Source organism: Pseudophryne corroboree, chromosome 8 (genome assembly GCF_028390025.1).
Source record: "Pseudophryne corroboree isolate aPseCor3 chromosome 8, aPseCor3.hap2, whole genome shotgun sequence".
Taxonomy (NCBI): Eukaryota; Metazoa; Chordata; class Amphibia; order Anura; family Myobatrachidae; genus Pseudophryne; species Pseudophryne corroboree.
In genome coordinates this window covers 364,414,531-364,486,619 of record NC_086451.1, presented here as the reverse complement: position 1 = coordinate 364,486,619, position 72,089 = coordinate 364,414,531, and the positions used below count along the sequence as shown (strand labels likewise).

At 42.6% G+C, this 72,089-nt stretch overlaps 1 protein-coding gene across 1 annotated transcript; it reads right to left on the bottom strand.

The window, feature by feature from the left end:
* Positions 1-52,467: 52,467 nt before the first annotated feature.
* LOC134949142 (syncytin-2-like) lies at positions 52,468-58,508 on the bottom strand. Its single transcript, XM_063937548.1, has 2 exons — positions 58,239-58,508; positions 52,468-55,434 (listed from the first exon to the last, which is right to left on the bottom strand). Exon 2 carries the CDS (start codon positions 54,698-54,700, stop codon positions 53,606-53,608), a length of 1,095 nt encoding a protein of 364 aa, XP_063793618.1. The 5' UTR covers positions 54,701-55,434; positions 58,239-58,508; the 3' UTR covers positions 52,468-53,605.
* Between the last annotated feature and the right edge of the window lie 13,581 nt (positions 58,509-72,089).

The following is a 72,089-nucleotide window of genomic DNA, read 5'->3' as shown; positions in this document are numbered from 1 at the left end:
CCCCTTCCAAACCAACCTAGCGATGAAGGCTCCCACCTCCCATGCTGAGAGTCCCAGGTTTGAGTCCCAAAGTGCCAACTTTTTTTTTTATATGTTCCTGTGACATTCACTTTTTTTCTTTGTTATACATTCAATGGAAGGGTGCACACAGGTTTCACATAAATCAGAGTGGGTGGGAGATTTTCCTACATACAGTAGTATGCTGTTGCACGTGTCTTGTAACCTGATCGGAACTCCCTCCCTGTCTACTGCATGTACTTTGCAGGCTCCCAGGGGGGGAAGGGGAAAGTGGGATGGGGGTAGGGCGAGGCAGTGGAAAATACTGTGTTCAAAGAAAAGGCATAATCAACACCATGGGAAACTTTGCGGTGTATCATTAAGTGCATAGACCTCGCTTATCCCTTTCACCCCTGTGTATTTTAGCTAGGGGATTCTGACACTCCTTCAGCATTACCCCGTAGCCTGCAAAACCTATGCCATTGCTCGCTACATAGCTGAGTGCTGCCACAAGGCAGGGGTTCATGTGCCTCAGACATTTTGTCACTTTGCGATGCGATGGGGTCCGGTGTATCATTATGTGCATAGACCTCGCTTATCCCTATAGCCCCTGTGTAGTTTAGCTAGGGGATTCTGACGCTCCTTCAGCATTGCCCCGTAGCCTGCAAAATCTGTGCTGTTACTTGCTCCATAGCCGAGTGCCTCCATGGAGCTAGGAGTCACAGGCGGTATCCATTTCAATTGAGTCTGCCCTGCTATAGAATTGTATGTGTACCGTATGGTGCATAGAACCTTGACAGTAGAAACTCTCATTGCAGCTTTGCCCTGCTTTATGTAAAACTTGTGTTTTGTCAGTTTGCTATGCGATCGAGCCCGGTGTAATGTAATGTGCATAGACCTCGCTTATCTTTATCGCCCCTGTGAATTTTGGCTAGGTGATTGTGACGCTCCTTCAGCATTGCCCCGTTGCCTGCAAAACTTATGCCATCTCTCACTCCATATCCGAGCGCTGCCTGCCATGTGGTGGGGGTTCAGGGGAGGCGGCCATTTTGCCAGTGTGCTATGCGATTGAGTCCGGTGTACCGTAATGTGCATAGACCTCGCTTATTCCTATCGCCCCTGTGTATTTTAGCTAGGGGATTGTGACGCTCCTTCAGCATTGCCCCATAGCCTGCAAAATCTGGACTGTTACTTGCTCCGTAGCCCAGCGCCTCCGTGGCGCAAGGAGTCATAGGTGGTACAGTAGAACCGCTCCTGCAGCTTTGCCCTGGTTTATGTGAATAAAAATAATAATAAAGTGTCTGGAAAAAACTAACATGCATTCGTACTTTAGGAATCGAACTCGGGACTCTGAGTATAGGAAGCGGAACACTTCACCACTTCGCCGCAGACAGATTAATAAATCCATTGGTTTTGATTATGCTGTAATGGGTACGGGATTAGGACGCTAACAGACTGTACAAAATTCCTAATCTCAAGAGACAATAGTGAACTTCTAACACGTCCATTTACGATATTGTACACTACTGGTTTTATGTTGTTTTGTCTGCGGGACTTGGACGATTGCATATTCATAAAGTACTGTAGATGGATCATATACTGCATGCTGTACTATTTGCGTCTGTACCATATATACTGTATAAAATAATGCAGCGTAATGAGTATTTACTGTATTAAATATTGCAGCGTAATGAGTATTTACTGTATGCAGCGTAATGAGACGCCTTAGTAAAGTAGTCCTTATTATATATTTCAGTATTGTATTTTACGGGAGACCACACGCATGCGCAGTGGTGATTGTAAAAAGCGACATCTGGTGGATGATCGCAGGTATTACACGTAAAGGTAACGCCAAATGTTCTGTCTGCCTCCATGCGATTAGGTACGCCTCTCTGTGACTAGGCACGCCTCCCTACGCCCCGGTACGCTGTGTATGCTCGATCGGGACAAACGCCTCAGCCAGTCAAGATAAAGGTGGCTACATCTGTATAGTCATCCACAACTGCTGGGGTGCCTAAATTCCAGGGCAGCACTTGCTCCTGCAAGGACCCATAACACAGTCAAAAAGTATAAGGAAGGCACTCACCAGACTTGGAATAAGTTGCAAATAAAACTTTATATCGAACCTCACATCAGCAGCATCATTGTGGTCTGTCAATGTTTCAGTCCCAAACCGGACCTTTGTCAAGACCAGAGTATACAGCAATCCAGATCATACACCAAATGACTATCACCGTGGAACTATGGTGGTCATTCCAAGTTGTTCGCAACGCAGCGATTAGGTGGAAAATGCACCATGCGCATGGTACGCAGCGCACATGCGCTAAGTAATTTAACACAAAACTTTGGAGATTTGCACAAGCTATCGATTGTTTTCTTGGCATGATATGCTGTGATTATTGACCCCGAGGTTTAATGTATCTAGTGGTGACTTTCTATGGGCACTGTGCTGTGTTTTGAAGGGATTGTGATACTTTTGTTACTATTATATGCACACTTAAATTAAGCTATGGTGCGTGTCACGCCGCGTTCCATTGCAGGTATACGCGGCCGGAAGGTGATGCGCACTGATCTGAGAAGGCGGAAGTTGGATGCGGTTCACCGCGGCGTGCGTTCCCCTGCCGTGTTGGCGATAGTAGAATGTGCTGGTGATTATTGCTCCGCTGTTTATGTATTAAATTGTGGTTCCTGCCACTAATATATATCCCTCTACTTCTTTAATATGTTAAATTAATGTGTTACAACGAGCTATGGCTATTATATAGATCTAGCCTTTATGCCCACGTTATGATTGGATAATGACTTAGGAGGTAGAGCCTATGGGGTACTTATAGTTCCACGGTGAAAGTCATTTGGTGTATGATCTGGATTGCTGTATACTCTGGTCTTGACAAAGGTCCGGTTTGGGACCGAAACGTTGACCGACCACAATGATGCTGTTGATGCGAGGTTCAATATAAAGATTTATTTGCAACTTATTCCAAGTCTGGTGAGTGCCTTCCTTATACTTTTTTACCAATATATATATATATATATATATATATATATTTTCTACAGATAAAAATAAGGAGAAGGTGCGCTCATAGTGCAAATCAATACTTTAATGGAAAGTACACCGATAGGTATAATCCAGGACAGGTAATTCAAAGACTCGTACCCTAATTACCCACACTGTGGGCTGAATACCACATGATATAGAATTTTTCCACAAGGCTGTAGCTGTGATCGCCTACCGCAGTCCGGGACAAAGCACCGTATCCGGCCGTGAAAGAGCCAGGACCCGTCAAGCCACCGTGCTGGGGAATCATGCAGATCATCCAGTACACTTGCAGGAGAGAGACGTCAGACAGACCACGCCCCAACGCGTTTCGTGTATCACTTCGTCAGGAGGCTGGTCTGTCAATTAGCCAAAAGGATTTTATAATGGAAGAGGCCTCTCCCACCGAGTGACGTCATCCTTCGATTCACAAAGCCGCCAGTTGTTACCGCTTGCTGTGATCATATTATACATAATTAAACCAAATCTAATCACTAAAAACGACATAAATATCTTTCTTGAATTTGTTCATATAAAAGTCCATATGACAGTACATACAATAGTATAATATAAACATATAGATAATACACACATAAAACACATAAAACATCATAATCAGTGTAATTGATAAAAATGACATCCTAACACACACCACTAGAATCGTTCGTCTTATTAAGATATATCCAACAATTAACCATATCTTATTGTAATCAGATTTAATGGAATCTTTTTTCGTAAGGGGTGAAATGTAACAGAGAGAACGATCTTGCATGGTTGTTAGATAATACTTTTTTCAAGTCATATTCCTCCTCAGAAATTTAAAACATATATACTCGCGCCTACTATAATTACAGAGAGAATTCAATAACCAAGAGAAATACTAATAACATGTTAAAATGTAAAGATAGTCAGCACCAAGACACTACCCAAAAAAATGAATAAAAGTTTTACTCATATTTAATTAATTACTTGATTGTTTGATGGGCATGATTCTAACCTCAAGATTCATTAGATCTTTAAGGCTTAAAGGTAATGCGTAAAATATTCATATATATACCAGGAGGCATTTAATTAACGTCTTCTAATAAAGGGAGTAATCTCATAATTTTCGTTTAACCCCCTGGGCACTAAAGTGTCTAGGGAAAGGATCCAGAAGGTTTCTCTCCTCAAAAGGTGTTCTTCCCTGTTACCTCCCTTTTTATTAGTGGCCACATGCTCGATCCCCATAAACCTTAGTACACTCGAGTCAGCGTTGTGGAATTCGGCAAAGTGGCGTGGGATACTGTGATTTAACACTCTATTTTTAATATTTCTGCAGTGCTAGAGGATCCTAATCTTCAGGACCCTTTTCGTTTTCCCCACATATCTTAGCCCACATGGGCAAGATAACAAATAGATGCAAAATGTTGAATTACAATTCATAAATTATTTGATATGTACAGATTGTTTCAAATCTTTGTCTTGGAAAGTTTTTTTCTTTTCTGCTAAACAACACACTTTGCAGCTACCACAACTAAAAAAACCTTTTGTCATTCCCAGAAATTTATATTCACTGCTCTCAGTTTTGGCTGTGGATAACGTGCTTTTAGATAACATTGATTTAAGAGTTTTAGCTTTCCTAAATATGATATCTGGTTTCTTAGCTAACTCAGGACCCAGGATCGGATCCATCTGTAGCACATGCCAGTTCTTCTTGGCTATTTTTTCCAGATCCCTAAAACCTGTGCTAAACTGGGTGACCATTGGACAAAACCTTTTCTTTTCATTAGTGGTCTTGTTTTTATAAACTAGTAGGGACTCACGATCCTTAGCCTTTGCCTTTTCACAGGCTGAGTCCAATAGTCTAGAGGGGTAGCCTCTCGCTTTAAATCTCTCTGTATACCTGACTGTTCATCAAATTTAGCCAGGTTAGTGCAATTTCTCCTGAGCCTTGTGTATTGCGAATAGGGAATGTTTTCCTTCCACTGTGGAAGGTGACAACTACCAAACTGTAGGTAGCTGTTACTATCTACGCTTTTAAAGTGTGTGTAAGTTTCAATCTTTCCTGTAGAGCGGAAGTTTTCAGTCGACAGTACTAAATCTAGAAACTCCAGCCTATTATGGCTAAAAGTTCCTGTAAACTTCAGATTATACGTGTTCACATTTATTCTTGTCAGAAAATTTTCCCAGTCTGGTTCTGTACCCTTCCATACAATAAGTACATCATCTATGTACCTCTTGTACATTATAATATTTTCCTTCAAATCATCAATAATTGTTTCTAATTCCCATTGGCCCATATAGATATTGGCCACACTCGGGGCACAAATACTGCCCATGGCCGAACCACACACTTGTTTGTACCAATCATCTAAAAATGTAAAATAATTATACCTCAATACAAACTCTAAACAAGAGCAAATCAATGTACATTTCTCATCACTGACCAACGGATCTTCCCTTAATTTTTTACCAACAGCTTCAATCCCTTTGTCATGTGGGATAGATGTATATAAAGATTGTACATCTATAGAGCACCATTTATAAGATTCATGCCATTGTAATTCGTTTATCAATTGAAGCACAGCCGTAGAATCCTGTATATAAGACTCCAATTCTGGAACATACTGCTTAATGCAAGAATCTACATACTCAGATATACGGGACGTTAGTGACCCAATCCCACTAATGATTGGTCTACCAGGGGGGTGGGATAAGTTCTTATGGATTTTAGGGAGATGATAAAACGTAGCTATACGAGAATGCTTGTTTAAGAGATAATTATATTCGGATAATGTAATACATTTAGAAAGTAGACCCTTCTTCAAAATAACCTCTAGAATTTTTTCAAACTCCTTTGTAGGGTCATCTTTTAATTTTACATAAGACTCACTATCGTGGAGAAGCCTATAGGCCTCCTCCACATAATACTCCCTATCCATAAGAACTATCCCACCCCCCTTGTCAGCATTCTTTATTACCACATCAGTGTTAGATGACAGTTTCTTTAGAGCCGCCCATTCTGCCTTGGTAAGATTAGTGTTTTTATTCTTGACTTCCAAAGCTTCTATATCTTTTTTCATCATTTTACTAAATAATTCAATGTATGGACCCCTTGACTCGAGCGGATAAAAGGTTGATTTCAATTTCAAGCGGGATTGCTGTTCAGTTTCCTCCCAGTTCCTAACTACAGCATCACTTTTTTTAAGAAAATGCCGTTTGAGAGTTAAATTTCTCACATATAAATTCAAATCAATATAAGTTTCAACTTTGTTTAGACTTGATGTAGGGGCATAAGATAATCCCTTCTTTAACACTTTTTTCTCTACAGTACTTAAATTTATTTTTGATAGATTAAAAATGCCCATATCAGGATTATCTAATGTAGGCTCCTTATTTTCGATTCCCTTCCTGGCAACTCGTTTTCCCCTTTTTCCCCTAATCTTCTTTTTATACCTCCTGGAGACCTCTGCATTTCTGGAGGCCTTTCTATTCCCTGAGGGAGGAGGTTGCGTCGCCATCTTGGCTCTAAAAAATACTGTTCTTTTTCACTTTCATACCGAAGATTGTCAAATCTATTATTATGCACATATTCAGTATAGTCATTTTGTCTATTAGAATACTTTCGGGGACGGGCAGTTCTCTTAGGGGTTTCCCATTTAGGTTCCCATTGTAGGTGTCTTTTTCTATTCGTATTTTGATATTGAGCTTTATTTATTCTAGATCTCCATTCTGAATTATTAGAGACATATGGAGTTCTTTTTGATGTATATGGGTTGGTAGATGTTTCATTTCTATTTTTACTTCTTTCTACATTCCATGTTCTTACTTGATCCCTTTGGTAATCTAATTTGTCCCTCTGGAATTTTTTTGCTTTATTGTCAATAACCTTATCCTCTATTGCTGTTACCTTGATCAAAATCCATAAGAACTTATCCCACCCCCCTGGTAGACCAATCATTAGTGGGATTGGGTCACTAACGTCCCGTATATCTGAGTATGTAGATTCTTGCATTAAGCAGTATGTTCCAGAATTGGAGTCTTATATACAGGATTCTACGGCTGTGCTTCAATTGATAAACGAATTACAATGGCATGAATCTTATAAATGGTGCTCTATAGATGTACAATCTTTATATACATCTATCCCACATGACAAAGGGATTGAAGCTGTTGGTAAAAAATTAAGGGAAGATCCGTTGGTCAGTGATGAGAAGTGTACATTGATTTGCTCTTGTTTAGAGTTTGTATTGAGGTATAATTATTTTACATTTTTAGATGATTGGTACAAACAAGTGTGTGGTTCGGCCATGGGCAGTATTTGTGCCCCGAGTGTGGCCAATATCTATATGGGCCAATGGGAATTAGAAACAATTATTGATGATTTGAAGGAAAATATTATAATGTACAAGAGGTACATAGATGATGTACTTATTGTATGGAAGGGTACAGAACCAGACTGGGAAAATTTTCTGACAAGAATTAATGTGAACACGTATAATCTGAAGTTTACAGGAACTTTTAGCCATAATAGGCTGGAGTTTCTAGATTTAGTACTGTCGACTGAAAACTTCCGCTCTACAGGAAAGATTGAAACTTACACACACTTTAAAAGCGTAGATAGTAACAGCTACCTACAGTTTGGTAGTTGTCACCTTCCACAGTGGAAGGAAAACATTCCCTATTCGCAATACACGAGGCTCAGGAGAAATTGCACTAACCTGGCTAAATTTGATGAACAGTCAGGTATACAGAGAGATTTAAAGCGAGAGGCTACCCCTCTAGACTATTGGACTCAGCCTGTGAAAAGGCAAAGGCTAAGGATCGTGAGTCCCTACTAGTTTATAAAAACAAGACCACTAATGAAAAGAAAAGGTTTTGTCCAATGGTCACCCAGTTTAGCACAGGTTTTAGGGATCTGGAAAAAATAGCCAAGAAGAACTGGCATGTGCTACAGATGGATCCGATCCTGGGTCCTGAGTTAGCTAAGAAACCTGATATCATATTTAGGAAAGCTAAAACTCTTAAATCAATGTTATCTAAAAGCACGTTATCCACAGCCAAAACTGAGAGCAGTGAATATAAATTTCTGGGAATGACAAAAGGTTTTTTTAGTTGTGGTAGCTGCAAAGTGTGTTGTTTAGCAGAAAAGAAAAAAACTTTCCAAGACAAAGATTTGAAACAATCTGTACATATCAAATCATTTATGAATTGTAATTCAACATTTTGCATCTATTTGTTATCTTGCCCATGTGGGCTAAGATATGTGGGGAAAACGAAAAGGGTCCTGAAGATTAGGATCCTCGAGCACTGCAGAAATATTAAAAATAGAGTGTTAAATCACAGTATCCCATGCCACTTTGCCGAATTCCACAACGCTGACTCGAGTGTACTAAGGTTTATGGGGATCGAGCATGTGGCCGCTAATAAAAAGGGAGGTAACAGGGAAGAACACCTTTTGAGGAGAGAAACCTTCTGGATCCTTTCCCTAGACACTTTAGTGCCCAGGGGGTTAAACGAAAATTATGAGATTACTCCCTTTATTAGAAGACGTTAATTAAATGCCTCCTGGTATATATATGAATATTTTACGCATTACCTTTAAGCCTTAAAGATCTAATGAATCTTGAGGTTAGAATCATGCCCATCAAACAATCAAGTAATTAATTAAATATGAGTAAAACTTTTATTCATTTTTTTGGGTAGTGTCTTGGTGCTGACTATCTTTCATTTTAACATGTTATTAGTATTTCTCTTGGTTATTGAATTCTCTCTGTAATTATAGTAGGCGCGAGTATATATGTTTTAAATTTCTGAGGAGGAATATGACTTGAAAAAAGTATTATCTAACAACCATGCAAGATCGTTCTCTCTGTTACATTTCACCCCTTACGAAAAAAGATTCCATTATATCTGATTACAATAAGATATGGTTAATTGTTGGATATATCTTAATAAGACGAACGATTCTAGTGGTGTGTGTTAGGATGTCATTTTTATCAATTACACTGATTATGATGTTTTATGTGTTTTATGTGTGTATTATCTATATGTTTATATTATACTATTGTATGTACTGTCATATGGACTTTTATATGAACAAATTCAAGAAAGATATTTATGTCGTTTTTAGTGATTAGATTTGGTTTAATTATCTATAATATGATCACAGCAAGCGGTAACAACTGGCGGCTTTGTGAATCGAAGGATGACGTCACTCGGTGGGAGAGGCCTCTTCCATTATAAAATCCTTTTGGCTAATTGACAGACCAGCCTCCTGACGAAGTGATACACGAAACGCGTTGGGGCGTGGTCTGTCTGACGTCTCTCTCCTGCAAGTGTACTGGATGATCTGCATGATTCCCCAGCACGGTGGCTTGACGGGTCCTGGCTCTTTCACGGCCGGATACGGTGCTTTGTCCCGGACTGCGGTAGGCGATCACAGCTACAGCCTTGTGGAAAAATTCTATATCATGTGGTATTCAGCCCACAGTGTGGGTAATTAGGGTACGAGTCTTTGAATTACCTGTCCTGGATTATACCTATCGGTGTACTTTCCATTAAAGTATTGATTTGCACTATGAGCGCACCTTCTCCTTATTTTTATCTGTAGAAAACTTATCTCCTGGAGTTCGGAGTCATTATAGGAGGAATGTGCTGCGGTAATTAAACTTACCAGTGCCCCAAACCCGGACGGTTGGTCTGTGGATGGTCCATCATAGAGTCACCAGCGCACCTGTACATGCTTTGCTAAATATATATATATATATATATACAGTATACACATGTTGTAAGCATATATATTTAGACCAGTGGTTTCCAAACTTTTCTGAATAAATGCAGCCTACAGCATCACAATGTTTTTCATGGTATCCCTAGGCCAAAAGTTTGTTATTGACAAATTTAGAAAGAAATATTAAATTAATTAGATTGTGTTTATATTTCCATCCTTAGGTTCAATTGTGTGATGAGGGACAAGATTTGCTTCTGTTTGTACACATATTTTATGATTGGCAGCCACCGCTCTGGTTTTTCCTACTACATTGACCATAAATAATTTGAATTGGTCCTGGACCACCAATCCAATGCACCCCTGCAAGTGATCCGAGGCACCCCAGATTATAATTTAGAACAGTGATACTATTTTGCCTTTTTCTATCTGAATTAACAAGGTTAATAGCACCAGGAAAAACAAATGGGAACATAACTAATTGAATACATTATTTCAATATAAAGAGTAAATAATAATATAAAAATTATATACTGTATATATAAAATTACTGTAGACTACTTGATTGAGATAAAAATATATTAATAGCACCTGAAGTCTAAAATCATAACATATAGCAAGTAAAGGTGTAGAAAGGGGTTTGGTATGTATTACCAGTGGACAGTATGCTGGTTGTCAGGTTCCGGACAGTGACATCCTGTCCACCAAATGCCGGCAGCGGGGCGAGCGCTAAGAGTCCCCGTGCGGGCTTGCTGCGCTTGCCACGCTGCAGGCTCGTGGACACCCATGAGATAGGAATAGTCCTTGTTGCTCCGGGATTCCGTCTGGCGGCATTGTTGGCTGTTGGGATTCAGACGTTGGTATCCTGACCACCGGGATACCAACAGCCGCAAATTAAACATATCCCATAGAAAGTCCTAAAATCTCAATGTGTGATCTGACTTTGCTTCTGAGGAAGTAGTGGGGAAATTTGTCTGATGGAAACCCCCCTTTACAAATCCTGCGTTTGCCCCTGTCCTGCTTCTGAAAACATTTATGTCTATCAATGTCAATGACAACCCCTTCATATGAAAGCAGGGTTCAAGGAAATCAGTAATGAGTAATGTTTATAGTGAAGTGGAAAAGAAGAGATTAATACAATTACATTTTGGTCCATGTTTGATTTTAAAGGTAAGAGCCAAATCTGATAATAGAGCAAGGATTCTTTTTGTTGTACATTTAATGAATCTGGAAATGTAACATGAGAGTTAAGGGTCACAGGCACTATATTTGTTACATATCACAATTTTGTGTGTGAAAAGTTTTGTTACATTGCTCAACAGTGAGTCTGGAAATCACAGTCTCTGCCCAAGTTAAAAATGGAGGTACAAAATAGGTTCCATTTAAAGTATAGGTCAAGCTCTGAAAACCACCAGGTAAAGTGTAGAACACGCCATGTAACTCTCTACATAGTAAGTAAGTCCCCTAAAAATATCCCTCTTCTCCATTCTATTTAATTTCAATTATCTTGCTCTGCAATAGGAAATCTAGTTTATGTACTGTCCCTCAACTCTAGCTGCATCGCTGTTGCCAATCCATTTTCTGTAGGGAAACTTCAGTATCTCCACAAACTTTGCTCCTAAAGGTGCATACACACTGGGCTTTTTTGCCCAGCGTGTATGCAATGCGATGATGGCTGACATCGCTGGGCTGAAAATCGCTCAGTGCATACACACTGAGCACTTTTCCCACCTGCCCAGCGATGTCAGTGGGGGTGAACGGCTTTCCATAGCAGGATGTTATGGAGAGCCGTTCACCCCGCCACTCATCTACTGGTAATACCAGCAGATGATCGGCGGCCGCCGACGATGAAGCGGGGGTGCACATCAGCGCTCAGCGCTCATCACCAGGGTATACACACTGTGCGGTTTTGAGCTGAAAGCAGATCAAAACATCAAAAATGAACTGCTTTCAGCTCAAAATCGCCCAGTGTGTATGGGCCTTAAAACCTATGCATTTTGGGGGTAATTCCATGTTGATCGCAGCAGGATTTTTGTTAGCAGTTGGGCAAAACCATGTGCACTGCAGGGGGGGGGGGGCAGATATAACATAAGCAGAGAGAGTTAGATTTGGGTGGATTATTTTGTTTCTGTGCAGGGTAAATACTGGCTGCTTTATTTTTACACTGCAAATTAGATTGCAGAATGAACACACCACACCCAAATCTAAATCTCTCTGCACATGTTACATCTGCCTCCCCTGCAGTGCACATGGTTTTGCCCAACTGCTAACAAAAATCCTGCTGCGATCAACTTGGAATTACCCCCTTTGGCAGAAATGTAGGTGCACTTGTACAAATGAAGAGGTCCATAGTTTGTATTGCACTGCAGAGTGGACATATTGCACTGAAAGAGGGCCTTATTCAGGATTGTTAGCAAACCACAAAAGCAAGCAATTGGGCAAATCTGTGTTGCACTGCAGGTGGGGCAGGTATAACATGTGCAGCGAGAGTTAGATTTGGATGGGGTGTGTTCAAACTGAAATCTACATTGCAGTGTAGAAATTAAGCAGCCAGTATTTACCATGCACAGAAACAATATAACCCACCCAAATCTAACTCTCTCTGCACATGTTACATCTGCCCCACCTGCAGTGCAACATGGTTTTGAACAATTGCTTACTTTTATGGTTTGCTAAGAAACCAGAGTGGACATATTGCATCGACCATTATTGAGATTTACACTCAGCACAGAGTCAAGTAGATCCAATGGTCATTGTAATAAACCATATGGCAGGTGAAGAAACTCAATGAACAGCTAAACTAAATCTTTTTCTGAATAGTGGGGATATTTTATTGCTGCAGAATGTTCTCTTACATAAAGAACAGAACAATTCAGAAAAGACCCTGTAAGAAATGTGGCCTGAATGAGATGTAATGATTTTTTTGGGCCCAGAAGACATGGAACCTACATAGCAAGGGACCCACCTAGCAAACAACACCTGTTTGAGCCAATATGCTCATAAAAATCACATTTTAAAAGACAGTAGAGATGAGCGCCGGAAATTTTTCGGGTTTTGTGTTTTGGTTTTGGGTTCGGTTCCGCGGCCGTGTTTTGGGTTCGACCGCGTTTTGGCAAAACCTCACCGAATTTTTTTTGTCGGATTCGGGTGTGTTTTGGATTCGGGTGTTTTTTTAAAAAAACCCTAAAAAACAGCTTAAATCATAGAATTTGGGGGTAATTTTGATCCCAAAGTATTATTAACCTCAAAAAACATAATTTACACTCATTTTCAGCCTATTCTGAACACATCACACCTCACAATATTATTTTTAGTCCTAAAATTTGCACCGAGGTCGCTGTGTGAGTAAGATAAGCGACCCTAGTGGCCGACACAAACACCGGGCCCATCTAGGAGTGGCACTGCAGTGTCACGCAGGATGGCCCTTCCAAAAAACCCTCCCCAAACAGCACATGACGCAAAGAAAAAAAGAGGCGCAATGAGGTAGCTGACTGTGTGAGTAAGATTAGCGACCCTAGTGGCCGACACAAACACCGGGCACATCTAGGAGTGGCACTGCAGTGTCACGCAGGATGTCCCTTCCAAAAAACCCTCCCCAAACAGCACATGACGCAAAGAAAAAAAGAGGCGCAATGAGGTAGCTGTGTGAGTAAGATTAGCGACCCTAGTGGCCGACACAAACACCGGGCCCATCTAGGAGTGGCACTGCAGTGTCACGCAGGATGTCCCTTCCAAAAAACCCTCCCCAATCAGCACATGATGCAAAGAAAAAGAAAAGAAAAAAGAGGTGCAAGATGGAATTATCCTTGGGCCCTCCCACCCACCCTTATGTTGTATAAACAAAACAGGACATGCACACTTTAACCAACCCATCATTTCAGTGACAGGGTCTGCCACACGACTGTGACTGATATGACGGGTTGGTTTGGACCCCCCCAAAAAAAGAAGCAATTAATCTCTCCTTGCACAAACTGGCTCTACAGAGGCAAGATGTCCACCTCATCTTCACCCTCCGATATATCACCGTGTACATCCCCCTCCTCACAGATTATCAATTCGTCCCCACTGGAATCCACCATCTCAGCTCCCTGTGTACTTTGTGGAGGCAATTGCTGCTGGTCAATGTCTCCGCGGAGGAATTGATTATAATTCATTTTAATGAACATCATCTTCTCCACATTTTCTGGATGTAACCTCGTACGCCGATTGCTGACAAGGTGAGCAGCGGCACTAAACACTCTTTCGGAGTACACACTTGTGGGAGGGCAACTTAGGTAGAATAAAGCCAGTTTGTGCAAGGGCCTCCAAATTGCCTCTTTTTCCTGCCAGTATAAGTACGGACTGTGTGACGTGCCTACTTGGATGCGGTCACTCATATAATCCTCCACCATTCTATCAATGTTGAGAGAATCATATGCAGTGACAGTAGACGACATGTCCGTAATCGTTGTCAGGTCCTTCAGTCCGGACCAGATGTCAGCATCAGCAGTCGCTCCAGACTGCCCTGCATCACCGCCAGCGGGTGGGCTCGGAATTCTGAGCCTTTTCCTCGCACCCCCAGTTGCGGGAGAATGTGAAGGAGGAGATGTTGACAGGTCGCGTTCCGCTTGACTTGACAATTTTGTCACCAGCAGGTCTTTCAACCCCAGCAGACCTGTGTCTGCCGGAAAGAGAGATCCAAGGTAGGCTTTAAATCTAGGATCGAGCACGGTGGCCAAAATGTAGTGCTCTGATTTCAACAGATTGACCACCCGTGAATCCTTGTTAAGCGAATTAAGGGCTGCATCCACAAGTCCCACATGCCTAGCGGAATCGCTCCGTGTTAGCTCCTTCTTCAATGCCTCCAGCTTCTTCTGCAAAAGCCTGATGAGGGGAATGACCTGACTCAGGCTGGCAGTGTCTGAACTGACTTCACGTGTGGCAAGTTCAAAGGGCATCAGAACCTTGCACAACGTTGAAATCATTCTCCACTGCACTTGAGACAGGTGCATTCCATCTCCTATATCGTGCTCAATTGTATAGGCTTGAATGGCCTTTTGCTGCTCCTCCAACCTCTGAAGCATATAGAGGGTTGAATTCCACCTCGTTACCACTTCTTGCTTCAGATGATGGCAGGGCAGGTTCAGTAGTTTTTGGTGGTGCTCCAGTCTTCTGTACGTGGTGCCTGTACGCCGAAAGTGTCCCGCAATTTTTCTGGCCACCGACAGCATCTCTTGCACGCCCCTGTCGTTTTTTAAAAAATTCTGCACCACCAAATTCAAGGTATGTGCAAAACATGGGACGTGCTGGAATTTGCCCATATTTAATGCACACACAATATTGCTGGCGTTGTCCGATGCCACAAATCCACAGGAGAGTCCAATTGGGGTAAGCCATTCCGCGATGATCTTCCTCAGTTGCCGTAAGAGGTTTTCAGCTGTGTGCGTATTCTGGAAAGCGGTGATACAAAGCGTAGCCTGCCTAGGAAAGAGTTGGCGTTTGCGAGATGCTGCTACTGGTGCCGCCGCTGCTGTTCTTGCGGCGGGAGTCCATACATCTACCCAGTGGGCTGTCACAGTCATATAGTCCTGACCCTGCCCTGCTCCACTTGTCCACATGTCCGTGGTTAAGTGGACATTGGGTACAACTGCATTTTTTAGGACACTGGTGAGTCTTTTTCTGACGTCCGTGTACATTCTCGGTATCGCCTGCCTAGAGAAGTGGAACCTAGATGGTATTTGGTAACGGGGGCACACTGCCTCAATAAATTGTCTAGTTCCCTGTGAACTAACGGCGGATACCGGACGCACGTCTAACACCAACATAGTTGTCAAGGACTCAGTTATCCGCTTTGCAGTAGGATGACTGCTGTGATATTTCATCTTCCTCGCAAAGGACTGTTGAACAGTCAATTGCTTACTGGAAGTAGTACAAGTGGGCTTACGACTTCCCCTCTGGGATGACCATCGACTCCCAGCGGCAACAACAGCAGCGCCAGCAGCAGTAGGCGTTACACGCAAGGATGCATCGGAGGAATCCCAGGCAGGAAAGGACTCGTCAGACTTGCCAGTGACATGGCCTGCAGGACTATTGGCATTCCTGGGGAAGGAGGAAATTGACACTGAGGGAGTTGGTGGGGTGGTTTGCGTGAGCTTGGTTACAAGAGGAAGGGATTTACTGGTCAGTGGACTGCTTCCGCTGTCACCCAAAGTTTTTGAACTTGTCACTGACTTATTATGAATGCGCTGCAGGTGACGTATAAGGGAGGATGTTCCGAGGTGGTTAACGTCCTTACCCCTACTTATTACAGCTTGACAAAGGGAACACACGGCTTGACACCTGTTGTCCGCATTTCTGGTGAAATACCTCCACACCGAAGAGCTGATTTTTTTGGTATTTTCACCTGGCATGTCAACGGCCATATTCCTCCCACGGACAACAGGTGTCTCCCCGGGTGCCTGACTTAAACAAACCACCTCACCATCAGAATCCTCCTGGTCAATTTCCTCCCCAGCGCCAGCAACACCCATATCCTCCTCATCCTGGTGTACTTCAACACTGACATCTTCAATCTGACTATCAGGAACTGGACTGCGGGTGCTCCTTCCAGCACTTGCAGGGGGCATGCAAATAGTGGAAGGCGCATGCTCTTCACGTCCAGTGTTGGGAAGGTCAGGCATCGCAAACGACACAATTGGACTCTCCTTGTGGATTTGGGATTTCAAAGAACGCACAGTTCTTTGCGGTGCTTTTGCCAGCTTGAGTCTTTTCAGTTTTCTAGCGAGAGGCTGAGTGCTTCCATCCTCATGTGAAGCTGAACCACTAGCCATGAACATAGGCCAGGGCCTCAGCCGTTCCTTGCCACTCCGTGTGGTAAATGGCATATTGGCAAGTTTACGCTTCTCCTCCGACAATTTTATTTTAGGTTTTGGAGTCCTTTTTTTTCTGATATTTGGTGTTTTGGATTTGACATGCTCTGTACTATGACATTGGGCATCGGCCTTGGCAGACGACGTTGCTGGCATTTCATCGTCTCGGCCATGACTAGTGGCAGCAGCTTCAGCACGAGGTGGAAGTGGATCTTGATCTTTCCCTAATTTTGGAACCTCAACTTTTTTGTTCTCCATATTTTATAGGCAGAACTAAAAGGCACCTCAGGTAAACAATGGAGATGGATGGATTGGATAGTTTACTAGTATACAATTATGGACGGACTGCCACGGTTAGGTGGTATAAAAAAACCACGGTTAGGTGGTATATATTATAATAATAATACAATTATGGATGGACGGACTGCCTGCCGACTGCCGACACAGAGGTAGCCACAGCCGTGAACTACCGCACTGTACACTGGTTGATAAAGAGATAGTAGTATACTCGTAACAACTAGTATGACACTATGACGACGGTATAAAGAATGAAAAAAAAACCACGGTTAGGTGGTATATATTATAATAATAATACAATTATGGATGGACGGACTGCCTGCCGACTGCCGACACAGAGGTAGCCACAGCCGTGAACTACCGCACTGTACACTGGTTGATAAAGAGATAGTAGTATACTCGTAACAACTAGTATGACACTATGACGGTATAAAGAATGAAAAAAAAACCACGGTTAGGTGGTATATATTATAATAATAATACAATTATGGATGGACGGACTGCCTGCCGACTGCCGACACAGAGGTAGCCACAGCCGTGAACTACCGCACTGTACACTGGTTGATAAAGAGATAGTAGTATACTCGTAACAACTAGTATGACACTATGACGACGGTATAAAGATTAAAGAATGGAAAAAAAACCACGGTTAGGTGGTATATATTATAATAATAATACAATTATGGATGGACGGACTGCCTGCCGACTGCCGACACAGAGGTAGCCACAGCCGTGAACTACCGCACTGTACACTGGTTGATAAAGAGATAGTAGTATACTCGTAACAACTAGTATGACACTATGACGGTATAAAGAATGAAAAAAAAACCACGGTTAGGTGGTATATATTATAATAATAATACAATTATGGATGGACGGACTGCCTGCCGACTGCCGACACAGAGGTAGCCACAGCCGTGAACTACCGCACTGTACACTGGTTGATAAAGAGATAGTAGTATACTCGTAACAACTAGTATGACACTATGACGGTATAAAGAATGAAAAAAAAACCACGGTTAGGTGGTAGGTATATAATAATAAATAATACAATTCTGGTCGGACGGACTGCCTGCCGTGTGCCGACACAGAGGTAGCCACAGCCGTGAACTACCGCACTGTACACTGGTTGATAAAGAGATAGTAGTATACTCGTAACAATTAGGATGACACTATGACGGTATAAAGAATGAAAAAAAAACCACGGTTAGGTGGTAGGTATATAATAATAAATAATACAATTCTGGTCGGACGGACTGCCTGCCGTGTGCCGACACAGAGGTAGCCACAGCCGTGAACTACCGCACTGTACACTGGTTGATAAAGAGATAGTAGTATACTCGTAACAATTAGGATGACACTATGACGGTATAAAGAATGAAAAAAAAACCACGGTTAGGTGGTAGGTATATAATAATAAATAATACAATTCTGGTCGGACGGACTGCCTGCCGTGTGCCGACACAGAGGTAGCCACAGCCGTGAACTACCGCACTGTACACTGGTTGATAAAGAGATAGTAGTATACTCGTAACAATTAGGATGACACTATGACGGTATAAAGAATGAAAAAAAAACCACGGTTAGGTGGTAGGTATATAATAATAAATAATACAATTCTGGTCGGACGGACTGCCTGCCGTGTGCCGACACAGAGGTAGCCACAGCCGTGAACTACCGCACTGTACACTGGTTGATAAAGAGATAGTAGTATACTCGTAACAATTAGGATGACACTATGACGGTATAAAGAATGAAAAAAAAAACCACGGTTAGGTGGTAGGTATATAATAATAAATAATACAATTCTGGTCGGACGGACTGCCTGCCGTGTGCCGACACAGAGGTAGCCACAGCCGTGAACTACCGCACTGTACACTGGTTGATAAAGAGATAGTAGTATACTCGTAACAATTAGGATGACACTATGACGGTATAAAGAATGAAAAAAAAACCACGGTTAGGTGGTAGGTATATAATAATAAATAATACAATTCTGGTCGGACGGACTGCCTGCCGTGTGCCGACACAGAGGTAGCCACAGCCGTGAACTACCGCACTGTACACTGGTTGATAAAGAGATAGTAGTATACTCGTAACAATTAGGATGACACTATGACGGTATAAAGAATGAAAAAAAAACCACGGTTAGGTGGTAGGTATATAATAATAAATAATACAATTCTGGTCGGACGGACTGCCTGCCGTGTGCCGACACAGAGGTAGCCACAGCCGTGAACTACCGCACTGTACTGTGTCTGCTGCTAATATAGACTGGTTGATATTTAAAGAGATATTAGTAGTATACAACAATACTATACTGGTGGTCAGGCACTGGTCACCACTCCTGCAGCAAAAGTGTGCACTGTTAATTAATATAATTGTACTCCTGGCTCCTGCTAACAACCTGCAGTGCTCCCCAGTCTCCCCCACAATTAATTATAAGCTTTTAATTTATACATTGATGACTGTGCAGCACACTGGGCTGAGCTGAGTGCACACAGACTGAGTCACACTGTGTGACTGACTGTGCTGTGTATCGTTTTTTTTTTCAGGCAGAGAACGGATATAGCAGAGAGAAGTGAACGGATATATTATATTAAATAAAAGTTAACTAGCAACTGCACTGGTCACTGACTGTGGTAAACTAACTCTGTCTGCGACTCTGCACAATCTCTCTCTATCTAATCTATCTATCTCTATTCTAATGGAGAGGACGCCAGACACGTCCTCTCCCTATCAATCTCAATGCACGAGTGAAAATGGCGGCGACGCGCGGCTCCTTATATAGAATCCGAGTCTCGCGATAGAATCCGAGCCTCGCGAGAATCCGACAGCGTCATGATGACGTTCGGGCGCGCTCGGGTTAACCGAGCAAGGCGGGAAGATCCGAGTCGCTCGGACCCGTGGAAAAAAAAGTGAAGTTCGTGCGGGTTCGGATTCAAAGAAACCGAACCCGCTCATCTCTAAAAGACAGCCATTTAAAGCAAATTGGTTTGTGAAATAATTTACATGAACATTACAGATAGTTTGAATATAAAATACGAGTTAGGAAAAGGAACATGAAGTAGAACTGTCTGCTTTATGCACTTTATGTTTCCACTTGATATGCTTATGCATCACTATTTAATTACTTAGACCCAAGTGGTTACATCAAAAATATTTATGTGCAGCACGGCAGTCTAATCTCTTATTAACAACACTCTCTCTCCAACATATAAAACAGGTGCTGTTTGCACTTTGCAGTGCTATGTTCAATTACTAATATAAGTCAAGCATAGCAAATCCTACAATCCATGATCCATTTTCTGAAACGGTAATCATGCTTTCTTCTTTCCTTTTTTTTTAAAGTAAATATTTGGCAGAAGGTAAATACAACATACTACAGAATCTTAAAAATTAAGAATACTGTTGTACTGTACGGTATGCTCTGATGTTGTTACTCTGTGCTATGTTTCTGCTTTAAATTAGAGATGTGCGGCGTGCACTTTTCATGTTTTGTGTTTTGGTTTTGGTTCTGGTTCCATCCTCGTGTTTTGGTTTTGAATCTGGATGATTTTTGAAAAAAACATAAAAACAGCTAAAATCACAGAATTTGGGGGTAATTTTTACGGGATTATTAACCTCAATAACATTCATTTCCACTCATTTCCAGTTTATTCTGAACACCTCACACCTCACAATATTGTTTTTAGGCCTAAAAGTTGCACCGAGGAAGCTGTATGACTAAGCTAAGTGACACAGGTGTGCTGCACAAAGACCTAGCCTATCTAGGAGTGGCACTGCAGTGACAGACAGGATGGCAGATTTAAAAAATAGGCCCCAAACAGTACATCATGCAAAGAAGAAAAAGAGGTGCAATAAGGTAGCTGTATGACTAAGCTAAGCGACACACGTGTGCGGCACAAACACCTGGCCCATATAGGAGTGGCACTTCACTGTGGACAGGATGGCACTTAAAAAAACTAGGCCCCAAACAGCACAACATGCAAAGAAGAAAAAGAGGTGCAATGAGGTAGCTGTATGACTAAGCTAAGCGACACAAGTGTGTGGCACAATCACCTGGCCCATCTATGAGTGGCATTGCAGTTGCAGACAGGATGGCATTTAAAAAAACTAGGCCCCAAACAGCACATCATGCAAAGAAGAAAAAGAGGTGCAATTATACGGCAAGATCACTGGATTTATTCGCTAGTACCCCTGGAATTATACGGAAGTACCACTGGAATTATACAGCAGTACCACTGGACATATACAGCAGTATCACTGGACTGGACTTATACGCCAGTACCACTGGAATTATACGGCAGGATCACTGGAATTATACGGTAGGATCACTGGATTTATACGGCAGTACCGCTGGACATATACGGCAATAGCAATGGACATATACGGCAGTATCACTGGACATATACGGCTGTTCCACTGGACATACACAGCAGCACAGGGACACCACACCTGGACTGATGCAGGACAACACAGCAGCACTGCAATGGACTGGACTTATACAGCAGCACTGGACATATGACAGCAGAGGACACCACCACTGTGACTGGACTGATGCAGCACAAGACACCACACCTGGACTGATGCAGGACAACACAGCAGCACTCAAATGGACTGGACTTATACAGCAGCACTGGGCATATGGCAGCAGAGGACACCACCACTGTGACTGGACTGATGCAGCACAAGACACTACCACTGCAATGGACTGGACTTATACAGCAGCACTGGACATATGGCAGCAGAGGACACTACCACTGTGACTGGACTGATGCGCCACAACACAGCACCACTGGACTGGACTTATGCAGCAGCACTGGACATATGGCAGTAGAGGACACCACCACTGTGACTGGACTGATGCAGCACAAGACACTAACACTGAACTGATGCAGGACACTGAGGACGGAGACACGTCCTCTCTCTACACTCTCCAATGCCGGAGTGAAGATGGCAGCAGCGCGCCTCCTTATATGGAATCCAAACCCTGCGAGAATCCGACAGTGAGATGATGACGTTTTGCCTCGTTCTGGTTTCCGAGTCAGGTGGGAAAACCTGAGCCTGACTCGGATCCGGGCTCAGGTGGTTAAGTTTGGGCGGGTTCGGTTCTCAGGGAACCGAACCCACTCATCTCTACTTTTAATTAGTGTTATGTAAATAACAAGTAAAAAACAAAATAGAAATATGGCATCTGCTAATCTGCTAATCTGCTAAACTGAAATTAGGCAATTTGTGACTTTAATGTTGTGGGGTTACAAGGTTTAGGATTAGGGTGACCACACCTTTTCTAGATGTTACAAAGCAGGTAAGGGAACACATGAACTGGACTCCTGAAAGTCCTGAGGTTCCAGGGCCCTTCAGAATATCAGTGTTCCCCATGTAACCCTTGCTGGACCTACCCCTTGGCTACTATTCCATTTAGCACAGAGTGTGGCACGCAGCTTTAGATAGACCTTACAGAATACAGGCGGTACTCAGGACTTTCTTCAGTGATCAGGAATTGTAACTCGGGGGTAAGTAATGGGCATCTGTGCTGCAGCACCAGTCACACTGCTCTTTGTATTGCCCAGTTTGACCGGACAGTTCAGAAAAAGCCCTCACCGCCTCGCGTCCTGCCCAGTCACAGAATGTTGTTTAGGTCACATGGGACCTGGTCAATTAAGGGATTCCCGCTTACCTTCATTAACCACCTGTTACTGACTCCACCCACTTCGCAGTGGGTGGGTACTATGCTGCCACTACCAGACTCCTCCTTGCTGTGGCGCCTGGAACCACGGTTCTTCTCTGTATGCATCGACACGCTGTCTTACCACACATGTGTGGTGTTGACTAATCCCCACTAGCTGCTTGCCCAAGCACAGCAAGGTAGCAGGTGGAAGGTGGAGCTTGGAGACACAGGAAGTACCCAAAACAGCCTGAAGAACAGAGCTAGGTTTGGCATAGCCCTGCAGGTCACAAGATGAAGCGGTCAGGCAGAAGATGTTTATTTGCCTAAATACTGTAGTTCTGAAAAGAACTCAGCAATACAGCAGATGTTGAAAGCAGAAAGTATTTGGTATAATACACATTTACACAGGTCAGTAGCTCTCCTTTTTATCTTACTCCAATACACATACCACAGAGGTTAAGCCCACCCTGAGTCTTCTCCATCCAATCAGGATATCTTACAAAATAGAAATAAATAAATCATATTTTAAAAGGATATTACTGCATAAAGCAATTTCCTCCTTCATGTCACACACAAAGTTTAGTGTCCTTTAAACTGCTTCCTTTACCACTGGCAATTTACAATTCACCTTTGATACATTTATCACATAGCTTCAAAATACAGTTTGTATTTGACTTCTCAAACAAATGTTCCTCATCCCTTTCCTGCATATACCATTCAGGATTCATATATCAATCAAACTAGCCAGAGCCAGCCCTAACCAATATGATGCCCTAGGAAAGATTTTGTCTGGTGCCCCCTAGCACAGCCGCTAGTTCCACCTCTGACCCTACACCCCTTCCCCAGCACCATCACCCCTCACCAATGGCAGTCCTCATTTTGGTGCTCCTCCTCCCTATATTTTAAATAGTAACAGTGTGCACATTCGGCACATAGCTCAAAAAGGGAAGGGAAGAGGCATGGCCACGGCCACATACCCCAAATTCAAATTAGGCCACAAAGCAGTGCAACTTTATTCACATTTTATCATGCGATAGTGTCCTTTATTCATGTTACATCACACAGTAGTGCCACTTTACCTTATATACATTACTCCTCACAGTAGTGCCCCTTATTCACATTATATGACAGTGAATTGCTCCTTATTCACATTACACCACGACATATTGCTCTTTATTCACATTAGACCACACAGTAGTGCCCTTTCTATATGTTACACCACACAGTAGAGCACCTTATACACATAATGCCACATATTAGTAATGAATTTATACACATAATACCACACAGTAATGCCCCTTATACATATGACACACATTAAAGTCCTTATAACATAATGCACCTTACACAATATGCCAACCTTTATTAATGCCCCTATACACATATGCTGAACTCTACTGCACAACCAACCCACCTGCACACAGCACTCACATGGCCGCTAACACTGTGACCTCTGCCTCTGCTTGGATACAGATATTTTCTCATACATCTTGCCTCAATATGCCATGCAGCAGGAAATGTCTGGCATGAGTCAGCTGGCAGCTCTGCTAACGTTGGGTGCCTTTTTGGATGAAAATGCGTCTTATGTGCAAGAGCATGTGGTTAGGATGCACGATCAGCTTCTGCTGATTAAAATGATATGCATCATGCCTATATTCTGTGTGCAATTGTGGCTGTATCTGCATACAAAATGCTACATTACAGTAATTATCAGAAATACACTGTAAGTAGCATTTCGTATGCAGATACAGCCACAGTCACACACAGAATATAGGCATGCCGCATATAATTTTAATCAGCAGAAGCTGCTTGTGCCCCTAGGCATTTGCCTAGGTTGCCTATGCCTAGGACCGGCTCTGAAACCAGCTACATTTATAAATACAAGTTCCAAACCTAATCTGACCCCTTACATATGGAATAAGGAAATCCCTCGTGATTAACACCTTTGTCTAAGGAACTCACACTCCCAGCATTTTACCTGCCGTGCACTGTCCCACATCATCAAAAGGTTTTGTCATTCACCAGATCAGCTAGGAGATGGCAATTAACATCACATTTCCTAGTCACAGAAGATAGGGGATTCTTATTCAGTCTTATATAGTAAGTGCATTGTTTCCCTTTTAGAATACATGTGAGCACATCTTAAATATAAATACATTTAAACATGCAATCCTACAGCTGTGCACAGAGCACTACATGTGACATGTTTAAACATATCATTTAAAAATTGTCTCCAAACACCCACTGCCTCTGTAAAATGGGGCTGGGCAGGGAGGGTTAACCCCTTCAGCGCCGTGCCGCCATTAACCACGTGGCTGATGGGGTCTCCGGCCACACCCAGTAATGGAACAAAGAAGTGTTTTTAAACCGCACAGGACCTTGTACAATTTTGTGAATGATAGTATATGCCAATGTGTAGGCTGTATTTAAGAAAATATTTGTAGTACTTGGTTGGTGGTGCTCCCAGACAAATAGTCAAACAAACTATCTATGGAGACGTAAAAAAGAGAAACTTAAGGCCTATTCTGGTGCACACTTTTAAGTAAAAAAAAAATTAAATAACTTTTAATGGATCATATTAAAACACTAGGCATTATGCGACACATATAGGTTAATACTGATCAATGTGATAAATGCAGCGTGGATTTGCTTGTTTCAGAAGTAGCGAAAATATAGGGTATCCAGAAAATCTCTCAAAGTGTTTAATCATAATAGATTAATATGGAGAGATATGGCTAATCCTCTCACCACCCCTTGTTACGTAAATATAAAATGTAAATAGGTTTAAAAAAAATTGAAATAGAAAGACTGTTGGAGTTTGTATGTGGGGGGGTAATTCCAAGTTGATCGCAGCAGGAATTAAGTTAGCAATTGGGCAAAACCATGTGCACTGCAGGGGAGGCAGATATAACATGTGCAGAGAGAGTTAGATTTGGGTGGGGTGTGTTCAATCTGCAATCTAATTTGCAGTGTAAAAATAAAGCAGCCAGTATTTACCCTGCACAAAAACAAAATAACCCACCCAAATCTAACTCTCTCTGCACATGTTATATCTGCCTCCCCTGCAGTGCACATGGTTTTGCCCAATTGCTAACTAAATTCCTGCTGCGATCAACTTGGAATTACCCCCGTAGTCCCTTTGATTGTACTTACTCTAGCAATGGGTAACTAAAGTAGGTGTGTACAGTGTCAAAAGACCAGCTATAAGTCAAATAAACAATTACACCCTAAATTGGGGTTTACATGTACCTCCTATCTTTTTTTTACACCGATGGTAGGTTATTAAAGTGGGTATATAAAATCTAACCGGTACATGTGTTGTAAACATTAGAGATACCTTATGATGTGGAGTTTATATGTTCTCTACCTTGCAATTATGGGGATCATTCCGAGTTGATCGCTCGCTAGCAACTTTTTGCAGCGATACGATCAGATAGTCCCACCTATGGAGGAGTGTATTTTCGCTTTGCAAGTGTGCGAATGCCTTTGCAGCCGAGCGGTACAAAAACAGTTTGTGCAGTGTCTGAGTAGCTCTGGACTTACTCAGCCGCTGCGATCACTCCAGTCTTTTTGGTCCCAGAATTGACGTCAGACAAATAGCGGATCTTGATACGGGCAAGCAGGAATTTTGCCCAGGGCGCCGCCTTCTGGAGGGCGCCGCTGCCATGGCAAGATCCAATACTGGTGCTGCCCGGTGCTGTTTAGATGCCCGGTGCTGTGCGGTGCGCGATGAAGTCATCGCGCACCGCATTGTGGGAGTGGCACATAGATGCGGTGCTATGGGAGAGGCGTCATGACGTCTCTCCCATAGATCCGTGGAGTGGTGCCGGTGACCAGAGACAGAGGGCAGCAGAGGTCGGGAAGCAGGAGCGGGGACTGTAAGTATTAATTTTTTTTTTTTTTTTAGTAAACTGCGCACTAGGGGGCACAACTCTACAGGGGCACAGTACTGGGGGCAATACTACTGGGGGAACAACTCTACAGGGGGCACAGTACTGGGGACAATACTACTGGGGGCAAGACTCTACAGGGGGCACAGTACTGTGGGCAATACTACTGTGGGCACAGCTACAGGGGGCATAACTGTTTATAAACACAATCTAGCAGCGCTATGCAGTATTTAAAAAGTATATATGGATGGATTGCTTTAGCTGTAAAAATAGACACATAAAAAATTCATGTATTATCCACCTCTGCTCCTAGGATCAAATATAAAAGTCCGGTCCTATAAGAGCTTTGCACTTAAATTTAAGCTCTAGTCTCCTCAGGCAGGCTGTTGTAAAATGAGCAATGATATTTACCAGTCCACCATTAGCATAGGTGTCCACTTGTATTTTGGCGTGGTGATGGATACAAATCTGCTGGAAATTACTTCACAAGCCTCCTACCATTTGTGAAAACAGTGGAGCTATTTGGAATAAAGTGCAGTGCTGGTTCAGACGATTCTTGTAAAGATCCTTTGAGTCTTTATAAGGTGCTGGTGAGGTCCTCTTTACATGTTTCGCTGCTTGTCCCCAAATTGCAGCTTTGTCAAAGATAATTCTGGTGTATCTGGCTTGGGTTTATATACCATGTTAAGTGGCGCTATTGTTAGCACCTGTTGCTATGCAATCAATCCAATTGACATTAATTGTTTAGAAAAATACTTAGTAAAAAAATACTTAGTAAAAATGAGAGAGGCAGACCTATTAATATACTATGCATCTACTCACTGTTTTATTCAAAAATTCCAAATATATACAAAGGATTATTACCAAATTTCTTCCCTTTTTGAGATGGGTGGATCAGCTTTCCCCAGTTTGTTTAAAGCAGTTGCTTAGTAACTGCTGATCCACACATCTCATTGGTTCACCCAATCATCTGATATTTTTAATCCGGTCATGTGTTTAGTCACATGATGAAGCACTAGCATCCAAGTGGGTTTAGTAATCCCCACTATATGTGGCATCATCGGCGCTGTGGCCAGCGTCATCCCCGACGTGATGGTGCAGACAGCATGGCACCGCCCCACCGTATCCACCGCCCGCCACGTGGGGTCTACCCGGGACACTGCAGTCACCAATCACCCGCATACAGCGCATCGCGCGACCTCCAGAGATCACGTTACCGACGTCACTACAATGTGATGACGCCAGTCACGTGTCCACGGCGCCCACGTCGCACTATCCAGTGATGTAAGTGCATGTGATCTCATCTATCAGGAGTCAGGACATATGTGTGCATGTGCGCATGCGCACCTAGGCAAATAACGTTAATATATCAATCATTGGGCATACCTTCTTTTACATACCACAATAGCTAGTGAAATATCATTAAGCAAATCTTATACAATATACAACATTTCTTCTAAACCCATTCATATGAGAATAAATCTCTTATATAAAACACATTTCAATATCAATCCAGTTGTTATGACAACCAATCCAATAACCAAAACAATTTTCTAATAATTCAATTCACATTAGCTGAAATATACTGGAATCTACATTTAGTACATTTTACATACATATATAGGTTGGCCAAGATGTTTCGCTGTTATTATTTACCATTAACCCATTTGGCTAATTCAAAAATCTTGACTTTTGGTCTTTTTCTGTTCTCGGCATAGCTATATTATGAGCCAATTTCTCTATGTAGGGCAAAATAACATATATAAACACCTAAATCTCACATATAAGGGAATGAGGTTGCAGTATATAATAATGCTGGCAGGGGAATGGTAGGTGGGGATGTCAAATAACAGAATTTAATTCCACTGCTTCATTGAGACCCGTGGGGTATATAGACCCCACCTTATACATCCAGTAAACCTCCTGTTTGCACAGTTCTTTATACCTATTCCCTCCTCTTTTCGTTGTTTGTATAGTTTGTACCCCCAGAATTTTAAGACCTGTGGGGTCACTGCTGTGGTGTTCGGAAAAGTGCCTGTACACACCTATGTGTCATTACACGATTCTGAACATTTCTGCGATATTCCAAGAATCTAGTTCTTAATTTTCTAGTTGTTCTCCCCACATACATGAGGTTGCACATGCAACTAAGAATGTATATAACATATGTAGTATTGCAGTTTATAAAACTTTTTATTTCATATTTTTAATTCTCCCTGGCTTCCCTCTGTGTTTTAAGATCTACTACGTGTTTACATGTAATATAATTATGTCCCCCACACCTAAAAAAAAAAAATTGTTTTGGGGGGAGCCAATTTAAACATGCATCTACCTCTTTCAATTTAGGTTCTACCTTCAAAAACCTGGGTGCCAGAATATTTTTGAGTGAGGTGTTCTTTTAAAAAATAAAAATAGGTTTAATGGGTATATGATCTATCAAAAGAGGATCTTGTCTCAGGATGTTATCATTTTTCTTTATAATACGTTTAATAGACGGACAATAATTAGAATAGGTGGAGATAAAGGCTATGGGTCTTTCTAGTTTTTCTACAGGTAATATCCTCTGTGAAAGGAGAAGTTCCCTTCTATCTAACTGTAAAGTTTCTGAAAGGGCTTTCTCCAGTAGGGGTTCCGGGTATCCCCTTTATGTAAAGGAGTTCAGCATATTGCTTGCTTGCTCCTCAAATATATCTTTATTGGAACAATTGCATCTTAAACGAGTGAATTGCCACTTTAGAATATTTGCTTTACAAGGTGGATAATGTTGGTAGGCATTTGTTCCCACTTCTTTCACATAATTATTTGTTTCAATCACATTGTTTATCACCTCTAGGGTCAGCTCCAGAAAGTTTATCCAGCTAGTGTGAAGGGAATGTGTGAAAGTCAAATTATAAGGGTTGGTGTTAAGGTGATCAACAAACGATAATGCCGTAAGTGAATCCCCATCCCTAATTATAAAAATCATCAATATAATGGCCATAGAGGACCAGATTCGCGCCAAAGTCACCACCCCAAATTAGATGGTCCTCCACTTCTCCCATATATTTTAACGTAACTTGGCGCGAATCTGGTCCCCATGGCCGTTCCCATCACCTGTAAATAAAAATAGTCCAAAAACAAAAAATAATTGTGCTTTAGAATGAATTCTATGGAATCCAAAATAAACTGTTTCTGTTTCTCCAACAGGTCACCATCTTTCTCCAATATTTTAGAAATGCCATTCAACAGGATAGGGGTAGCCTCTTCCTTCGTTTTGTCAAGGCACTGTCTGGCAAAATATTGTTTATGGCAAAGTGACCTGACAAACCTGTTTAATTCCACAAACAGAGTAAATATATTAGGTGTGGAGGAAGGCATAACTGACCACGCCCATTCTCCATGAAGCCACGCCCCTATTTTTTGCCCGGAGCACCGCAAGGTCTAAATCTGGCCCTGTGTCAGACACGTGCCCTGCAAACGTTTGGACATGCCTGCATTTTCCCAAACACTCTCAGGAAACAGTCAGTTGACACCCATAAACACCCTCTTTCTGTCAATCACCTTCCGATCGACTGTGCAAATGGATTCTTCATCAAATCCATCGCCCAGCACCGATCCTCTTTGTACCTATACGACGCACCTGCGCATTGCGGTGCATGCATAGTTTTGCCGAGTTTTAACCTGGTCGCAGTGCTGCAAAAAGTTGCTAGTGAGCTATCAACTCGGAATGACCCCCTATATGCATTGAAACTTAAACTTAAACTATAAACAATTATAGATATGGAGTCATGAAAAATCTAGTTTACTGAATACATTGTATCTGTAGCTACCAGATTTGAATTGACAGTCTCAGAGAATCTTCAGTGTCACACAACACAAACCCATTTAGATACGTTAATTGTAATACAAGCAGTTGATATTAAAATGTGCAAACATCCTGTGCAACAAAGACCCTTGATGGTAGGTTCGTGCACTGACAGTGGATACAATTTCAGTATGGCTCATTCCATGTGACAGCCAGAATATCAATAAACACCACATTCAGAGCAATCTCAGAGAATGCATTTCACATCCTTTTGAATATGACATAAATGAGACAACTGTGTGTTGGAAAGATAATAGAAAACAGGGTATAAAGGAGTAGTCTTCTGCTGTCCATAAGGCGACCACGTGGATAATATCAACCCCCTGTTCATCCCCCTAGGGGAGGTTTAATAAAATTCTAATGGTATAGTTTTCCTATTTCCTACCTAAAGAATACTTATGTTAAATTTCATCTTCCTAACATATCGGGAAGTAAGAGAACTAGTGATGACTCAGTCAGTCAGTCAGTGACTGAGTGAGAGATACTGTACAGTAAAAAGTGACAGGACCATTTTTGCAGTTAATAAAATTCTACACACTGGAGATGAAATCCAAATTTTGATGCGCTTGTCAGTTTGGGCGTTATCATTCACGCAAAGCAAGCCATGCATTGGTGATGACATCATTATGTCAACCCCCTTTTCAGGTTTATTAAAATACTAATTACGTAGTTTTCCTATTTCCCACCTGAATAATACCTCTGTTAAATTTCAGCTTCATAACATATCGGGAAGTAAGAGAATTAGTGATGAGTGAGTGCGTGAGGGCTTTTGCATATATATATATATATATATATATATATATATATATGACATCCAACAATGAACGGCACTCAGAGACAATACATATGAAAAAGATTGTATTCCAGATAGTCAAAGTTTCGGGGAACAAGTCCCCGTCGTCAGGACAAATATACAGCAGGATCACAAAGATGTATATTTGTCCTGACGACGGGGACTTGTTCCCCGAAACGTTGACTATCTGGAATACAATCTTTTTCATATGTATTGTCTCTGAGTGCCGTTCATTGTTGGATGTCTGTATATTGATTGGTTCTGGCACCTGAGCATTAGTGACTTTGTTGTTGGAGTGCCGGCTGCTGCTGGATGTGTATATATATATATATATATATATATATATATCCATGTATATCGGCACTCGAAATAAAAAAGCACAAATACCTTGGTGATCATGTCCTATCATGGGGTGGCCATGATGAAATAATTCCAAGAAGAGGGACGGCACTCATAGGATTTTGCAACGAACAAATTGTATTCAAAATAGAAGAAAGATTACATCATCAATGTTTCGGTGTAGAACTAGTGATGAGCGGGTTCGGTTTCTCGGAATCCGAACCCGCCGAACTTCAGCTTTTTTTACACGGGGCCGAGCAGGCTCTGATCCTCCCGCCTTGCTCGGTTAACCCGAGCGCGCCCGAACGTTATCATCCCGCTGTCAGATTCTCGCGAGGCTCGGATTCTATCGCGAGACTCGGATTCTATATAAGGAGCCGCGCGTCGCCGCCATTTTCACACGTGCATTGAGATTGATAGGGAGAGGACGTGGCTGGCGTCCTCTCCGTTTATAGAGAAGAGAGTAGAGAGTTAGAGACACTATTTACTAATTTTGGGGAGCATATTAGGACTGGAGTACTACTACTTGCTGATAGTGTGACCAGTGACCATTGACCACCAGTTTAATTAATCCGTTCTCTGCCTGAAAAAAAAGATACACAGTGTGACACAGTCACATACCATATCTGTGCTCAGCCTCAGTGTGCTGCATCATCATATGTAATACTGTATATCTGACTGTGCTGGGTGCTCACTGCTCACACAGCTTAATTGTGGGGGAGACTGGGGAGCAGTTAGAGCAGGAGTACATAAATAATATATTTTAAGTACAGAGCACACTTTTGCTGCCAGAGTGCCACACTGCCAGTGTGACTGACCAGTGACCACACTGACCACCAGTATATTGTTATTGTCTGCTTAGGACGGAGTACTACTTGCTGATAGTGTGACCAGTGACCAGTGACCACCACCAGTTTAATTAATCCGTTCTCTGCCTGAAAAAAAACGATACACAGTGTGACACAGTCACATACCATATCTGTGCTCAGCCCAGTGTGCTGCATCATATGTAATACTGTACATCATTATCTGACTGTGCTGAGTGCTCACTGCTCACACAGCTTAATTGTGGGGGAGACTGGGGAGCAGTTATAGCAGGAGTACATATTTTAAGTACAGTGCACACTTTTGTTGCCAGAGTGCCACTGCCAGTGTGACTGACCAGTGACCACTGACCACCAGTATATTGTGATTGTCTGCTGACCACCAGTATATTGTGATTGTCTGCCTGAAAAAGTTAAACACTCGTCGTGTGGTGTTTTTATAAACGCATTCTGCAGACAGTGTCCAGCAGGTCCGTCATTACATAATATATACCTGTCCGGCTGCAGTACTAGTGTGATATATATATATATTTTAATTTTATCTCATTATCATCCAGTCTATATTAGCAGCAGACACAGTACGGTAGTCCACGGCTGTAGCTACCTCTGTGTCGGCAGTCGCTCGTCCATCCATAATTGTATACCACCTACCCGTGTTTTTTTTTTTTTTTCTATCTTCTTGATACTAGTAGCTTACTTTAGGAGTCTGCAGTGCTGACAGACAGTGTCCAGCAGGTCCGTCATTACATAATATATACCTGTCCGGCTGCAGTACTAGTGTGATATATATATATATATTTTAATTTTATCTCATTATCATCCAGTCTATATTAGCAGCAGACACAGTACGGTAGTCCACGGCTGTAGCTACCTCTGTGTCGGCAGTCGCTCGTCCATCCATAATTGTATACCACCTACCCGTGGTTTTTTTTTTTCTATCTTCTTGATACTAGTAGCTTACTTTAGGAGTCTGCAGTGCTGACAGACAGTGTCCAGCAGGTCCGTCATTACATAATATATACCTGTCCGGCTGCAGTACTAGTGTGATATATATATATATTTTAATTTTATCTCATTATCATCCAGTCTATATTAGCAGCAGACACAGTACGGTAGTCCACGGCTGTAGCTACCTCTGTGTCGGCAGTCGCTCGTCCATCCATAATTGTATACCACCTACCTGTGGTTTTTTTTTTTCTATCTTCTTGATACTAGTAGCTTACTTTAGGAGTCTGCAGTGCTGACAGACAGTGTCCAGCAGGTCCGTCATTACATAATATATACCTGTCCGGCTGCAGTACTAGTGTGATATATATATATATTTTAATTTTATCTCATTATCATCCAGTCTATATTAGCAGCAGACACAGTACGGTAGTCCACGGCTGTAGCTACCTCTGTGTCGGCAGTCGCTCGTCATCCATAAGTATACTAGTATCCATCCATCTCCATTGTTTACCTGAGGTGCCTTTTAGTTGTGCCTATTAAAATATGGAGAACAAAAATGTTGAGGTTCCAAAAATAGGGAAAGATCAAGATCCACTTCCACCTCGTGCTGAAGCTGCTGCCACTAGTCATGGCCGAGACGATGAAATTCCATCAACGTCGTCTGCCAAGGCCGATGCCCAATGTCATAGTACAGAGCATGTAAAATCCAAAACACCAAATATCAGTAAAAAAAGGACTCAAAAATCTAAAATAAAATTGTCGGAGGAGAAGCGTAAACTTGCCAATATGCCATTTACCACACGGAGTGGCAAGGAACGGCTGAGGCCCTGGCCTATGTTCATGGCTAGTGGTTCAGCTTCACATGAGGATGGAAGCACTCAGCCTCTCGCTAGAAAAATGAAAAGACTCAAGCTGGCAAAAGCACAGCAAAGAACTGTGCGTTCTTCGAAATCCCAAATCCACAAGGAGAGTCCAATTGTGTCGGTTGCGATGCCTGACCTTCCCAACACTGGACGTGAAGAGCATGCGCCTTCCACCATTTGTACGCCCCCTGCAAGTGCTGGAAGGAGCACCCGCAGTCCAGTTCCTGATAGTCAGATTGAAGATGTCAGTGTTGAAGTACACCAGGATGAGGAGGATATGGGTGTTGCTGGCGCTGGGGAGGAAATTGACAAGGAGGATTCTGATGGTGAGGTGGTATGTTTAAGTCAGGCACCCGGGGAGACACCTGTTGTCCGTGGGAGGAATATGGCCATTGACATGCCTGGTGAAAATACCAAAAAAATCAGCTCTTCGGTGTGGAAGTATTTCAACAGAAATACGGACAACATTTGTCAAGCCGTGTGTTGCCTTTGTCAAGCTGTAATAAGTAGGGGTAAGGACGTTAACCACCTCGGAACATCCTCCCTTATACGTCACCTGCAGCGCATTCATAATAAGTCAGTGACAAGTTCAAAAACTTTGGGCGACAGCGGAAGCAGTCCACTGACCAGTAAATCCCTTCCTCTTGTAACCAAGCTCACGCAAACCACCCCACCAACTCCCTCAGTGTCAATTTCCTCCTTCCCCAGGAATGCCAATAGTCCTGCAGGCCATGTCACTGGCAATTCTGACGAGTCCTCTCCTGCCTGGGATTCCTCCGATGCATCCTTGCGTGTAACGCCTACTGCTGCTGGCGCTGCTGTTGTTGCTGCTGGGAGTCGATGGTCATCCCAGAGGGGAAGTCGTAAGACCACTTTTACTACTTCCACCAAGCAATTGACTGTCCAACAGTCCTTTGCGAGGAAGATGAGATATCACAGCAGTCATCCTGCTGCAAAGCGGATAACTGAGGCCTTGGCATCCTGGGTGGTGAGAAACGTGGTTCCGGTATCCATCATTACTGCAGAGCCAACTAGAGACTTGTTGGAGGTACTGTGTCCCCGGTACCAAATACCATCTAGGTTCCATTTCTCTAGGCAGGCGATACCGAAAATGTACACAGACCTCAGAAAAAGACTCACCAGTGTCCTAAAAAATGCAGCTGTACCCAATGTCCACTTAACCACGGACATGTGGACAAGTGGAGCAGGGCAGGGTCAGGACTATATGACTGTGACAGCCCACTGGGTAGATGTATGGACTCCCGCCGCAAGAACAGCAGCGGCGGCACCAGTAGCAGCATCTCGCAAACGCCAACTCTTTCCTAGGCAGGCTACGCTTTGTATCACCGGTTTCCAGAATACGCACACAGCTGAAAACCTCTTACGGCAACTGGGGAAGATCATCGCGGAATGGCTTACCCCAATTGGACTCTCCTGTGGATTTGTGGCATCGGACAACGCCAGCAATATTGTGTGTGCATTAAATCTGGGCAAATTCCAGCACGTCCCATGTTTTGCACATACCTTGAATTTGGTGGTGCAGAATTATTTAAAAAACGAGAGGGGCGTGCAAGAGATGCTGTCGGTGGCCAGAAGAATTGCGGGACACTTTCGGCGTACAGGCACCACGTACAGAAGACTGGAGCAACACCAAAAACGCCTGAACCTGCCCTGTCATCATCTGAAGCAAGAAGTGGTAACGAGGTGGAATTCAACCCTCTATATGCTTCAGAGGTTGGAGGAGCAGCAAAAGGCCATTCAAGCCTATACAACTGAGCACGATATAGGAGGTGGAATGCACCTGTCTCAAGCGCAGTGGAGAATGATTTCAACGTTGTGCAAGGTTCTGCAACCTTTTGAACTTGCCACACGTGAAGTCAGTTCAGACACTGCCAGCCTGAGTCAGGTCATTCCCCTCATCAGGCTTTTGCAGAAGAAGCTGGAGACATTGAAGGAGGAGCTAACACAGAGCGATTCCGCTAGGCATGTGGGACTTGTGGATGGAGCCCTTAATTCGCTTAACAAGGATTCACGGGTGGTCAATCTGTTGAAATCAGAGCACTACATTTTGGCCACCGTGCTCGATCCTAGATTTAAAACCTACCTTGGATCTCTCTTTCCGGCAGACACAAGTCTGCTGGGGTTCAAAGACCTGCTGGTGAGAAAATTGTCAAGTCAAGCGGAACGCGACCTGTCAACATCTCCTCCTTCACATTCTCCCGCAACTGGGGGTGCGAGGAAAAGGCTCAGAATTCCGAGCCCTCCCGCTGGCGGTGATGCAGGGCAGTCTGGAGCGACTGCTGATGCTGACATCTGGTCCGGACTGAAGGACCTGCCAACGATTACGGACATGTCGTCTACTGGCACTGCATATGATTCTCTCCCCATTGAAAGAATGGTGGAGGATTATATGAGTGACCGCATCCAAGGAGGCACGTCAGACAGTCCGTACTTATACTGGCAGGAAAAAGAGGCAATTTGGAGGCCCTTGCACAAACTGGCTTTATTCTACCTAAGTTGCCCTCCCACAAGTGTGTACTCCGAAAGAGTGTTTAGTGCCGCCGCTCACCTTGTCAGCAATCGGCGTACGAGGTTACTTCCAGAAAATGTGGAGAAGATGATGTTCATTAAAATGAATTATAATCAATTCCTCCGTGGAGACATTGACCAGCAGCAATTGCCTCCACAAAGTACACAGGGAGCTGAGATGGTGGATTCCAGTGGGGACGAATTGATAATCTGTGAGGAGGGGGATGTACACGGTGATATATCGGAGGATGATGATGAGGTGGACATCTTGCTTCTGTAGAGCCAGTTTGTGCAAGGAGAGATTAATTGCTTCTTTTTTGGTGGGGGTCCAAACCAACCCGTCATTTCAGTCACAGTCGTGTGGCAGACCCTGTCACTGAAATGATGGGTTGGTTAAAGTGTGCATGTCCTGTTTATACAACATAAGGGTGGGTGGGAGGGCCCAAGGACAATTCCATCTTGCACCTCTTTTTTCTTTCATTTTTCTTTGCGTCATGTGCTGTTTGGGGAGTATTTTTTTGAAGGGCCATCCTGCGTGACACTGCAGTGCCACTCCTAGATGGGCCAGGTGTTTGTGTCGGCCACTAGGGTCGCTTAGCTTACTCACACAGCTACCTCATTGCGCCTCTTTTTTTTCTTCTTTGCGTCATGTGCTGTTTGGGGAGTGTTTTTTGAAGGGCCATCCTGCGTGACACTGCAGTGCCACTCCTAGATGGGCCAGGTGTTTGTGTCGGCCACTAGGGTCGCTTAGCTTACTCACACAGCTACCTCATTGCGCCTCTTTTTTTCTTTGCGTCATGTGCTGTTTGGGGAGTAGTTTTTTGAAGGGCCAGCCTGCGTGACACTGCAGTGCCACTCCTAGATTGGCCAGGTGTTTGTGTCGGCCACTAGGGTCGCTTAGCTTACTCACACAGCTACCTCATTGCGCCTCTTTTTTTTCTTCTTTGCGTCATGTGCTGTTTGGGGAGTGTTTTTTGAAGGGCAATCCTGCGTGACACTGCAGTGCCACTCCTAGATGGGCCAGGTGTTTGTGTCGGCCACTAGGGTCGCTTAGCTTACTCACACAGCTACCTCATTGCGCCTCTTTTTTTCTTTGCGTCGTGTGCTGTTTGGGGAGTAGTTTTTTGAAGGGCCAGCCTGCGTGACACTGCAGTGCCACTCCTAGATGGGCCAGGTGTTTGTGTCGGCCACTAGGGTCGCTTAGCTTACTCACACAGCTACCTCATTGCGCCTCTTTTTTTCTTTGCGTCATGTGCTGTTTGGGGGGTGTTTTTTGGAAGGGCCATCCTGCGTGACACTGCATTGCCACTCCTAGATGGGCCAGGTGTTTGTGTCGGCCACTTGGGTCGTTGAGCTTAGTCACACAGCTACCTCATTGCGCCTCTTTTTTTCTTTGCATCATGTGCTGTTTGGGGAGTGTTTTTTGGAAGGGCCATCCTGCGTGACACTGCAGTGCCACTCCTAGATGGGCCAGGTGTTTGTGTCGGCCACTTGGGTCGCTGAGCTTAGTCACACAGCTACCTCATTGCGCCTCTTTTTTTCTTTGCGTCATGTGCTGTTTGGGGAGTGTTTTTTGGAAGGGCCATCCTGTGTGACACTGCAGTGCCACTCCTAGATGGGCCAGGTGTCTGTGTCGGCCACTTGGGTCGTTGAGCTTAGTCACACAGCTACCTCATTGCGCCTCTTTTTTTCTTTGCGTCATGTGCTGTTTGGGGAGTGTTTTTTGGAAGGGCCATCCTGCGTGACACTGCAGTGCCACTCCTAGATGGGCCAGGTGTTTGTGTCGGCCACTTGGGTCGTTGAGCTTAGTCACACAGCTACCTCATTGCGCCTCTTTTTTTCTTTGCGTCATGTGCTGTTTGGGGAGTGTTTTTTGGAAGGGCCATCCTGCGTGACACTGCAGTGCCACTCCTAGATGGGCCAGGTGTTTGTGTCGGCCACTTGGGTCGCTTAGCTTAGTCATCCAGCGACCTCTGTGCAAATTTTAGGACTAAAAATAATATTGTGAGGTGTTCAGAATAGACTGAAAATGAGTGGAAATTATGGTTTTTGAGGTTAATAATACTATGGGATCAAAATGACCCCCAAATTCTATGATTTAAGCTGTTTTTTAGGGTTTTTTGAAAAAAACACCCGAATCCAAAACACACCCGAATCCGACAAAAAAAATTTGGTGAGGTTTTGCCAAAACGCGTTCGAACCCAAAACACGGCCGCGGAACCGAACCCAAAACCAAAACACAAAACCCGAAAAATTTCAAGTGCACATCCCTATGTAGAACACCGTCATCAGGATGTACACAAACAGCTACACGGATAATGGTGGACCTAAACAAAGAAGCAACTTACCAGCCTTATAAAGACCACTAAGTGACAATACCACACACACGTGAGATACCCGGCCCGCCCTCCAGAGCAGCGGGGCACAGTCCAGAGACGTCACACCAGCGCGCGCCCTGCCCGCGTCCCGCCGCAGTCATGGCAACGGCAGCGGTTACCATGGAAGCCCGGAGCGCAGCCGCGTCACCGGGCTAGGCAGCCCTAATCACGCCACTGTCAGAGCTGTGGGTGGGACCAGGTCGTGTCAATGAGAAAACACACAAAAAATAAAAGTTAAAAACAACATTGGTGTCCCGGTGTGTAGGTGTGGGGCACAGTGAAACCCGACACAAACACAGAACGGCAAAGATAGATCTGACTTTTAAGCATATGCTGTATATCAAAAAGCACCTAATAAACATATCTTTTGTTTGCCATACATCAGCATCTGTAAGCTAATGAACAGATATCTACCACAAGTAAAAAGAAACATAGAGAACACAGCTGCAAAAATAATATCATGCTAGACTATTCCAACAGATTTTCTCATTTAAGCCCCAAGGGGCAACAGTATCCAGCCGGACAATCCATCTTGCTTCCATAATAAGTAATTGCTTATTTCTGTCACCACCGTGCTTAAAATCAGGTAAGTGATCGATGATCATGTACTTGAGGCTAGCCATGCTGTGATTTCTGTCTGCAAAATGTTGTGCAACAGGTTGTTCACTTTTGCCTGAAATTAATGCTGCATGGATAGCTGATTGGTGTTGGTTAGCGCGTTCTTTAAATTGACGGATAGTTTTTCCTACATAGTAGTACCCACAAGGGCAACGAATTATATAGATGACGTATGTGGTTGTGCACATCACCACGTGTCTAATTGGGATGTATTTTCCACTATGTGGGTGTCTGAATGAACTGCCAACATCTAAATGATTGCATGTGTCACAATTGATGCACCTATGACATCCAGCCTTGCGTATGGACATCATCCTTGAAGACTCACACTTGAACCTAGAAATATCAGTATGCACGACCATGTCGCGAATATTTCTCCCACGACGATAACAAGCCATGGGGGACTTAATTTTCAAACCACTTAATTCAGTGTCAGTACTGATGATCGACCATAGTGCTTTGGTGGCTTGTTGTGTAATATTACTGCTGGTTGTGAATAAAGAAGGCCACATAATTTTATTTGCCTGTTGTTGTTTACGGTTACTAGGGAAAAACAGAGTTTCACGCGGGATGCCAAGGATTTTATTTTTTTGTTGTAACAATAATTGCTCTGGATACCCCCGACAGATGAACTTCAAAACCATGTTGTTCAATTGGATTTCTAACATGGCTCTGTCACTATTAATTCTGGCCACACGTAACATTTGTGAATAGGGAAGTCCTGCTTTCAATGCTATGGATGATGGCTAGAGAACCTGAGCAAGGTATTGTGGTCTGTGGGTTTGGAGTAAACAGACGTCACTAGACATCCCTCATGTCTAGTTAATTTAATGTCCAAGAATTCAATTTCTTCATAACTTGTTCTGTACGTAAATTTAATAGGGCCTTGAGACAAATTGATGCTGTCAATAAAAAACTAAATGATTCCTGAGTGCCCGACCAGAATACAATCAAATCATCAATATACCGTAAAAATAGTTTAGTGTATTGCATGAACTCCGGCTGACTAAAGAACAGTCTATTTTCTTGAATAAACATGAAAATGTTAGCATATGTCGGTGAGACATTCGACCCCATCGCACACCCAGCTGTTTGAATGTAATACTGAGAGTCAAAAAGGAAGTAATTGCGATGTAATACCAAAGATAGTAATTGCAACATAAAATCTAAATCTGTCCCACTGTATCTGCTATTGCCCCGCAGAAATTCCGCAGCAGCCGCAAGACCTTCGTCATGCGGGATGGAAGTGTACAAACTGTGTACATCCAGTGTACACATTAGTAAATCAAAGGAACCTTTCGTAAATTCACAGATCGCAGCCACAAATGCTGATGTATCTTTAAGATAAGTGTTCTCATGAACAATGCACGGCTGTAATAAAGTGTCCAAATATTGGGACACAGGCTGGTACAAAGAGTCCCTTGTCGATACAATGGGGCATCCGCGTGGGGACGTGGAGTTTTTGGGAATTTTTGGAATGGAATATAGAATTGGAGTGATGGGGAACTCCTGAGACAGTGCTTTAAAGACCTTTTCCAAGATAATCTTGTTCTGTTTTGCGGAGAGAAGGATTTGATCTAGTTCTTTTTTAAACACAGTGGTTGGATCCCTTGGCAATTTTCTATATACTTGTTGGTCACTCAGTTGTTGTAACATTTCATTGCGATAGTCATGGGTGTTCATGATAACAATGAACCTGCCCTTGTCAGCGGGGCAGATGACAATGTCCTCATAACGTCCCAAGTTTGTGAGTGCTGTCCTCTACCCTCTCATCAAATTATATCTCACAGATCTGTTTTCAGCATTGTATTTTTGAATAGATTCATCGAGGAGTCTGGTGAAGCATTTAATGGAAGGATTTTGCACGGGTGGGTCAAAGGAAGATCTAATTTTCTGCCTGCAGAATTTTTCCACACGGTCCTGATTGGTGCTGTTGTCCGAAGATGCTGAACTGGAAAAATGTTCACAAAGTCTCATCTTTCTGCTAAATTTATGCAGATCCCAACTCCAGTCGAAAGAGTGGCTGTTAGTTGGGACAAATGCCAGCCCTTTGTTTAGAACCGACTGTTCTTCTGTAGACAGCACCCTATCAGATAAATTGAAGATCACTTGTACCTTTTCCATGGGGGTCTTCCTACCCCTCTTTTTTTGACTGCCTCTTCTCGTGCGGACACGTTTGTACTTTGGTTTGTCGTGCGAGTGCGTGCCCCTAAAGGGACTGTCTGTGACATCCCCATATCCTCTCCTTCTGAAATGGCAAAATCACTGTCCCTCTGTGAGGTCGTGACCTCCATTGGTTGTCTCACTGACCGTTGTGTTCTCTGATTTCTATTAAAATGTCATGAATACCTGGGTGTGTCTCCGTTGATCCAACGATACACACTGTTATCCTCGTAGTCCTGTACTACCTTCAGACGCTTGACCTTTTTGAACTTAATCAGGTCCTATCGATATTTGTCACATTGGTTTTGTAATTGCATGAGCCAGTCTTGTGAGGAATCTGTTTGTATTGTGTTAAGATTGACCCTCTCAAACTCTGCAATCTTAGTTTTCACAGTGGTTAACTCTTTGGAGGCCTCCTCTACCACAAGAATCATATGGTCAAAGGAACATTTATTGAGAATTAATACCCACTTACGGCAAAACTCAGGGCTATGTCAGCTGATAGTGGGGGGTGTTCCTGACCCTAAACCCTCGTGGGATAAATTTATCCCAAAAGTAATCAGATAGAGTGAGGCCATGCAATGTATAATCAATCTCACGCTTTTTCATTCTAAACAGAGTTTGAAATAATTCCTCACAAGAATCCACTTGATTGATGTACTGTGGAATCCCCACAAATAATATCTTATCAATTTGATCAGTGGTATAGCTCAACATTTCCCCCCAATGGCAGGACTGGACTCTGAGGTACTTCAGACGTAATGACAATAGAATGTAAACAAAACGTCCCATCCAAAGGTAAAGCGTGGGTCTCACTGTGCCCAGCAACTGCTAGCAAGTCACCATAAACAAATTTTCCACGGTGCCATATAGTTGATAGAACAAGTCCATCATAACACATCCATGTATATCGGCACTCAAAATAAATAAGCACAAATACCTTGGTGATCCTGTCGTATCATGGGGTGGCCATGATGGAATAATTCCAAGAAGAGGGATGGCACTCATAGGATTTTGCAACAAACAAATTGTATATAAAATAGAAGAAAGATTCCAAAGATTACATCATCAACGTTTCGGTGTAGAACACCGTCATCAGGATGTACACAAACAGCTACCCGGATAATGGTGAACCTAAACAAAGAAGCAACTTACCAGCCTTATAAAGACCACTAAGTCACATTACCACACACACGTGAGACGCCCGGCCCGCCCGAGCAGCGGGGCGCATTGCAAAGACGTCACACCAACGCACGCATATATATATATATATATATATATATATACATATATGTACATCTATATATATGTAGTTTGGTGCAGCTCGGCACTCCCTGATACAGTGCAGTATATGGCCCAGGTGCCCTCCGCAATAGGATGCAAAAAAATGAAGAGAATCGGCGGCACTCCAGGTCTTGTAGTATCAAAGTTCGTGTATTAAAGCATCACAAACACAAAATTGAAAATTGTTGTATTTGTGATGCTTTAATACACCAACTTTGATACTACAAGTCCTGGAGTGCCGCCGATTCTCTTCATTTTATATATATTTATATATATATATATATATATTAATTAGTAAAGTGACCGGCCTATTCCGTGTAACCTCAGTCCCCCCACCCATCTCCACACCAAATGCGCTCCACACACCTTCCACTCTGACAACTGCTTGTGTTGCGCCCTGGAACATCTAAATAATAGTATTTGCAACCTGGCAGTTTTTTTGCTGGTATGACAGGGGTTAAAGGACCGACCAGAGTCAGGTCACATGTCCTGTACTGGTGAGGTGGCAAGAGCCGATTGGGCAGAGTAAGAGAGAACAAGCAGAGCCTTGTGGGAAGAAGAGGGAGTTGATGGAGGAGTTGGAGAGAAGCCATGTTATGAGGAGCGGAGCAGGATAAGCTGAATCGGAGCAAACTGGTCACGCAGGGCGGTGGAGAGCAGCACTGCAAAACTAGAGCAGTGGGGTGCTTCCGTGAGTGCAGAGAATCGGGAGAGCGGCCGTGAGGTGTTGCACTCAAGTACTAGACAGCATCCAAGCCTATGCAGTGGTGCAGATGTCGCGGTCATCTTAAGAAGCTGAAAACCAGACAGGTCCAGTCAGAGGGGGTAATTCCAAGTTGATCGCAGCAGGATTTTTGTTAGCAATTGGGCAAAACCATGTGCACTGCAGGGGAGGCAGATAGAACATGTGCAGAGAGAGTTAGATTTGGGTGGGGTGTGTTCAATCTGCAATCTAATTTGCAGTGTAAAAATAAAGCAGCCAGTATTTACCCTGCACTTAAATAAAATAACCCACCCAAATCTAACTCTTTCTGCACATGTTATATCTGCCTCCCCTGCAGTGCACATGGTTTTGCCCAACTGCTAAAAAAAATCCTGCTGCAATCAACTTGGAATTACCCCCAGAGAGCGGAATAACCTGAGAGGTTCAGAGTGAGTAAACAGAGACTGTTTGTGTTGCGGACTGCAAGCGGGTGAGTGCTAGGCCCAATTGTCCATTTGTCACACACATACTGCTTATTACTGGGGTGCTACCAGGCCCTTAACAGAGAATCCCACAGAGTGACCCCTGCTTGAACACAGTTTACCAGTACAGAGACATTACTTGTGAGAGGACCTTGTGAGAGACACTAAGTTGCTTTAATGAGTAAAGACTGAGATATTTGTTCAAGGAATAAATACTACAGAGAAGGTTTCATTAATAGAGATCCTGAGATACGTTCGCTATTTACATTCTTTTTTTATAATACTAAAGATTAGTGACATTTCTGATAATAAAATCCAGGATTAATATTAAAGGATTAATATTGCTTGTGAAAGATTAATATTGCTTCACAAGTGCCATAACCCCCATTGCAATACAGTGCAACTGTAGGATCTTCATCCCTTGTGCAACAATGACAGTTATACCACCCCCCCATTGCAATACTGTGGCACTTTACTGTAGGTTCCAAGAGCTCCAACGTAAATTGTCCGTGAAGACTGGGACATTTGTTTAAGGGATAGTTAGAAAAGTAGTAATTGCTATTGAAACAGTATTCTTAATAACTTTCTTCATTGTTCTCATTATTGTCTTATTTTCTTGGAATATACATGTATCTGTGATTAGATGCATTGAACCATTGAATTAATGAATGTCCCAGTGTATTGTGAGCTGTGGTCAAATGTGATTTTCTTGCTTTCTTAAATTCATCATTATTACTGTGATTGTCAAAATTGGACAAACAACTAATCACCATCTTTAATCCAGAGATCTTTGCGGTTCAAAAAAATAAACTTCCTGTTGGAGATTGCTGTCAGTGAATTACTGTTGCATATGAATCTATCCTACCTCTCTGAGCAAATTACAGTGAACAAGGTACAGGGGAAAACATCTTAGGAAAGGATCTGTCACGCAGGGGCAGATGTATCAACCTGGAGAAGCCATAAGGAAGTGATAAACCAGTGATAAGTGCAAGGTGATAAACGCACCAGCAAATCAGCTCCTAACTGGTAATTTACATATTGGAGCTGATTAACTGGTGCGTTTATCACCTTGCACATATCACTGGTTTATCACTTCCTTATGCCTTCTCCAGGCTTAATATATCTGCCCCATAGCCATCAAACATCTGTGATATCTATTCCAACCACTTTGACACCTACCAACCTCAGGGTGTTACCTGTCTCCCTCACCACTCTGCTCTGTCCCAACCTTTCCCCTCACTGCTAGCAGCCTGCTGAGTCCTTCCAGTCTTCAGCACTAGGTCTAGGTATGTCTCAGCTCCCTAATATTACAATGAGAGCCATTTGGGCATATGCACTGGCTTCTACTGTGCGCACATTGAGGAGACGGAACAGAGCTTATGAAATTATATATATATATATATATATATATATATATATAGACAACAAGCAGGTCCGGCTCTCCCATTATTAAGTGCAATAGCGCTGGGTGCCTCCACAGTAAAGGTGTACAGACAGCGGCAGGTGCGGCACTCCAAGCGACGGGGATAAAGCAACTCTTTACATCTATCACAAGGACGTAAAGAGTTGCTTTATCCCCGTCGCTTGGAGTGCCGCACCTGCCGCTGTCTATATATATATATATATATATATATATATATACATACTTTTTTTATTGAACTGTAACAACTTATAAAAATAAGGATATTCTCTCATGGGAAATCAGATATTTCATAATACCACATTTTTAACAAGCACATTTAAGTGTACATTGTACGGTGGGGACCAGGTATAGAGCCTTATCAGAATTAAAGAAGATGTAGTAGATGCTGCAATACCCACATAATATATATCCAGGGATGAAACTGGCACATGACCCTTCTGAGGCACAAATAATATATATTTGAGAATGTCTGTGCTTCGTTAAACATGAACACTCATTTATGCGCAGAGAATGTCTATGTGCAATATAAATTCACATGACTGAAACCTCTAACAAATTGAAGGCATTGTATCCTTCTAGCTATGCATGGATGACACTGTAATGTACAAGTTGGAGTTCTTTGTTCCAAACCAGGTGAAGGCTGACAACTTTAACTTATTATTTCCCACACACTGTAATAAAATCACCATAATAATACTCATTTCTTATTCTACATGTAAAATGGAATTTTTATGCAGGATGAACTGCTAATGAGATTCTGACACCTTAAAAGTCTATTGCATCAGACAGTTAGTGTACTGTAAATCTACTTGCAGGCTAGAGCCATACAGTACTGTACCATATTTAAATAATTTCACTGTGAATTTTTTTTTGTTTTTTTGTTTTTTGTTTTTTGGGGGTGGGGTTCTAAAATAAACCAAACATATTTTTTTTATTGTTCTAAATGTTGCCCACTTTAATTTGTACATTAATTCAGTGCCGTAACTAGACATTTTAGCACTGTGTGCAAGAAACATCATCGGCGCACCCCCATATACAAAACAGGGCCAGTGCGCACCATAGGAGTGCGGCAAAAATATAGGGGCATGGCCTTAAAATAAAGCCAATTCATATTATGCCGTACAGTAGTCTCCATTATTCAAATTACGCCTCACAGTAGCGCCACTTACACACATTACACCAGGTAGAGCCCCTTTTACACATTACGCTAGATAGAGCCCCTGTCACACATTACAGCAGGTAGAGTCCCCCTTTTACACATTACGGCAGGTAGAGTCCCCTTTTACACATTACGGCAGGTAGAGCTCCCTTTTACACATTACAGCAGCAGAGTCCCCCTTTTTACACATTAGACAGAGAGTCTCCTTTTTACACATTGCGGCAGGCAGAGTCCCCCTTTTACACATTATGGCAGGAGAGTACCCCTTTTTACGTATTATGGCAGCAGAGTCCCCCTTTTCATACATTAAGCAGCGGAGTCCCCCTTTTACAAAAAGAGAAAGAGAGAGTGGGTGAGGACAGAGAGACTGAGAGAATGGGGGTGAGGACAAAAGAGAGTGGGGGTGAGAACAAAATAGAGAGAGAGAGAAAGAGGACAAAAGAGTGAGAGTCAGTCAGGGCATATATACATGGGCATATATACAGCCACACTCACCGGGGGGGTGGCAGCACTCTCCCTGCAGTACTGAGGCTGGCCGAGCGCTGTGCTGCTGACAGGATCCTGGGCTGCATGGGTGGCAGCCGGCAGACTCCTCCTCAGTGTCGGTGGCTCAGGCAGGCTGCAGACTGCAGACCTTGGCCTGGCTGGTGCTTGTGGGCAGGTAGGACGCATGTAGAACACCATTTCCATCGCTCCCACTACCGCATCCACTCACAGAATGCCATACGTGAAGACCATGCACCCGCATAGGCATTCTGGGAAGGTGGGGGGAAAGTTGAAAGAGATCACACTAGCCGGAAAGATGCATTGGGAATGGGAGTGGCAAATGGGAGGAGGGGCTCCCTGGGCAGGCAAGGGGACAGTTCCGGAGCTGTCCTGCTTCTTCCTCCAGTTAATGTCCTGGCGCTCACAGCGGGGGACTCTCCATCACCAGCGATGCGCTTCCTCCACAAGTGTGCTGTGCGCAAGGCACACTCTGCACACACTTAGTTATTGCCCTGCATTAATTATTCATTGTATGATTGTGGAACTATAAGATTGTGGATGTAATTGTCATCACCCTATGCAGAGCCATTGATGGTAGGGGGTATGGGTCATTAGGTCGACCACCCTTAGGTTAACAGTCATTAGGTTGACCACTATTGGTCGACATGCATTAGGTCGACATGGTCACTAGGTCGACATATACTAGTTTGACATGGAAAAAGGTCGACATGAGTTTTTTTACTTTTTGTGGTGTCGTTTTCTTCGTAAAGTGACGGGTAACCCCAATTAGTGCACTGTGTCCCCTCACTCCACCACTGCTGCGCTCGGCACAGGTTACTATTCCCAATCGTAGTCCACATGGATCGTAAAGTATAAAAAAGTTAAAAAAATGAAAAAAAGTTAAAAACTCATGTTGACCTTTTTCCATGTCAACCTAGTACATCTCGACCTAGGGACCATGTCGATCTAATGCATGTTGACCAATAGTGGTCGACCAAATGGCTGTCGACCTAAGTGTTGTCAACCTAATGACCGTATCCCGCTGGTGGAAGTCCACAGACACTGTAGTTAAAAATCAATATAAGATTTAAGGTTGCATTCCTTTCCATCTGTGATGCTCCTAGTTCACACACTACTTGCTTCCTACATCCCCTGCCACCTACACACACCTCTTCCACATTTTTTACAAGTAGCTTTTATTTTAACAAAATCACAAGAAAATAAAAGGAGATTAAGGGACTGTTATCTAAGCCTTGGAGAGAGATCAAGTGAAGAGAGGTAAAGTACTATAAAACCAGCTCCAGACATTTTTCAAACACAGCCTGTAACATGGCAGTAAGGAGCTGACTGCAAGGCTTAGTAAATAGACCCCTTAATTTTTTGTTGCAACATTACTTTTTAACAGTCCTACAGCATCCTATGACTCCATCCATCCTTACTTTCCATTTCTGCATTGTAAGTGGTGGTCCTCACATCAATGCAGGAAGAAGCAAATGATGATTGGCCAGTAAACTATATGATCAATGTGCAAGACTACCTACATGAGAACTGCATCGGTGATAGAAAGAAAGTTAGTACTTTGTAAGGTAGGTTAGGTAAATTTTGACCCAAAGTTAATGTTTAGTTCCATTCCACCCCTGGCATCCCAGCATTCTTCTACAGGAGGAGATCACCTGGATAAAACACCTCTGCAGGGCACTTAGCAATCTACCTACAATCTGATCTATATACTCTGCTTACTTCAAAAGCTGCATACTGACAACCCTATGGCCTGGGAAGATCACCAATTGATTCAGTTCATCAAATCCTAAAGCTGGTTTGCCTTTGCCAATTTTAGTCAGCTGTTTTAAAATTTCTGTAAGGGAAATATGCAGGCGAGTTAGATCTAGATGCTCAAAAAGTAACATTTAGGTCGGTATCCAATTGCATGCGGTAGTTTAACGCAAGCCAAAAACGGGATAAAATAGCCAGATATAATTATTGGGCTATCCAATTACAGTATAGCCCTTTTTTATTGTACAGTAAATGCCCGTTTTTGGACGATAACACATGGGATCCAGGATAAGTTCCTAGTCACATTCGTTATTGCAAGAAATGGGTCTCCACCAGCTGAGGCACCCAAAGCATAATCCCTGATAAATGCTATTTATCAGGGTTAATTGGATAGCCAAGGGCCTATCAATTACTAATTGTAAACTGGCCTTAGGGTTATTTTTTTTAAGGTTTTTTTTTTCTTTTTCGAGAAGTGTATTTTTGGGGGGTGTAATTTTTTTGTGAATTTGTACATTTCCTTTTCACAGATTATCATTAGGTTTATCATTATGCTACACAACCTGGTATATTACTTTCACTTTGCATTATCCCAATTTCTCACAATCTAAGAAATTCAATGCAGAAAACTGTGGGTGCCTTATTTCAGTTGGATGATATACACAGTTAATTATGTGCTCACTATTCTTATCTTAATGGTGACCTACTGTATGATAAACAGAAGTCTATTTATTAAACCTTGGAGAGAGAGAAAGTGCACGGAGATAAAGTGGCAACCAATCAGCTAGTAACTGTCAATTTTCAAATACATCCTGTAACATGGCACTTAGGAGCTGATTGGCTGGTACATTATCTCTGTCCACTTTATCGCTCCCCAAGGCTTAGTAAATAGACCCCACACTACTGTAAGTCAAGCTATATTTTTCCATAATTACCTGTATATGTTAGATATGGTTTAGTATGAAAAGCCGGCAGTTGGGATGCCGGAGGTCAGTATACTGACACCGACATCCCGATTGTGGAAATGCTGACAAGGGTGCGCTGGGTACCCTAACCTCCCTCCCCTACCCCTAACTCTCCCTTCCTGCTGTCTAAACCTAACCCTCCCTCCTTAGTGCCTAACCCTAACACTCCCCCGGTGGTGGCTAATCCTAACCCCCCACCCCGAAGCCTAACTCTAACCTCACCAGAGTGTGCCTAAACCTAACAACCCCTCCCGCAGCCTAAACCTAACCCGGCAGTTCATACTTACCTTCGGGATCCTGACTGTCAGGATTTCGTCGTCGGGATCCTGATCTCTTCGGGATGCAGTCGTCGGTATTCTGCCGGCTGTAGGGATTCTGATGTCAGTATTATGGTTGTCGGAATCCCAACAGCTGGGATCCTGAACGTATACCATTAGATATGATCCAACTGCCATGTCATAGTTAAAGTCATGGCTAATTTTTGTGTTTACTAACTACATTGGTTTAAAATCTAATACTACTTTATAGTTTGTTAAATAAATTGGTCATATATATATATATAATGTACTATTCTTTGTTCTCACCAATTGTTTAATAAACTTTGTGGGAAATCTTTTGTATCCTATTTCTATTTTCCTTGTAATCATATACAGTAATCCTTCATTAAAAGAACGAATAGCCTAAAGGTTCAGGGAAAGGTGTAGTTGTCCACCAGTTGATAAGGTAGATGTTAACTGGTCCAGAGTGTTTCATGCTGTCTTATTTCTGCTCAAATTTTCCATTTATATGGCTGCCTGGCTCTGCATTGTGATGAGCCTTGATGTACTGCTGCCTTGTCTGATTCTGGCAGTCCTGGATACAAGGTCTAATGCAGGCAGCAAATTAACGGTGTTTTATGAAGTTTACATATTTTATAATTTGGTTTAAGAGGGTGTTTATATAAAATTGTATTAGGTTTTAATCCTTTTACTGTCTTGAACAAAAACGGACGGTTGTTATAGTGCTTTATTGCAAAAGATTAACTCCCAAAATAAAATAGTTCAAATTGTGCCATCCCAGAAACCCCCACTTGAACCATAAATAAGCACTGTATTACTTTAGTCTTTAAGTATGTATGTTCTTGTTAGAAAGCAGACAAACACCTGAGTCTAGCCATATCCACTTCAGTGGTATGGTGGCCCCACAATGGATATCATGCGGGGCCCAGTCCTACCAATGTCTCTTCATCATGATTCATTTAAGCAGTCAATAAGGATAAACCAAACCAATTTTACAAAAAATTGTAATGAAATAAAAGAGGTAGCATTATATTGGTAGTGTATTGCACTTTGAGTTGACAGGTACACATTTTCCCTTGGATATTTCTGCTTCTCTACAAACCATGGGGCACTTCTGATTTACAGATGCGTCTCCTGTGTGGCAAAACTATGTAATCGGTGCAAAGCCAAGGTGATTTGTGCTGTGCACCAAAGGGTTCATATAGAATTGGACACAATTGTCCGAGAACTTACATAGGAAAAGACACACATACAGTAAGGAAATGCACCTACAGTATATCAACTGACTGCCACAAAACCACAGAAAACAAACAGGCATATGAACCCTTGTGTTGTATTGTTTGGTACAAAACATGTATAGTACTTCTCAGCCAAATGCACATATTTTTCAAGTGGGTCACATTCAGCATGAGACACAATGTTATATTATGTGCACTTATCACCTTTAATAAAACAGTCCCCAGTGCACTGTGTACTAAAATAAAATGAAAAACCTTTCCCCACCCCCTAATATGCCCCAGTGTGACACAGTCTGGACTGGAGAAATCACAAGTGTGTAGCCCCCTGCTATAATTAATACCAGTCATAGGCTGGGCCAGAGCAGGGCGATTCCTCTATGGGAGTTGGGTCTCTTAAAAAATACAGTACATGTTCTTCATCCCACCTGCCATAGGCAGAAACATGCTGGGGGTTTTCCTGAGTCACATGGCTGTTATGGCTTTTGGTGAATTACAAGATATAGGGAACCCTGGAGTTGAAGACTGAGATTAGCCACAGGTGATGTGCACAGCGCTTGGAGCTGTGGCGTATCTATAATGGTTAGTTACTGCTCCTAGACTGCACTACCTGCTAGAGTGTAGTGGACCCAGATGCAGACTCCACATGGGCCTCCTCTCTTAAAACGCCCCTGGTTTGAAGTATTAGCATGTATTACAGGTTGAGGCTTGCAAATTGAGAACTGTGGCCCTGGGTGATCACTCTGGGAGGCACATGAGAGTCTAGAGGCAAATTATCTTAGAAATGTTTCAGATTCAGCCTCAGTTCTATTTCTTGCAGTATGTATCCATTCATTAACTTAATTATTAAAATTAATTTTGGTTGAGGTATGATATTGTGCTATTACTCTTATTCAGAAGACATGTTGAAGTTATATAACAATCATACTCTTGTTGTGGAAAAATCAACGTGGACAGTTGTGGTCAGATCAGAGTTTATATTGATAATGGCAGAGCAAGATTACAATAAAGTGACAGTCAGCATGCACTTACAAGTAATTACAAGGGAGCTCCATCTGCCTCACGAACATGGCATAGATGGCCCCTAATATTGCATATTACAAAGAATTACTCCACCCAAGCTTGGACCAATCATAGCAGGCCTTGAGGCCCGTTCCTCCTTATCGAACACCATCTGGTCCTGGGTGGGCACATGACACAAATCAGCAAGACTAGGGTGACTTAGCAAGTTCTTGTCACGAACCTACATTCTTTGGCAGAAAAACATCTTACATAATAATGTCTGTTACGTATTACATGATATTAAAAAGTCAGAATAGATTCTATACATTGCTTAAATTTCCTTAACAATTCTCACCCTTTTGATAATTTTATTATCACACATATATAAAAACATAAACTAAAAGGTAACAATGGCAGTACTACTAATGCTAAGAGGGTGGTGTGACTGTGACTGGGGATGATATAGCCACAGACGCACCTGGGCCTACCCTGACTCTGTTGCCACACCCCGCAGTCAATTGGTACCTGCAGGTCAAAGTCTTGTCCTTTAGCAGCCGCTTTTCCCGGGCGAATTAGGTCCACCCAGTACTCTGATGCCCCCAGGTTTTATTATGTGACAAAGTACCAATTGAGACAGGATGTATGCAAGAGGAAGAACTGACTAAGTACTGCCTCGCGGTTGCTATTCTGCTAAGCATTCACACACCTTTATTGAAGCATTCACACACCTATCTATCTAGCTGTAAGAATAGTAACAGCAGCCAGAGGTGCACTAGGGCACAGAGACCACTCGGTGAATTCGCTGGAATCGGAATGACTGACTCGTCGAAATCACTTCTCGGGATAAACTCCCTCTGGGGTGGTGTCCAAACTGTCGAAGTGCACCTGCGGGACCCTCTTTCAGAGATGATGTCTTCCACCCAACTCTTACAACAACTGAGGGGTCTCTCAGAAGAGATGGGCAGTTGGGCTGGGCCATCAGACGGTCATCTCTGTGGCTGTTATCATTCTTCCTATTAAGCGAGCGAATCCACATTTTTCCTGAAATGAGAAAAACAGCACATTAATCATTTCCAAGCGATCAAAAGAAATACAATCAATCCTATCACTACCACTATGGGTTTTATTAAATCCGATAATAGATTGTTAAACCATCCACCAATTGACCCCATCCAGGAGAAGGGATTCCATCCCTCCTTGGATATGTCTCTAGCTTGTTTCTGTAATTCCTTTACTTTATTCATGTGCTCTTCTATGGGGTCATGTGAGTCCTCAATCCAGGTACAACATTCCTTCCATATAACAGCACACGTTCCTCCCTCCATAGCTAACAAATAAATGAGAGCCATCCTATTTTGTAGGGTCACCTTCCTAATTTGAGCCTTTTCTTCATTGATAGCATGGATGGCACTTGTGGTCTCATTAATTATCCCATCCATAATATTTGCATATTTATTTAACTTATTTGCTAATTCAATTCCCCAGCCTGTCCAGGCAGGGAACCACATCCAGGCTTTATCTGCTGCAGTAAATAATTCTCTCTTGTATCTAGTCTCTCTAGGGCTTGTTTCTATCATATTGGTAAAAGAGATGTTCTCACGCTGTCTTATGGCTGGCACAACTCTTCCTATAGTGCAGTTCCCCCATGCTCCCATAGGAAGCCATGAGTATGCCCTATTTCCACAAATATAGTATAGGCCTTGCTTCAGCACCCTAGGGATTATCTTACCATGGTTTCCCAACCAGCTCTGAAACCATACCATATTATTGTGCACTTGGGTCTTACAATCCCAATCATCCTCATCCGTCTGGTTAGGAGAGGCACACCTAGGGGCACAAAGAGCTTTCATATTTGCACACCAACATTGATTGTTACAGTTACCGTTCACCTTGTCACATAACTTTTCATTGTATTCCATGTTAAACACTAAGGCAGCATTTTTACAATTTGTTTCTCCAACATATACCTTAGGTAAGTTGACTAGGTGACCTTTTAGTTCAGCCACGTGGTTAATAAACATAGGCCCTATGCACATAGTGGGCGGAGAGATTATACCAGCAATTTCTAAATATATTCCTAGGTCTGAAAGAGCATTGTGAGCAGTGTGATTTATGTCTATTTCAACATTATAGCTATAATCTGTGAGGTTAAGATCATTCATCGAGATAGGGATACCAATCAAAGGGATTCCTTTATGGTTAGCAGGAACATAAGAACAGATCCAACAGTCAGTGGCGTTCAGCTCCTTAGCGGTCTGCTGATGTAGAAGCCATATAGAGTTCTTTTGCTGTTCTCCTTTCACCTGCACACACTGATATAAAGCACAAACAAGCAGGCAGAAAAACAAGCGTATCTTAACAGTCCATTCAGTTCTCTTCTCCCCGGGGGCCCCATGCTTTTGGGACCAGTTTGCATCATTGACCTGAAAGTTAATTTTCTTACAGTGAAAAGCGTACTTTCCTCTCCACCTTGACGGAGGTCACTGTGGTCAATAGCACCTGGTACGGGCCATCAAATCGGGGTTCCAGATGTGTCTTGTGGATCTGGTAAAGAAGAAAACACTTTGCCATGCAAATTAGTCAGTGGCTTATGAAGCTGAACAACGTAGTCAGTAAGAGAAGCGTACTGTCCATGCAATTTGAGTGGCAGCCTGCCAAACAGTATCTCAAATGCTGAAAGTCCATGTAATCCCTTTGGGGTATACCTCATTGCAAAAGGATCTACTGGTAAAGCTTGTACCCATGTAAGTTTTGTTTGCTCACAGATCTTAGACATTTTTAATACGCTATTTGCTCTCTCAACCGTTTCATGTAGGCCATACCTGCACACAAATTCAGATATCAATTTCTTTGCTGTTACTGCAGCCGTTACCTTGGCAACAGGCCACGCCTCTATCTACAAGGAGAACATAACCATTCTGTTGTAAAGTATTTCAAACACTGTGCAAACCAAAATTTAGCAATCATATCAATCATTCCCCCTTTGGAAACATATGAAGGGAGATGTGCACTCAATCGACCATCCTCATGTTTCCAAACAATATTTATTTATTTGCAACCTGCCTTCCCCCATATACCAAGTGTTTGGGGACCTGCCTGAATTGACATACTTTCTCTCTTGAGAACACGGGCTGCTCCACTGTCCACCAGATACTCCACTGAGTAAAAAGGCATTTCAGAGAGGGTCAAGTGGACAAAAGCATAACCCCCCTACTCTCCGAGTGTTAGGAAACGAGTACAATGTTACAAATTGAGACCCTGGAACTCTGTGGAATGTGTGACAACTGGGGAGTTCCAGTACTCATGAGTGAAGCTGCGGTCAGTATGAATGGCCGCAGCAAGACCTTTTCTAACCCTATAACCATTACTCCTCCCAGTGGTCAGATGGTGCCTGAGGTGCTAGTCTTCTGCCCAAGGCAGCCGCGTTTGAATGGACGAATTAGGTTCGCCCAAACTCCGATGTCCTCCCGTCTTACAAGGTTACAAGGCACCACCTGAGACTGCGAGTGAGGGGAAAACTAGCTACAGCTAAGGTGACTATAACATGAGAACTAAACAAACAAGTTATGTGCGGCGCTGCCGCCAGTACAAAAACACAAAACTAAGGCTAGTGGGGAGACCCACAAAATATGACACTGTAGTTACCAGGCTAGTAAACAAAAGTATAACACTCTAAATAAGTACATAAGAAATCCTGGCATGCAAACAGAAATATATCCTAAAATACATGAACCGAATGCAGCTAGTGGGAAGACCCACAAAATATGTCACTGTAGTTACCAGACTAGTAAACAAAAGTATAGCACTCTAAAGTACATAAGAAATCCTGACATGCAAACAGAAATATAACATAAAATATATGAACCGAATGCAAACAGGAATGAACCACTGCTGTGGCTCATAACATCAAGATGACTGGTAACACTGGAAGCCCTACCTGTCAGGCGCTATCCTGCCCCCCTTTTTGGAGCTGGACAATTTCTTGCAATGTGGCCCTGTTTCACACAATTGTAGCACTTCACATTTCTGGACTCCCAATTGTTCCTCCCCCTAAACTTACCCCTCTGGGGGTTACCAGGTGTGTCAACTACCATCACCCTCTGGACCATTTTCTTCTGTACCTCCTGTATATTTCTCTGTCTTCAGCTGGCTAAACTCACTTGTACCAGGCATGACCTGCTCTCTAACAAGTTAGGCTGAGGCTTGAGGCAAGCGATATTCCTCAGCCCTTTCATCTCTCTCACCTTGGGTTATTTTAGGAGTGATGACAAGCTCACCTTCCACTCCACACAAAATCCTTCCTCCCCCTCTTTCTCATCTGACTGTACCTCCCCTCCTTGCTGATTTGCCCTTCCTGTTCTTGTTTCTGATGTAAAAAAAATACTTTGGGCTTTTTGCTGTCTTTTATAAGATTCTACCATCCACCTACTCCAAGCTGCCTATTCATTTGGCTCAGTGAATTTTGTTTTATTTTTTGTAGAGGGTTGCCCAGCGGGATAATTCAAAGGTTCCCTCTTTTGGGATCCCACAATCCATCCCCCTAGTCAGTCTGCCTCACTTAGGTAAATGCCGGCTGACCCATTTGCCATATTTCTTACTCATCTCCTCCTGTGGGGTACGAGGAGTCTCAGGACGTCCATTACTCTGATTTGGTGATCAGCCAAATCCACGTTTGCTGTGACTGTTTCCCATAGCCCTGCTATGGTGGAGGGGACTCTTGCACCCCTCTCTCAGTGTTTCACAGCACTATATTCTATGGCTATTGGCTGTTAGGGGAAGTCCCACACAGCGAATCCCCGCTTTTGGTCCCTCCAAATTTTCCAACAGAGCCAAATGAAAATCAGCAAGGCGAAGATGCCAAACAATATTTGCCCTCTAATGTCCTCTAGGTTAAACCATGCAAGTAAGGGATTATCTAAGTAAGAAGTATGATTTTTCATGAGACACAGAGAGACGCCAGTCTGCAGCTTCAGGACACGCCCTTCAGTGTAGCGAGAAGCAGACTCAAACCAGTGTACACAGAGCTGTCAGATAGCAGGCCAGGAGGTAATCAGAGATTATATCGCTCCTGTTCTGTGGGGAGAGCCACAATCAGTTGCCCACAGACCGGTATTGACAAGCAAGGGTAGACCAGCAGAGAAACTACTCTTCACCAACACTTATCCTTATATTTGTCCTTCCACTATGCAGACAATGTTAATGACAGTTTACGTGACAGACTGAGAAGATAGGAAACATTCGTGTCTGAGGACGATAGGGTCCTCTTACTTTTTATTCCACTGCCCCCAGCATGTTTGGGGCAGCACAATCATTCAGCCATAAAGGGCCTCTCTCGTGCTGATGTGGCAATGTGCCAGCATCTACATACACTCACACATGCATATCCAAACAGATATTACAACATAAAACAACTGTTCAGGTTCTTGGGATCTGTACTCACGATAGTGGGACGGAGGGTCTTAGGAGCGGAGGAGGGGAGAGCAGACAGAGACACAAATGTTCTCACCTTTTTTGAATGGCGCCAATCTGGTCTCCAGTCCTCCGTTCCTGTCCTGATTCCGTTCCAATCGTTTTCAGATCCCGGGTTTCGGCACCAAATTGTTGTGGAAAAATCAACGTGGACAGTTGTGGTCAGATCAGAGTTTATATTGATAATGGCAGAGCAAGATTACAATAAAGTGACAGTCAGCATGCACTTACAAGTAATTACAAGGGAGCTCCATCTGCCTCACGAACATGGCATAGATGGCCCCTAATATTGCATATTACAAAGAATTACTCCACCCAAGCTTGGACCAATCATAGCAGGCCTTGAGGCCCGTTCCTCCTTATCGAACACCATCTGGTCCTGGGTGGGCACATGACACAAATCAGCAAGACTAGGGTGACTTAGCAAGTTCTTGTCACGAACCTACATTCTTTGGCAGAAAAACATCTTACATAATAATGTCTGTTACGTATTACATGATATTAAAAAGTCAGAATAGATTCTATACATTGCTTAAATTTCCTTAACACTCTCCAATGACAGACAGGTAGATTTAGCTGGAGGCAGCATCTCATTCTTGAGGTAGGTGGTGGGGGGAGGCTTATTTTACACGGAAATAGCTGTGGATAAAATAGATCACAAATGGCTTGGAGAAGTCCATCGACTCCGTATTGTCAGCTCATTTACTTCTTAGGACAATACTGATTTTATATGAATTGTTGTCGCCGTGCACCAACACATTATACATTTCATATGACAATATAATCTGTGTTTGAAGACATGCTCTACATTCTTAGGTCAACATTTGGGATCTTTTTGACAAAGTTTTACTTCAGTTCAGAGTAGCCTGTTCTGGTATAAGAAGCATTAACATGTACAGTACAAAAATAATTTTCCTGTAACTTAAAGACTTTAGTGGCATTTTGTTAAGGCCTTTCATGATGAGCCCTAATACAGTAGTTATACAAAGCGTATCAGCTAAATGAAAGAAAAGATTTTCCTGCTTTGAACTGTACCTTTGGGCTACTCAGCCACACAATAAATGTTGGAACACTTTCTGTTCCTTCCCTTTGATGGTACTTTTGATCTGGACAGTAGAGGAAGGTCAAATGTAACATATCAATTTTGTCCACAGCTTTCACCTGCAGAATTTCATAAAGCCTTCACGTTGCTCCTTCCTTAGTGAATGTTAAAATTGCTAAATTTAAGCAGCTGTTAAAACCCTATGAAGGATTTAAATTGAATGTAAATGAGGAAACTTAATTAGGCTCCAGTTCTCAGATTTTGTAAAATAAAATATGCAGAGCCCTTTCATGTGTCACATATAGCTTGAATGAATAACTAGTCTCTTGGCTGATTATTAGTCATTCATCGTCATCCCTTCCACAACTAAGGGAATACCAACCATAATAAGTTAATACGTTTTTATATAATGATCTACTGTTTAGAAACCTGGTGGATACATACTGACCTGAAATGTGCTGTACCAGGAGAGTTCATCGATTCTTAATTTTACATCATGCCAAGGCTAGTAGGATTGGCTGCCATGCCCCCTTATTGCACTTACAAAAGAAACTAATTATAATTTTGGATCTATTTTTATTGTTTTTGCTATGCTGGAAAAACACTGCGCACAATGAACAAGTTCTTTTTTTAGGACAAATTGTATTTTTTATTTCGCTATGTAGCTGCAATCAAGACTTAACACCTCATGTTTGACATTGTTATGACAATTTTCAGGTTCAGATTTCATATATTTGCATTGTTAGACCACATTTTCTGTGCTGGTTTACATTTCCATCCCTATCCACATCTGTCCAGGGTCACATCACTTATTATATCCTATCTGTGTAAAATAAAGTGAAATACTGTCACTTTGCCCACAGTTAAATCACAACTCCCAACAATTTCCTTTGTGAATAGAGACACTATCTGTAAAAGGGTATTATAGCATCCAGCTAAGGGTGAGGTCATGTCTTGCTGGAGGCATTCCATGTCACCTCTGCTGAGCCATGGCTCGTCTGTGTTAGAGGCACTGGGGGTGTTTCTGAAACAGACGCACCTGTGAAAACTGACATATCTCCAGATTTCGAGTCAACTGTACATGCGTCAGAATCGAAAAACATGTTGTGTGTATTTATCGCATGTAGGTGCGCTCGTGGCATCTTGTACAAGTGGTGGTGTTTTTCGGGGGGCCGACAGAGCAGCAACTGGGCAGAGAGTACCAAGATGCACAGAACAGCTATTTCTAATTGGAGTATCTTGAGAGTGTCATAGGCATTAAGCTAAACCTCCTTGTGTTTCTAAGGTCTGTGTACAGGTAAAGGATGCCTGTTTCAGATGGATCTCTTGCACCTAGAATTAAACTGGTACAAAACATCTGATAGTAATGATGACAGATGCATCTGTGGATGCTAGGACATTAGGCATGATAGGAATAGGATTGCTCTTTCAGCACACATATTTGTGACTTACATTGGAGGATTGTAGCATTAGTATATGAAGGTAATGACATTGTGGGTTATTCAGAGATGGATGCAGAGTCTGCTCCCACAAAATCTGAGTCCATATATTCACAGGCTGGGGGCCGCCCAGCACTGGACAAGGACGCCCAACATACTGTATATGGCGCCGCCCTGCAATGCATTCGCAATTAACATGAAAATGCATCAAATAGAGGTAGACACCTGTCTGTGCAGTCTGGTTGGGTAGGCAGGAGCAGGGCCGCCATCAAGGGGGTGCCCTGTTGTCCAGGGCCCGGCCACTCTGACATAGTGGAGGGCCCGGGCTGCTCAAACAGCCAGCCGTGGATATTGTGACACTGACCGCGGCTGGCCGGCTGCTAGTGCTACCAGTTACACTGTCACTGCCCTTCATATCCCAGCGGCCCCTGTCATTTAGACAGCTGCCACCTGCCGCTCCTCTTCTTCTGAGACTGACAGTGTACTGTCACTGTGCAGCTATCATCGCAGTGGGCTGCCTGTCTGCCCGCCGCCGCCGCCGCCGATCACAATCAGCAAGCAGCTGCTTGCTGTTTAATAAAGTTTTTTTTCTTCTGGATGCGGCGCAGCGTGACTTCATGGTGTCACGCCACGCCAGTGAAGAGGAGCCGCGGTGGTGAAGAGCTAGGACAGCCAGGTACAGCGTGGGAGAGAAAGAGAGCAGAGAGGAGGACTCTCAGGATGGATTTGGAAAGGTAAGTATGTATTTTTTTTGTGTTTGTTTGTGATTCTGAGAAGGGGGCCCGGGGCTGGCTCAGCTGTCATGTGAATGTGATGATGCATCATAAGTAACACAAACATTTTTTTGTAAAACTGTGTGTGTGGGTGGGGTGGGGTGGGGGTGGGGGCCCTGCCTATTTTTTCAGTCCCAGGACCCACAATTTCTGGTGGCAGCCCTGGGCAGGAGGCACCAGCGCCATTTCCCCATACGCAGGAAATGCAGATAACGACATAGGCCAGCCCCGAAAATGGCCATGACACACCTGCATTTCCCAATCTCCCCCCCCCCCATGCCACATTGTCACCCCCGGACGCTCGTCGCCTGTCAATCACCATGCGGTCACATCCTTTCAAGATGTGATTGCATGGTGAAGGGGCACGCATGTGCACTATGGCCAGTGCGCTTGCGCAGACCCTATGGATGCACCACTGCATGCAAACATAACGAATTCATCCAACTCTAAATAATGCCCATTGTCAGAGCCATAGTGGAAAGCAGCCACAGAAGCGTAATACTCAGAATCAGACATTGAGTGGGACATACAGGATTGAAAATTTTGCCACCCCAGGCAAAAATTCATTTTAATGTGCAAAAAGAAGCCAAGTTTTGGATACCTGCCAAAACCTGTACGATAACACTAGCCCTAGAGTCTGGACAACTCTCCAGATACCAGCAGCCCCCTTGAACAAGATACACATACTGTGCACTCCACGCAAACCCCTTGATTCCATAATCAAAAAGAAGCCAAGGAAAGATGGAAAAATCTCCAAAAGGCATCAAATTACAGATTAGACATTCTTATAACATGTCAAAAAAAGTTTGATTTTATTTCCATCATTTACACTTTCAAAAGATAAGGAAAACAAAAAATGGCGTCTGCAAAAGTTTTGGCACCCTGCAGAGTTAATACCTTATACTGCCCCCTTTGGCAAGTATCACAGCTTGTAAACGCTTTTTGTAGCCAGCCAAGAGTCTTTCAATTCTTGTTTGAGGTATCTTCGCCCATTCTTCCTTACAAAAGTCTTCCAGTTCTTTGAGATTCCTGGGCTGTCTGTGACGCACTGCTCTTTTAAGGTCTATCCATAGATTTTCAATTATGTTGAGGTCAGGAGATTGTGCAGGCCATGGCAAAACCTTAAGTTTACGCCTCTTGATGTAATCCACCGTGGATTTTGAGGTGTGTTTAGGATCATTATCCATTTGTAGAAGCCAGCCTCTCTTTAACTTCAGCTTTTTCACAGATGGCATCAAGTTAGCGTCCAAAATTTGCTGGAATCTTATTGAATCCATATTTCCTTCTACTCGTGAAATGTTCCCTGTGCCACTGGCTGCAATACAACCCCAAAGCATGATTGATCCACCTCCATGCTAAACAGTTGGAATGAGGTTCTTTTCATTAAATTCTGTGCCCTTCCTTCTCCAAATGTACCTTTGCTCATTGCGGCCAAAAAGTTCTATTTTAACCTCATCGGTCCACAGAACTTTATTCCAAAATGCATCAGGCTTGTCTATATGTTCATTTGCAAACTTCAAACGCTGATTTTTGTGGTGAGGACGTAGAAGAGGTTTTCTTCTGATGACTCTTCCATGAAGACCATATTTGTACAAGTATCCCTTTATAGTGGAATAGTGTACCACAACTCCAGTATCTGCCAGATCTACCTGGAGGGATCGTGCAGTCAAACGTGGATTTTGACTTGCTTTTCTCACAATTCTGCGAGCTGTTCTGTCTGATATTTTTCTTGGTTTTCCAGATCTTGCTTTAACTTCCACTGTTCCTGATGACTGCCATTTCTTAATTAGATTCTGAACAGAGGATATGGGCATCTGATAACGCTTTGCTATCTTCTTATAGCCTTCTCCTGCTTTGTGAGCGTCAACTATTCTCAGCTTCAGTGTTCTACACAACTGCTTAGAGGAACCCATGGTGCTGATTGTTGGAGCAAGGTCAGATGAGTCTGGGCTTTTAAAACCTTTGAGATTGACATCACCTGATCTTTCCAGATAATGATTGAGAACAGTCCATGACACTGCCAGGTCTCAGCTGTCCAAAGGGGGCAGTACAAGGTATTAACTGTGCAGGGTGCCAAAACTTTTGCAGATGCCATTTTTTGTTTTCTGTTCTTTTGAAAGTGTAAATGATGGAAATAAAATCAAACTTTTTTTGACATGTTATAAGAATGTCTAATCTGTAATTTGATGCCTTTTGGAGATTTTTCCATCTTTCCTTGGCTTCTTTTTGCACATTAAAGTGAATTTTTGCCTGGGGTGCCCAAACTTTCAATCCCCACTGTATAGTACCGCATAACGTTCTTCCATCTGAAACAAATAGTCCTGACTATTGGGTAACTGGGAATGTCCCACCTAAATCATTATATTTGTACTGTATGTTTCATAATATCATATGTGAATAATGAATTTTGCATTCCTGCCCTGAATGTAATTGGTTGTATGGTTGAAACCAAACAAAACAGTTCTGCAAACAATTCTAGCATAATAAAGATAAGCCAATGTCTCAAAGTCATTTGCAGAACAAAACGCTAAAAGCTTGTTTGTTCATTATCCTCTAACGACCTAATTGTACCTTCAGCAATCGTTTGATGTGAATTCATTAATTTGTGATAGATGTCTCATTATTCTCATTTATACAGGAATCAGTTGGAACTCAAACTGGTTTAGCAAACCCAGAAGCAATCATACTTGCATTGATTATTAATTAAAATGTGGTATCTTTGTTGACCCAAGGGAAACTCAACAATACTATTCATTGATAAATGAAATAAACATGAAATGTGCCGAATTTCTGCTGTAGTAATATTCCCTGTTTTGTCAAGTTTTGTTCTGCTATCTTATCTGTTGTTACTACTGAAAACAATCAAAGATAAAGACTTGAGAGTTACATGGGACCAATCTCTTTTAATCTGCAGTCTTTGCTTTGCGTAATAATTATAATATAATTGATTTTTGTCACAGCTTGCACAGTAGGTCTTGGGTTGATGGCTAGGATTTACTGGACAGAGAGATAGATTTAGGCATATTGAGGTTCATTTACAATTGTACACATCTGTTTTTGTTGGTTTGCTATACAAATCTTCGTACTGCGTATGTGCACCAAGAAAGGTACACATATCTCCATAACAGATATTTTGACTATCTTTGACTTCCAACTCGTTACATGGGAAAGTAGAATACTTAAGATGGAAGGGGTGCCAAGCACATTTAGCAACTGTGGACAGAGATACAGATAGGCATGAGAGGTGTACAGCTGTGTACATACTATATGATATATTAGACAATGTTGTGAGCTGGGACAGATTATGATAATGACCACCATATGGTATGGACCCTCAAATCCACCCTGCCTTGAAGAGTAGATCCACCCTGCTGAAGCTGGCGAAATTATCACATGGCATATTGCAGGGTTTTCTCTTAACATTTTTTTTTTCTAAATTTGCCCAGATCGCATTTTCCAATAAAGTATGGGGAATGCGATCTGATTAGTAAAAACAAATGTGAATTAAAGAGTTTGCAGCAGTTTTTCATGAAAAACTGCTCCAAAAGTGCTTTAGTACATTTAAGCAAAACTCAAATAATGTGAAAAATGTTTCATATTTTTTTTAAAAAAATAATGTTAATAAACAGGCCCCTAAAATATGTTTAGATGTTTGTTCTTCATAGGCTCCTACAAGACTTGATGGATCTGGACCAAACGTAGTACACATACCCTTTATTATCCAACTGCAGCAAAGAAGGCTAATAAGATATTAGCATGCATAAAATGGGGTATTGATGCTAGGGACGAGAGTATTATACTCCCGTTATATAAATCACTAGTGAGGCCACACCTTGAATACTGTGTACAATTCTGGGCACCGTACTACAAAAAGGATATCCTGGAGCTAGAAAAGGTTCAGAGGAGGGCGACCAAACTAATTAAGGGCATGGAGACGATGGAATACAAGGAAAGGCTTGAAAGACTAGGCATGTTTACATTGGAAAAGCGGAGACTAAGAGGGGATATGATCAACATCTACAAATATATAAGGGGACAATACACAGAGCTTGCACGGGACCTGTTTTTGGTTAGATCAACACAAAGGACTCGTGGACACTCGCTCAGGTTAGAGGAGAGGAGATTCCGCACAATACGGCGTAAAGGCTTTTTCACGGTAAGGACAATACGTGTTTGGAATTCCCTGCCTGAGGGAGTTGTAATGGCGGAATCTGTCAACACCTTTAAGAATGGGTTAGATAAATTCCTAATGGATAAGGATATCCAGGGGTATGGTGCATAGTCATGCATTATAGTTACTATAAATAGGGATAAAATGCAACGGCTGACAGCAGCATCAGTCAGAAATTTTAGTCAAATCATCATGCATAGGAGACCACAAATAGGTTGAACTCGATGGACAATTGTCCTTTTTCAACCTCAGATACTATGTTACTATGTTACTAACTTAAAATACTGGTAGAGTTTAAACTAAAAAAAATCCACCCCTTTTGGGGCCACAGCCATATATCTTATATATAACAATCATTGGCATGTCTGTTTGTTTGTTTGTTTGTTTGTTTGTTTGTTTGCTTGTTTGTCTGTTCTGTTATGACTTCGGACACCCCTGCAGCAATTGGGATGAAACTAATGTGAGGTGGTTCAGTTGGATCCTGGACAGATTTTAGGGGGGTTACACTCCCAGTCAGACCTCATGGTGGAATGCACCATGCAGGACTTTGACCCAGGTAGCCTGTTATGGGCCTCCCACTGAATGAATTTGAAAGGTAACATTGGATCCCAGAAGATCTACTAGGGGGCTGGGGTCCCAGTCGGACCTCCCATTGGTATACGCTGGCCACATCTTTAACCCAAGGAGCTTGTTCTGGGCCTGCCACTGTATGGATTTGGAAGAAAAACTTTGCATCCTATAAGACAATCTATGGAGTTGGTGTTGGTCTGTCCTACCGTTGGTGTATACTAGGCAGAACTTTGACACAGGGAGCCTGTTCTGGGCCTTCCACTGGATGGATTTGACTGAAAACTTTAATGAACTGTAATAACTGACAGAAATGACCATAAATCAATGAACTAAAATAACTGATAGAAATGGAGGTGGAAAGACAAAAAATATTGTGTACCTAAAAGCCTTAGAATAGCAACACTGATAACAAAAGGAAAGCTAAAAACACATCTCACAATGGAAAAGTCATTATAAAACTGAACAGAAAGAAAATCTGGACACTAGGACTACTGGCGACACCCCAAAAACAAAAACGACACTGGGCATCCCCCTCATGGGTGTGCTGGAAGAGCTGCTAAGTGCATTTAATATGTTGACAGTTACATCCAATGCATAGATAACTTTGGGGTTTATTGACTAGGTCTTGGATGGAGGTAAAGTGGACGAAAATAAAGTACCAACCAACCAGCTCCTAACTGGCATTTTTCAATCCAAGCCTGTTACATGACAGTTAGATGCTGATTTGCTGGTGCTTTATCTCCATTCACATTATCTCCATCCAAGTCTTAGTAAATAGACCCCTAAATAACTGGTAAATTTAAACTCAGGTAACGCTGACAGCTTCAGCTAGTATATACATATATATATATATATATATATATATATATATATATACACTATGTGTGTGTGTTTTTATATATATATATATATATATATATATATATGTGTGTGTATGTATATATGCCCATAGATATGTAAATATGTGATTGGGAGCAGGGAGTGTTCAAGTGATTACTTTGTCATTTTTACTACAATGTCAATGATGACTGGGCCAGTCAGCATGTCTTTTGCTTGTAGGGAGTGGAGTTGGTCAGCGGTGTGGCTGCAGGTGGTTGCTATGTGAAGTCTCAGTTTGACTCAGACTGTTAGTGTGCCCGGTGGGTGGCGATTTTCCTGATGGGCTGCCGGGCTCTTCAGCGGCATTGGCATGGACAGACAGATTAGGGCCCACCAGGATGGGACCAAGTGACGGGGTAACTAGGGGTCAGGGGGTGGGGGGGGGGAGATTGGTGCAGCCTGACAATTACAGGATATTGGAACATACCTTTAAAAAAAAACGTTATTGGGTGCTGCAACCCATTTTTTGTGATCATTGGGGGCCCCCTGAACCTTGAGACCCCATACGGGACTGCCCTTTATCCCCCGTCATGAGTCTTCCTGCATTGCAGCCCAGAGCATCTAATACAGGGCAGCATTAACCCTTAATTGGTGCACAGTGCACACTGGTGCCCAAAAACATTTTTGGTAAAGTTGTTATCATTTGTGGAGAAACTTAAAAAAATTTTTTTGCTACAACTTGTATCTGTTCAATAAAAGCACAGTGGATGCCGTTCCCCACTAAAGCCGGTGTTCAAAAGCATAGAGGATTTAAGAAAGGGCACCTGAAATCAAAACAATACTTTACAATGCCATGGGCAACTTCTCCACAGGCTCACTTCTCCACTCTTTCACTGCTTCATGAATAGACCCCTAAGCGTACTTGTGAGAAAACAGGTTCTCTAGTCACTCAGGTGAACATTTTAGTAAAATGGCAAATGCCCTTTGGTAAGCGCAATATGATCTGCCCTTTGCGCTGGCCATCAGTCCCTGGAGTTTCAGGTTTATGACGTAGTGGCAGTGGGGGATGCTGGGAGGGATCTGATCAGATCCCTTTTACAGCACCGATATGGAAAGAAGCCACCTCCGAATTGGAAACCTGGCATCCAGGTTTTAGTACATTCAGAAAATGCTGTAAAACCCTGAAAACACAATGTGTTCCATGCATACAGTGTGGGGGCATTTACAGTGCATGTACAAAAATAAAACAATAAAATACAAGATCAGGAACAAAAAAAAGGGAAAAAAAGTTCCAAACAACCACCACCGAATGGGAGATCCGGATTCCCAGCCAGGTAGGTGCTAGAAACGAAGTTACCTTAAATTGTTGATAAAAAGTTTGGTTCAAGAAAGTCACAGTACCCCCTTTCTTTAACCAAAGATGAAACCAGAGATAAAAAGAAACCTTTCAGTGTCTATACCCTCTATGTCTAGAAAGTGAGTTGGGTACGCATCCCCCCCCCCTTCTTTTTTACTCTGTGGTGGTGGACACATAAAAAGTGGAAGGAGATAAAAAAGATACCTTTACACACCCAATTGGTGAAGCTCCATTGTGAGTTGGGTACGCTCTGCTTATATCTTCTGTTTCCTGATTGGGGTTCAGCAGAGTGTAAAAACCAGTGTTTTAAAACAATTTTACACATTGTTTTGTTTTATATATTTGTTTACATCTGTATGAAAACTGGGAGTACCTCCGGTCTAAGAGAAATCGTTTGGCCTGAGACGGATAAAGAAACCCTGATAGGAGGGATGCTGTTGTTTGGAATTGTGAGTGTGGTACGCATCTAAAAGTGTGTGGAGACACTTAATTTAGTCAAAAAGAAACCTTTCAGTGCTTATATCATCCCTAGTTTTAAGTGAGTAGGGTACGCATTCCCTCTTACTTTTCTCTCTGTGGTGGCGGTCACATAAGGTCCCAAAGACGTGAAAGATACCTTTATATACCTTTGGGTGAAGCTATATTTGTGAGTCGGGGTACGCGCCTCTGTTATCTACCGTTTCCCTATTAGGGTTCAGTAGGCTACACAAGAGACTTTTTGTTTATGAGACATTTCTACACATTGTGTTTCATTTTCTTTCTTCCATATCAAAATTGGAAATTGGGAGTGTATTGGTCAAAGAAGATCGTGAATGGAAGTTGAAAACAACGAAAGAAGCGATACGATATACATCATATAAGGAACGTATATTTTGGATACATTTTTCCAGCGCTTATACAGGTTTTTCTTTCTATATTTCTGTACTCTACCTGTGGTAAATTCAGTTGATTGGACATGATTAGGAAAGGTACACACCTGTTTATATAAGGTCCCACAGTTGATAGTGCATGTCTGAGCACAATCCAAGCATGAAGTCAAAAGAATTGTCTGTAGACCTCCGAGACAAGATTGTCTAGAGGCACAAATCTGGGGAAGGGTACAGAAAAATATCTGCTGCTTTGAAGGTCCCAATGAGCACAATGACCTCCATCATCCATAAATGGAAGAAGTTCAGAAGCGGCAGGACTCTTCCTAGAGCTGGCCGGCCATCTAAACTGAGCGATCGAGGGAGAAGGGCCCTAGTCAGGGAGGTGACCAAGAACTCGATGGTCACTCTGTCAGAGCTACAGCATTCCGCTGTGGAGAGAGGAGAACCTTCCAGAAGGACAACCGTCTCTGCAGCAATCCACCAATCAGACCTGTATGGTAGAGTGGCCAGACGGAAGCCACTCCTTAGTAAAAAGCACATGGCAGCCGCCTGGAGTTTGCCAAAATGCACCTGAAGGACTCTCAGACCATGAGAAACAAAATTCTCTGCTCTGATGATACAAAGATTGAACTCTTTGGCGTAAATGCCAGGCGTCATGTTTGGAGGAAACAAGGCACCACTCATCACCAGGCCAATATAATCCCTACAGTGAAGCATGGTTGTGGCAGCATCATGCTGCCACCACCATGGGGATTTTTTTCAGCGGCAGAAACTGGGAGACTAGTCAGTATAGAGGGAAAGATGAATGCAGCAATGTACAGAGACATCCTGGATGAAGACCTGCTCCAGAGTGCTTTTGACCTCAGACTGGGGTGATGGTTCATCTTTCAGCAGGACGACGACCCTAAGCACACAGCCAAGATATCAAAGGAGTGGCTTCAGGACAACTCTGTGAATGTCCTTGAGTGGCCCAGCCAGAGCCCAGACTTGAATCCGATTGAACATCTCTGGAGAGATCTGAAAATGGCTGTGCACTGATGCTTGCTATCCATCCTGATGGAGCTTGAGAGGTGCTGTAATGAGGATTGGGAGCAACTGGCCAAAGATAGGTGTGCCAAGCTTGTGGCATCATATTCAAAAAAAGACTTGAGACTGTAGTTGCTGCCAAAGGTGCATCAGCAATGAGCAAAGGCTGTGAAGACTTAAGTACATGTGATTTCTTAGTTTTTTATTTTTAATAAATTAGCAAAAATCTAAAAAAAAAACTTTTTTCACGTTGTCATTATGGGGTATTGTGTGTAGAATTTTCAGGGAATTTATTCCATTTTGGAATAAGGCTGTAACATAACAAAATGTGGAAAAAGTGAAGCACTGTGAATACTTTTTGGATGCACTGTATGGCCGACCACAGCTGTGAGCAGGGCTGAGCGAGGGTGCAGAGGCTGAGGTGACCCAGCATGTGCAAGGTATAATATACTAGTTTTAAAATAAAATTATAAAATATTTTTTCAAACTCTCGTCATCTATTCACTATATATCAAAGTTTTTCAGTGACCAAATCAGCTCACTCTTCTTCCTGACCCTATAATGCCTAAGGTTCATATCTTGATAACAACTTTTACTTCAAGTAAGAAGTTTGAAGACTGTGGGATAAATATAATGCAACTGATCGATAGCAAATTAAATATATTTTATTATGAGTGTAATACAGTATTCTCAAAAGTAAATTATACATTCATTAATGAAACCTTCTGAATAGCTCAATATTTTAAAAGAGGCACCTAAACTATAAATTATATTATTAATAGTGGAGAGTATTATTATAGCTGAAATATAACATGTTCAAATTTATTTTAAACATCAATGGGAAGTATTGTGAAATTTCCCATGGGTTAACAAATACGCCACATTTTAATTAATAATCAATGCAAGTATGATTGCGCCCTTGGTTCACTAAACCATTCTGAATCCAACTGATTCCTATACAAATGAAAAATAATAAGACCTCTATCATAAATTCATTAATTCACATCAAATGATAGCTGAAGGTACAATTACTTGGTTAGAGGATAATAAATAGTATTATGATAGTGATTTCCTTTTTTGCCTACATAGAACAGTTATAAGCAAGAGACATAATTGTAGGAGTAAAAAAACACTCTTAGTGCAGCGCCTAACGATAGTATAGATAAAATAATAAACTGCTGAGACACTGCGCTTGCCTTGACCACTATGTGAAGAATGGAGAGAGTAGACTGAAACAACAAGAGAGGCTGCGCTGTGTGTCAGTAGTTAAGTACAAAAAGAGCAAACGTGTACTATAAAGGTATTAAATTTATTAAAAATGACATGTGGTTAATAAAACAAACTTAAAATAAAAGCACACCTGTATCTGTCTCAAAGGTATATGGAGTAGTGATAACTGGTATATGGTATATGGCAATAAAGGTCCAATATAAAGTTCAGAAAAAAGAAACTCAATGCGGTGCAGTCCCAGAGAAATGGTTACCTCGTATATGTCACCCGGCAGATGGTGATGTGTGTGTATAGTACCTCTCCGATTGGGCTGGTATAAATTTCGGCCGAGCGTCCCCGGCCAAAACAATCCTGCTTTGCCCAAATTGTTGCACAGCGGAGGGACGATATCTAGTAGACAGCCTGTCAGTAGTCACTCGTCGCGGTGAGGAGATGGTATAAGCTTGCGGCTGGATGGAAGCAAAGTCCGGTAATGCTCACCAGTTGCAGTGGTGAGATGGACGGCAGCCTGTACGGTGACGAGCCGGTAATAGGCTGAAATTGGAAACCAAGGAGGGTTTGCACGGCAGTGTAACACCTTGGACCAGGTGTGCTAGTTTGGAGGCGGAGTCCTGATGCGTTTCGTCACGATCACGTGACTTTTTCAAAGGATAATAAATAGTATTATGATAGTGATTTCCTTTTTTGCCTACATAGAACAGTTATAAGCAAGAGACATAATTGTAGGAGTGCATCTATAAGGCATTAAATAAAAGTCACTGAAGGTGAAAAGCTATTTTGAAGGAC

Coding starts and splice junctions, on each gene's coding strand:
- LOC134949142 (XM_063937548.1), bottom strand. CDS start 54,700: ATGAATGATCTTAACCTCACAGATTATAGCTATAATGTTGAAATAGAC.